This window comes from Loxodonta africana, chromosome 1, assembly GCF_030014295.1.
Source record: "Loxodonta africana isolate mLoxAfr1 chromosome 1, mLoxAfr1.hap2, whole genome shotgun sequence".
Lineage (NCBI taxonomy): Eukaryota > Metazoa > Chordata > Mammalia > Proboscidea > Elephantidae > Loxodonta > Loxodonta africana.
In genome coordinates this window covers 116,502,698-116,574,786 of record NC_087342.1, presented here as the reverse complement: position 1 = coordinate 116,574,786, position 72,089 = coordinate 116,502,698, and the positions used below count along the sequence as shown (strand labels likewise).

Here is a 72,089-nt window from a genome sequence, read left to right as displayed (position 1 = left end):
CCCAAGGAGGAGATTTCAGAAGGCCCCAATTCATTTAAGGTCTTCAAGGTTATAATCTCAAGAAAATAGAGTTTAATGTAAAAGTAAAGTATAACTCAACAGATTTATGCAGTGGTGTGCAAAGAGTGGAGGGTTCAAGGGCAGGAATTTGTAGACTGTTCTAGCACTTGAACATGAATATTCTGGGCCCTGGCACAGAGCTTCCTAACCTGTGTGTCTTAGGTGGAAGCAGGAGGTGCAGATATTGATTACCTCAGTCCTTGGGGCAGCTGGAACAGCCTTGTGGTGTACCTCTAGGGCTCGCAAATATTACCATGTTTTCTCTGTGTCAGTTTGCGAAAAGACTGGTATCTTAGTTACCTAATGCTACAGTAACAGAAATAACACAAGTGGGTGTTTTTAAAGAACGGAAAGTTATTTTCTCACAGTTCTGGAGCCTAAAAGTCTAAATTCAGGGTGCATTTCTAGAAGGAGGTCCTCCCTTGTCCGTAGGCCTGGGAGTTCCTGAGAGTTTCTGGGCATTCCACAGCATCTGTATTCCCCGTGTCTGACTCTGCGTCTATTCTGTTCTTTTTACAACTCCGAAGTGATTAGGTTTAGGACTCACTCTACACTGGTATGACCTGACTAACATAACAAAAGAAAACTCCTGTTTCCAAACAGGATCATATTTATAGGTCTAGGGATAGGTACAGATGTGTGTCAACTTGGCTGGGCCATGATTTTCAGTGGTCTGGCAGTTACGTAATGATGTAGTTTGGCAGTTATGCAGAAAGTAGAGTTTCCATATATCAGCACACTGTACATGTACACTGTTTCCCCTGCTATTAACATCTTGCATTCCTGTGGTACACTTGTTACAATGAATGAACCAATATTGATACCCTGTTCTTATTAACTAAAGCCCATAGTTTACATTAGGGTTTGCTCTTTGAGTTGTACAATATTATGGATTTTGACAAATATCCTGTGTCCACCAGTACAGTGTCATACGGAACAGTTGCACTACCCTCAAAATGCCCTGTGTTCCCCCTACTCGTCCCTCCCCTGACCCTTTGGCAACCACTAAAATGTTTTACTGTCTTTATAGATTTGTCTTTTGCTTCTTCTATTTTTAATGATAAAATAATCATAATAGCTACGGTTTTCAGTGCTTGCTCTGTGCCTAGCTTTGTGCAAGGCAGTTTATACCTCTTATCTTCAAAACCACCTTATAAGGTAGGTCCCAGAAAAGGTAGGTAACTTCCCAAGATCACAGAGTGGCTTTGGAAAAGGCAGGTGTACGTGGCTCTGGAATCCATGTTTTGTTAATTGTTACTGCTAATTACTATAGCAGAGAAAGGTCAAGGAGAGGGAAGGCACTTTGTTGCTGTTACTCTATAAATACCAGGGAAACCAGCACAGTGGAAAAGAAGGTGTGGGGAATTCTCAAGTTTTACTTTAATCTGAGTCATCTATTCAGAGACGGTAACGCAGACCTAGAAGTAGCTGTTATTTCCCAGTAGTCTAAATGCCCCCATTTTTCCCTTCACAATTGCAAAAGGATCCGATAATCTAGTTAATTCAACTTTTTTTCTTTTCTGGTCTTTGTGGTTGAATTCAAAACTATAATTTAGTTGCATTATTATTCACAGAGAATACAATTGTGTTGGGATGAAGCGTCCTGTTACGTGGAACAGGAAGACACAGAGTCACAGGACTGGAAGAGATGCTGGCGTTAATTGAATCATATGCTCCCCAAGAGAGATGCCAGCCAAAGGGGAGGGCAGCCACAGTCTCTTCCAGGAAGCGGGATTGCTTATATCCTTATATCCTCTGTGAGCGATTTCCAAAATCATCTTCTGTTCAATCAGGGCATTCACATCAAGAAAAACAAAAAGATATCTTTGAAGTGTCTGGTTTGTCTGTACACTCAAAGGTAGGCTTTAATCCCACCGATGAGATAAATTCATGAGAATACAAAGCAGCAGCTGCGTCCTGCTTCTTATTTCAAAGTGCTCACGTGCGTGGACCAAATGATGGACTGAGGCACAATGCCTGGCATGCAGCAGACCCGCAGCAAACCGCAGTTTTCTTCGCCCTTCCAGACCAAGACAGGAGAAGCAGAGATTTTTACTGACGACCCTGAGGACGACGTCAGCCTCCAGTCTGCCAAATACCAAAAAACCCAAACCTGTTGCTCCTCGGTCAATTTCGACTCATGGCGACCCCACGCGCTACAAAGTAGAATTGCTCCATAGGGTTTTCTCGGCTATAATCTTTACAGAAGCAGATCTCCAGGCTTTTCTTCCAAGGCACTGCTGGGTGAGTTCGAACTGCCAACCTTTCAGTCAATAGACAAACACAAACTTTGCACCACCCAGGGACCTTGTTCTGCCAACCACGGAGGTAAAAAACAAAACCGGTCGCTGTCCAGTAGGCACAGAAATGGAAACAGGGATGCAGTCAACGGAAGCCTCCTTGCTGGTCCTAGGTGGGAAGCCTCCCTGTTCCCAAATGCCTGCTCACTCCTGCATCCTGGGGCGGTTCGGGTTTGTTTGCTCCTTACCAACCTTCCTGGGTCTGGCCCCACAGCTCAGTCCTGCTCCCTATAATTCAGAAAGAAAGAAACTTTGGAAAAGCGGGATTGGGCTCCTTCACTCTGAAGAAGGAAAGGCTGAGTGAGACCCTCCTCATCCTTCAACACAAATGTCTGCAGGAAAATAAACGTTCTGCAGCCCATGGCTAGGCCAACCACTGTATAAATTAAGAAACTTTTCTCCTGATGGAAAAGAAATAGCACTCCCAGGCCAACAATCCTGGCCAAACAGCGCCCTTGTGTGTCTTTTGCCAAAAGTAAAGAATTAAGACCTGCAGCTGGACTGGAAGAGCAGCAGAAAAGAGCAGACATTCCACAGACTGTTCTGTCTGAAGCACTGATCCTTGTGATGCGTCAGCTGCTGTCCCCCCGGAGCCTCCTGCCCCCACCCCGGTGGGAAGGGCTTCACCTGTAGAGAGCGCTCATGCCTGAACCACCCCTTTGGCCTACACTGTTGTTGACAGCTGCTGGCTCATGGTGCATGGGGTCAGATCGTTGTGATCCACAGGGCTTTCATTGACTCATTTTGGAAGAAGACCACCAGGCCTTTCTTCCTAGTCCCTTTTAGTTTGGAGTGAAATCTGTTCAGCATCACAGTAACACGCAAGCCTGTACTGACAGACGACTAGTGGCTGAGCTGGAGGTGCACTGGCCCAGAATTGAGCTCAGGTCTTCTACATGGAAGCTGAGAATTCTACCACTAAATCACTCTGCCCCTACAGGTTTTATACCATTACTATTCAAAGTGTGACTTAGTATCACCAGCAGGGAGCACCTGGGAACTTGTTGGAAATGCAGAATCTCAGATCCCACACAGACCTACTGAACCAGAATCTACATTGTATCAAGATCCCCAGATGATTCCTTTGCACGTTAAAATTTGCTAGAAGGCCTTGCATCACCTTCCCAAACAGTCCTGCCTCCCCAAGTAGAATGGCATCCTTCACAGGTGTGAGAGCGTTCTATTTCCTTCAACCTCTACTTCTTGCCTGTACCCCAAAACCAAACCCGTTGCTGACTGTTCCACAGGGTTTCCAAGTTTGTAATCTTTATGGAAGCAGACTGCCACATCTTTCTCTCAAGGAGCAGCTCCGGGGTTTGAACCACTGACTTTTCGGTTAGCAGCCAAGCACTTAACCACTGAGTTACCAGGGCTCCCGACCAAAAACCCTTTGCCATGGAGTCAATTTTGACTCGATGACAAGCCCGTGTGTTACAGGTCAGAACTGCTCCACAGGGTTTTCTTGGCTGTAATCTTTACAGAAGCAGGTTGCCACACTTTTCTTTTGCTGCACCACTGGATGGGTTCAAACTGCCAACTTTTAGGTTAGTAGGGGAGCACAGATAGCTTGTGCCACCTAGGGACCTTGCCTATACCATTTATCATAGAGTCATCAAACATTTCCTTATTAAGGACAGCACCACTTCAAGGCCCTGCCTCAAGTTCAAACAAACCAGACAGAAAAGAGACTAGAACTAGGGTTGTCGATTTAGCAAATAAAAATACAAAATATTCAGTGAAGTTTAAATTTCAAATAAGCAGTAAACAATTTATTAGTATAAGTACGTCCTGAGGGTTGCGTGTGTCCTGTGTTTTATCTGACAACGCTACTCAGGTCAGGAGTCAAAGTCCTGGGCTGCTCTGTCCAACCCCACCTCCTCACCTCTGCCGGCTTTATGTTTGAGACCCTCACTTGCTTCTAGCGGCGGTAGCAGCTTTGGTTCATCTTGTCTTCAAGCCCCGAATCATGGTTTGCTTCCTCCCTTCCACTTTGCTTGAGAGGGATGTGACATGGTGAAAATACCATGCACTCTGGCATGGGAAAGATCTGGGACCTGGCTCTGCCTCTCACCAGCTAGGTGACTAAGCAAGGTCTTTATCTTTCAGAAAGATAGTTATAGATAGTTTCCGTATCTATAAAACAAGGATATTAGTGCCTGGCACATAACCTATCCACAATCTAAATCTCTCTCACTGCCCTTGGTTATCTCTCTCCCCTCACCCCTTTTTTTTAAACATTTTATTGTGATTTAGGTGAAAGTTTTACACAGCAAACTAATTTTCCAATCAATGATTCTTACACAAATTTTATGTGACCTTGGTTGCAATCCCTGCAATGAGTCAACACTAATTTTCCAATCAATTATTCTGACACAAATTGTTTCATGTACTTGGTTGGAATCCATGCAATGTATCAGCACTCTCCCTATTTCCTTCCCGGGTTCCCGTTTCCCTGACCCTCCCCCATCTTATCATCGTTGGTTTTGGGCAAATGTTGCCCTTTTAATCTTGTATAGTTGATTGTTCTAAGCAACCCATTATTCACGGATGTTATTCATTAATTCATAGTCTTGTCTATTATTTGGCTGAAAGGTAGCCTCCAGGAGTGTCTATAGTTTCAAGGCAGAAGGTAGTCTCGGGGCAATAGTCTTCGGGGTTCCTCCAGTCTCTTTGAGACCAGTAAGTCTGGTCTTACTATTATTTTTTAATTTTTTCCAACATTTTTTACCCATTCTACCTGGGACCTTTTATTGTGTGCCTGGTCAGAGTCATCAGTAGTGGTACTGGGTGGGGCACCATCTAGTTCTTTCGGTCTCCGGTTAGAGGAGGTGGTGGTTCATGGGGGCCATTAGTCTTTTGGGCTAATTGCTTCATTGGGTGCTCTTGGTTATCTCTTGATAACTGTCTTCTTGGGCAGCACTGGCAGGCATGGTCAGGTTGTCTTTGGCCCCACACCCTTCTCCAGTACTGGCTCCAGAGGATCAGATGTGAAACAGTACTTATGGTACAAACCAGCGCCTTCTTCAAAAAGCATCTATTTGTGATCTGCCACGAACTCTGATTTAGGGAGTTCCTGGGTTGCAAATTCAGGATGAGATCCTTTCCTCAAGTGGCTTGCAGGCAAAATTTTGTAATGATATGGTTGTTATTTTAGAAACTATAGTAACTTTTTATTTGAGAAGAAACAGTATTTATTCACTACCAATCAATGAGTTTTAGATCTGGTAGTCTATAAATACATTTTTAATGGAAACATAGTGATCCTTCTTCTTTGTTTCCAACTTTCACATTCCAGTCACTAATAATTATCAATGCATCTTGATTGTACATTTCATGAATTTCAGACTGCAGAATTTGGTAAAAGTCTTCAGTTTCTTCATCTTTGTCCTTAGTGGTTGGTGTGTAAATTTGAATAACAGTCATTATGAGGTGGTCTTCCTTGTATGCGTGTGGATATTTTCCTATCACTGACAGCATTGCACTACAGGATAAATCTTGAAATGTTCTCTTTGACGATGAATGCAACGCCATTCCTCTTCAAGTTGTCATTCCCTGGCATAGCAGACAACATGATTGTCTGATTCAAAAAGGGCAAAACCAGTCCATTTCAGCTCACTAATGCCTAGGATATTGATGTTTATGCATTCCGTTTCACTTTTGATGATATCCAATTTTCCTGGATTCATAGTTCATACATTCCACATTCCAACTATTAATGGATATTTGCAGCTGTTTCTTCTCATTTTGAGTTGTGCTGTACCAGCAAACGAAGGTCCCAAAAGCTTGACTCTCTCCACGTCATTAAGGTCGACTCTATTTTGAGGAGGCAGCTCTTTCCCACTCGTATTTGGAGTGCCTTCCAAACTGAGGTGCTTGTTTTCCGGCACTATATCAAACAATGTTCTGCTGCTATTCACGAGGTTTTCACTGGCTAGGTCTTTTAAGAAGTAGACTGCCAGGCCCTTCTTCCTGGTCTGCCTTAGTCTGGAAGCTCAGCTGAAACCTATCTGATGTGGGTGACCCTGCTGGTATTTGAATACCAGGGGCATAGCTTCCATCATCACAGCAATACACAAGCCCCCACAGTATGACAAACCGACAGACACCTGGGGGATAGTGATTAATGGGAGCAAAGAAAACAGATGGGAATTCAAGGGGTTGCTATATGTTGTTTGCGTAAGGCACGGAATTTTTGGCACCCAAAACATGTTTCCCCCACTCATGGGGCTCTCGTGGACTTACTCTAATTTTCTTCAGTTTCACTGTGAACTTGCATATAAACAGTTGATAGTCTGTTCCAGAGTCAGCCCCTGGCTTTTTCTGACTGTTGATATTGAGCTTTTCCATGTTCTCTTTCCACAGATGTAGTCAATTTGATTTCTGTGTATTCCATCTGGTGAGGGCCATGTGTATAGCCACCGTTTATGTTGTTGAAAAAAGGTATTTGCAATGAAGAAGTCCTTGGTCTTGCAAAATTCTATCATGGGATCTCCGGCATCATTTCTAACACCAAGGCACTGTTTTCCAAAAACCGATCCTTATTCTTTGTTCCGACTGTGGAAGAGATCATCAATTGCTCATATGCAAGTTCAAGTTGAAACTGAAGAAAATTAGAACAAGTCCATGAGAGCCAAAGTACAACCTTGAGTATATTCTGCCTGAATTTAGAGAACATCTCAAAAATAGATTTGATGCTTTGAACACTAATGACTGAAAACTGGATAAGTTGTGGAATGATACCGAGGACATTGTACACGAAGAAAGCAAGAGATCATTAAAAAGACAGGAAAGAAAGAAAAGACCAAAACGGATGTCAGAAAAGACTCTGAAAGTTGCTCTTCAAAGTGGAGTAGCGAAAGCGAAAGGAAGAATTGATGAAGTCAAAGAGCTGAATGGAATATTTCAAAAGACAGCTCCAGAAGACAAAGTAAAGTATTATAATGACATGTGCAAAGACCTGGAGACAGAAAACCAAAAGGGAAGAACATGCCCAGCATTTCTCAAGCTGAAAGAATTGAAGAAAAAATTCAAGCCTTGAGTTGCAATAGTGAAGGATTCTATGCGGAAAATATTAAAGGAGGCAGGAAACGTCAAAAGAAGATGGAATGAATACAGAAAGTCACTATACCAAAAAGGATTGGTCAATGTTCAACCATTTCAGGTGGTAGCATGTGATCAGGAACTGATGGTACTGAAGGAAGAAGTCCAAAGTGCACTGAAGGCACTGGTGAAAAACAAGGCTCCAGGAATTGAAGAAATACCAATTGAGATGTTTGAACAAACATATGCAGCACTGGAAATACTCGTTTGGAAGACAGCTACCTGGCCAATTGACTGGAAGAGATCCATATGTATGCCTATTCTCAAGAAAGGTGATCCAACGGAATTCAGAAATTATTGAAGAATATCATTAATATCACATGCAAGTAAAATATTGCTGAAGATCATTCAAAAGGGGCTACAGCAATATATCAGCAGGGACCTGCCAGAAATTCAAGCTGGATTCAGATGAGGACAGAGAAACAGGGATAGCATTGCTGATGTCAGATGGATCCTGACTGAAAGCAGAGAATACCAGAAAGATGTTTACCTATGTTTTATTGACTATGCAAAGGCATTTGACCATGTGAATCATAACAAATTATGGATAACATTGCAAAGAATGGGAATTCCCGAAAATTTAATTGTGTTCAAAAGGAAACTGTACACAGACCAAGAAGCAGTGATTCGAACAGAACAAGGTCATACTGTGTGGCTTAAAGTCAGGAAAAGTGTGCCATCAGGATTGTATCCTTTCCCCACTCAAACTGTAGAAATCCTAGTGGCGCAACGGTTAAGTGCTAGAGCTGCTAACCAAAAGTTGGGCAGTTTGAATCCACCAGGCACTCCTTGGAAACTCTATGGGGGCAGTCCTACTGTGTCACAAAGAGTTGGTATGAATCAGAATCAATTTGACGGCAACAGCGTTTGGTTTTTATTCAGCTGTATGCTAAGCAAATAATATGAGAAGCTGGACTATATGAAGAAGAACGTGGCATCAGAGTTGGAGGAAGACACATTAACAACCTGCATTATGTAGATAACACAACCTTGCTTGCTGAAAGTGAAGAGGACTTGAAGCACTTACTGATGAAGAGCAAAGACCACAGCCTTCAGTTTGGATTACACCTCAACATAAAGAAAACAAAAATCCTCACAACTGGACCAATAAGCAATATCATGATAAACAGAGAAAAGATTGAAGTTGTCAAGGATTTCCTTTTACTTGGATCCATTATCAACACTCATGGAAGCAGAAGTCAAGAACTCAAACTACACATTGCACTGGGCAAATCGGCTGCAAAAGGCCTCTTTAAAGTGTTAAAAAGCAAAGGTGTCACCTTGAAGACTAAGGTGCACCTGACCCAAGCCATGATGTTTTCAATCACCTCATATGTATGCAAAAGATGGACAATGGATAAGGAAGACCGAAGAAGAATTGACACCTTTGAAATGTGTTGGCAAAGAATATTGAATATACTGCCAAAAGAACGAACAAATCTGTCTTGGAAGAAGTATAACCAGAATACTCTTTAGAAGGAAGGATGGCTAGACTACTTCTCACATACTTTAGACATGTTATCAGGAGGGATCTGTCCCTGGAGAAAGGCATCATGGTTGGTAAAGTAGAGGGTCAATGAAAAAGAGGAAGATCCTGGAAGAAGACAGACACAACGGCTACAACAATGGGCTCGAGCATAACAGCGATTGTGCGGATGGCACAGGACTGGGCAGTGTTTTGTTCTGTTGTACATAGGGTGGCTGTAAGTCAGAAGTGACTCGACAGCACTTAACAACAACAACACTTAATTACTATAAGGTCCCTAGGAGGCGAAAATGGTTTGTGCTCAAACACTAAGCGAAGTATTGGTGATTTGAACCCATCTAGCTTTTTTTTTTTTAGCAGTGCTGGGGCAGTTCTATTCTGTCCTGTAGGGTTGCTATAAGTCAGAATCGACTTGAAGGTAAGGGGTTTGGTTTTTTTGGGTTTTTTTTTTTTCAGCAGTGTTACCGGGAAGAGCCCAGGTGTGCTATGGTTAAGTGCTCAGTTGCTAACTGAAAGGTTGGCATTTCGAACCCACTAGACTTTCTGTGGAAGAAAGATGGGGCAGTAAAGATTACAGCCTTAGAAACCCCATAGGGCAGTTCTACTCTGTCTCATTGGACCTCTATGAGTCGATATGGACTTCACAGCAAAGGGTTTTTATGCTGACACCACTAGAGGTCAGCAGAGACAAAAGAGGCAGATGGTATTCAAAGGAATTTTTTGCAGGTTGTAATTCTGCTGGAGAGGAAGTAGGTCATTCTATAGTGTTTTCTGCAAAGGGGGGGGGAAGCTAAAATGGATTCATACATTTAATTTTTAGGATCTTTATTCTGACTAATATACAATCTGTGTATGTGATAGGAGCTGAACAATGAAACTGCCAAAGAAAGGCCCGTTTTAGGGAGCGTGCCATTTCTTTTTTAAAAAATTTCAATTATAATTGTTTAAAATTATGCTTTAGGTGAAAATTTACAGAGCAAATTAGCTTTCCATTTGATGGTTTGTACATAAAACGTTTCTTGACCTTAGTTTCATTCCCCACAATGTGTCAGCATTCTCCCCATTTCCACCCGGTTTCCCCATTTTCTTTCATCCTAATTTTCTACCCCTTCTGGAGTGTGCTGTTTCTAAAGATTAAATAGAGATTAAAATGAAATTAGCACTGAGTCCCTGCACCAGCACGTTGCACATGCAAGTTAGGGGTCAGGGTTCTAGTTGAGGAAACAATATTTCAAAATAACAAGAGGAGGTTGGATGAAAAACAAACAAAAATCTGCTTGCCTTTCCTCAGCCAAGACATATTTTGGTTTTCAGCTTGTTCTGTTTTTGTTAATACAGACAGTTTTATCCATTGGTTCACATTCTCAGTCCTTACCAACTGATTTCATCTATGCTAGGACATCTCTTTTACTCTTTGTATAGTTCTAAGCATCCTGTTCTAAGGAGGGAAAGACTGGCTCTTCACAGTGTTTCACGCATGCGTGTGGGAGAACAAAGGGTTATCTCAACGTGAAGTGGCCTTAACAGAGACTCCGACTTGATTATTGAAGAGTTTAAAATGGTTTGTTTTCAAAGCCAAACCATATGGTGAAAGGCTGATATACTGAGGTAACTACTGTCTTTGCTGAAATGCATTTGTGATTTTTAGTTCCCAGTTGTAATACAAGAAAACAAGTCCGATTTTTCAAAAAGAGGCAGAAGTGATCAAACCAGGCCATTTGGTTTTTGCCTTGTCATGTTTCTCTAAAAACATTGGAGAGAAGTAGTTGCCTTCATGGTAATTTTTAACTTTCCATCTCCACTAGACTCCCACATTTCTGGAAATTACTGAATATTGAAAACACCAAATCAAACAAGCTCGTTGTCCTCAAGTAGATTCCTACCCATGGTGATTCCATGTGTTTCAGAGTAGAACTGTGTTCCGCAGAGTTTTCAATGGTGTGGAAAACAGAGACTCATATGATCACTTGTGAGATTTGGGGTCTGCTGATCCAAAGCCTTCAAAGCAGTCCTGATTGACCTAATTTCTCCATGGGAAAGATTTTGACACCCCCACTCCCACTGTATATGGATTGGAAATGTCTGAACTGCCCTAAAGCTGGGCTGCATCACAATATACAGTCCTTAGAAGGGCTGGCCTTAGCTCTCTCTCGGAATCAGTCTCAGATTGAAACTATGCACACGCCTGAGTCCAAAGGAAATTTAGGGATCACCTGGTCCCAGCCGTCACTTTCTGGATGTAGAAATGAAGACCCAGGGAGGTTTAAAACAAAACAAAACAAACCCGGAGCCATCCAGTCAATGCTGACTCACAGCAATCCCATGTGTTGCAGAGTAAACTGCTCCATAGGGTTTTCTTGGCTGTAATCTTTACAGGAGGAGACCACCAGGCCTATCTTCTGGGGCGCCCCTGGGGCATGGTCCTGGCACTGTACCTCACTGTGACTCACATGCCACTTCACTCTTCGCTCCCAAGAGGAAGCTGGTGTCTCTAAGAGCTAATCTGCTAGTGATGCCAACGTTCTCGTGGTTGGTGGAATTCTCTAACGCAGCACGGCTGAGTGAATGGTTCATAGACCAGCTGCTGTCTGCATTCCCAGGGAGCTTGCTGGAAGTGCAAATTAGAGCCCCACCACCTAAGACAACTTCATCACAGCCTCTCATTGTGGGGACCCAGGAATCTGTGCTTTTACATGCCCTTCAAGGAGTTCTTTTATAGGCCAAAGTTGGAGACACACTGATCTGACGCTCTTCCCATTGCTGGACTTGCAGGGGAGAAAGGGACATAGCTTAGCTCAGGCAGGAATTTAGGAGGTTTCTCCTACCTTCATGCAGGTAAGACCTGACTTTGCTGCTGGTCATACATGAGGTGTTGACTACAGAGTCATAAGGCAGATGTTTCAGAATCAGATCTCATTTATTAGAAAACATAAACAGGTTGATTAATAGGTGAAGCCTTTAAAAAGAAAACTGAGATGAAGAGACGGAAGAAAAACAATTTAAGGGGGGAACTGGTAATGATAATAAAAGAACTATAGTGTGACCTGTGAGAGCTAGAACTCAATGAGACTGCCTTGTTTTTCCAGGTCTCGAAAGTTTTCTGCCTTTGACAGGGTGTACTCTTACCACTTTTCTATCACTCGTTGTAGTGGAAAATATTTGAGTTTTCCTTCTCTGGCAGGTATCTGCCGTATACAGGTGCTGGTTTTCACATATTTTACTGTATAAGGACTCTCTGGTTGTATTAATTTCCTAAGGCTGCCATGAACTGGGGACTTCTAAGAACAGAAATACATTGTTTCTCAGTTCTGGTGACTAGAAGTCCAAAATCAGGGTGTCAGGCATGTTTATTCCTATGATTCTGAGGGAGAATCTGTTCCGTGCTTCTATCCTAACCTATCAGGCAGAGATCTTTGGCCTTGGCTTGAAGATGCATCACTCCAATTCTGCCTCCAAATTTACATGGCCATCTTCCCTCTGTGTCCCTCTCTGTGTCTCTTCTCTTTTATAAGGATACCACCCATACTGGATTAGGGCCCACCCTACTCCAGTATGACCTCATGTTAGCTGAGAACATCATCTAAAGCCCTATTTCCAAACAAGGTCACATTCACGGCTACCAGGAGTTAGGACTTGCATGTGAAACTTTTTGGGATACAATTCAACCCATAATACTGGTAGATCCAGGATTGCAAACTCAGGGTTCAGGCAGGTACTTGAATGAATGAAGAGGGCCAGTGGATGTAAGTGCCCCATGCCCAGTGAGTGTGTGTGAGGGAAGGGGCTGCGGAGCAGGCTTAGGGCCTTACCAGGTGGGCAGCCACCACTCGGCTTCAGCCAAGGGTTGATGTGCCAGAGAGCAGACCCGATTTTGCCTGTTGTTCTGAAGTTTTACAAAAGGACCGTGACATATGGGTGTTTATAAGAAATCTCCACATTTCATTACTGGAGTCAATATGGTACAGGTCAAATAAAAGACTGTGGGCCACGTATGGACTCATGGATCCTGTTTAGAGTCTGCCTCTCACTGTGTTTTTACTAAAATTGGGGGCAATATATTGTGTTGAAGAGAGCAGGATCAAATCCGTATTATCCTTTCTAGACTTGACCTTGGGTAAATTGTCCAAACTTTCTAAGCCTCAATTTTCCCATCTTATAGAATGAGGATGGTAATGCTATATGCTCCAAAGGAATGTTGTGGGGATTAAACAAAATAATGCCTGAAAAAGCAATTAGCATATGACTATTACATATCTACACATTTTCAACTAGATATTAACAGACCTTTTCTAATGATTTATGTTATTACCTCAGCATTGATGATTGTACAGTCATTATAGTTTCTCTTGGTCCCGAGATAAACCCTAGCCCCTCATCTTAGCAGGACAGTCCTGTCATCACCTAAAACTCCACACAATTGTTCATAGTAGTCTTTTATAATCTTTTTTATTTCCCTAAGATTGATAGTAATGTTTCTTCTTTCTTGAGTTTAATAATTTGAGTCTTCTGTCTTCTTTTTCTTGGTCAGTCTAGCTAAAGATTTGCCAGTTTTGTTGCTCTTTTCAAGAAACCAACTTTTCGTTTCACTGATTTTTCTCTATTGTTTTTTATTTCTGCTCTAACCTTTATTATTTCCTTCCTTCTCCTTAGTTTGGGTTTAGCTTGTTTTTCTTTTTCTAGCTTCTTAAAGTGGAAGTTTACTTATTTGAGATCTTTCTTCTTTTTTAATGTAGGGATTTACTACTATAAATTTCCCTCTAAATGCTGTGTGAGCTACATCCCATGTGTTTTCGTCTGTTGTGTTCTTGTTTTCATTTCTCTCAAAGTATTTTCTAATTCACCTTGTCTGTTCAGCGAGTCTCTAGTCACAATATTTTTATCATCAAATCAATACATAACCTTGTTTTATGTGTGTTTTTGTTTACAGACACATTATTTAGTATATATTGTTGACTCATTAACACTGAACTCATGGCCACCAGTACTATGACTCATGCCTGAAGGCAGTTTAATTCACAGGCGTATTTTCTCCATAAGGCACATCTCAGCCTTCTTGTGCTTAGGAACACTAAACAGTACTCATTTCAACAGCAAAATCACCAACAAAAATGCAAAAAATGTGGCACTGATTATACTGCAGAAAGAACACTTGCTCACCATATGAGAGCAGAAACAAGAAGGCTGAGTGTCCCCCATTTGACCTCCAATGAGAGTGTGTGAGTTGGGGTCTCAAATTTTTCGCCACTGTGCACATGAGTATGCCCACGAATGGATGCAAAATGCCACACGGTATAGTTATTGGGGGTACAAATATATTTTAATGGGTAGGTGAGTTGGCAAGTATAGAATCTGAGAATAGTGAGAATTGACTGTATTTGGTGATTGGTCATTAAGTAACATGCTATTTTTTCTGCTTAGAAATCTCTGTAATAAAAGGATAAAAATATATAAGAAAATAAGTGTGATAAACAAACTATAAATCACAAGTGGTGGAGGAAGGAGTGAATCAGACATAAACCTGTTGCCATCGAGTCAATTCTGACCCATAGTGACCCTATAGGACAGGGTAGAACTACCTCCATAGGGTTTCCAAGCGGTAAGCTTTATGGGAGCAGACTGCAACATCTTTGTCTTGCACACAGGGTTGTGGGTTTGAACTGCCGACCTTCCAGTTAGTAGCTGAGCACTTAACTACTGTGCCAATGGTTCAGTGTGTTCATTCAGTAGTTATTTTGTTGAGCACCTGTTAAGTGCCAGAATCTGTGCTAAGTCTTGAGCGTACACTGATGAACAAAACAGGCAGCCAACTTTGCAGCTAGGATGCAGGCAAGTAAATTGATGATTAAAATAAGGGTGAGGGCATTTAGGAGGACCCCCCAAGATTTTCACAGTGTTAAGATGTTACAATGCTAACAGAAAATGCTGTTAGATTTTGGTGTGACTCTGCTGATCACTGTCTTCTAGAGGAGTCACTGAGAAAAATACTTCTCCATGCAGATCACAGGGACCCAGCAACGGATGGAGGGTTTTCCTGGGGAGTGAGTCATAGACAAACTCAGGAGATCTTCTCCCTCAGGTGGGATAGAAAGGGAAGGTTCCAGGTGAAGCAGTGTCCTAGGAAGCAAACTCATACCTAAGCCTTGGGATTACACTTTTTGGTGGCTTCATAACTGTGTCGGACTTTAGCCTAAGCCTTTCTCAATGTTATGAAGAAATAAGCAAACGAAAAATCTAAGCAGTGCAATCTCAAGTTGTTTTCTCTCTATAAATGAATAATCTGCTTTAGCAAAGTCAACTTCATCTCTGCAGCTCAGGCAGAGTCTGTATTCAGAGCTCCCAGGCCGGATGAGGAGGGTGGTGGGACAAGGACCGAAGAGGCCCTTGCTCAGAGCTTTCAGGATCTCTGTGCCCAAGAGTTGATCCCATAATCCTTTCTCTGTGTGCCTGACAAGGAATCATCACCCTCACCAACCGCATCCGCACCTCAGCCACCCTCCAAGGACAACCACGCACCATCTGTTATGTTTACCTTGAACTGGACACTTTATGAATTGTTTGCACACACCATCTGCGCAACCTACCTCATGGGATTGTATAGGTCCACAACAAATGTTTCACTGAGCCAGTTAAAAGCTCCATAATTCCTGATCTTTCCACCATCAAGAATCCCTTTTAAGCTGTAAAAGCTACGACAACCACCACTACTGTTTATGGACAACGTGGTTGTTTTGTCCTTTTACAACACTGCAAAACTCTGTGTAAGGAATGCTCCACCGCTGTTGTGGGTTGAAATACATGTTTTAAATCCTAACCTCTATGCCTGTGGTTATAATCCCATTTGAGAATGGGTTATCTTTGTTATCTTAATGAGACAGGATTAGTATAGGGTGTGTCTTAAAAATTATTCTCTTTTGAGATATAAAAGAGACGACTTTTTCAAATTGTACTTTACATGGAAGTTTACAAAGCAAATTATTTTCTCATTAAACAATTAATACACATATTGGTTTCTGACTTTGGTTGCCAACCGCATGACACATCGCTACTCTCCCCTTCTTGAACTTGGATTCCTCATTACCAGCTTTTCTGTCCCCTCCTGCCTTCTCGTCCTTGCCCCTGGGCTGGTGTGCCCATTTAGTCTCGTTTTGTTTATGGGCCTACCTAAGCTTTGGTTGAAGAGTGAACCTCAGGAGTGACTTCAGTACTGAGTTAAAAGGTTGTCCGGGAACTAGATAAAAAGATTAAACAAGCAAGTAAAGAAACAGAGATGGGGAAAGGTAGATGCCAGCTATGTGGAGATCTCTAAGGAACCATGAAACAAGCTGAAGAGATAGGGACCTTCTGCCACAGCCAAGAGAGAAAGGCCTGCGCTAGAGCTGCTGTCCTGAATTTGGACTTCTAGCCTCCTAAACTGTGAGACAATAAATTTCCGTTTGTTAAAGCCATCCACTGTGTTATTTGTGTTATTGCAGCACTAGATAACTAAGACAACCCCCTTTCACAGATGGGGAAACAAAGTTTGGAGATGTTAAGTGGCTGTGCCCAGATCACACAGCTATTTGGAGGCAGAGCCAAGATTAGGACCAAATCACATTGACATCAAAATCCATTTTCTTGATAACTTTCTCCTTTGATTTTCACTTTGATAGATTCTGCCTATGAAAGAAACTGCATTGATAAGTAATAATTGATTTTCATATTCGCATTAAAAATCTGTTACCACCACTCAGAACAGGCCACTGTTCCAACCCCAGAACTTTTCTCTGGAGAGGATATAATTTACACCAAGGTTTAAAATACTGGAAATAGGTCGAGAAAACATTTTCACCAATGTTTGATTGCTTAAAATTAAAAATAAGGATGGTGCATCTGTATAATGAAACAGCAGCCATCTGTTAACCTCTTAGTGACGATTTACATTTATCAAGCACTTAATGTATACCTGGTACTATTTTAGGTGCTTTGCCTGCCTTAGTCATTTCATCCTCACACGAAGTGTAACATAGGTATCATAATTACATCCATTTTATAGATGAGGATACTGAGGCACAAAGAGTTTCCATAATGGGTTCAAGATCATAGATCCAATATACAAAACAGCTGAGATTGATCCCAGAAAACCAAATTAGAAACCAAAGTTTTTAAGGGGGAAAAAAGGGAAAAAAAACTAGGCCAGGAACTCTAATTCATCTTCTTAGAATGGCAGTTCTGCTCTAGTGTATTCCATATTTTCCTGAGAGGATATCCTAAATTACAAGAATAAGAACTATGCAACAACTGGGACACATTTCATCTTGGGCGAAGCCCCTGTGGAATGGGGTGGTGTTGATTGTCGCAGAGGGTGATTGATGGCAGAATCTTAGATCATCCCTGGCCCCATGGAGTACTCCATGCTGGAGGCACTCGATGTTCAGTCTTGATCTGACATGGAGAGACGGGCTCTCCCAAGATGTTCAAATTCCAGAATTACAACAACCTCCCAAATCCCCTTCCCCCAGTGACACCCTTTTCAAATTATTAACGAATCATGCACATTAGTGGGGACAGGGTAGACATGAAGGGGACCTTTAGGTATGCGCAGCCAGTGCTGTGAACCATGCCCTTTTTCAAATGGCCATGATCCCAGTCCTCTTGCAAAACTCAGAGTTTTATCTTGTTGTTTTTAGGGCCTTTTGAGTCAGCTCTGACCTCACAGTGACCCTGTGTACAACAGAACAAAACACTATCTGGTCCTGTGCCATTCCCACAATTGCTGCTATGTTTCAGCCCATTGCTGTAGCCACTGTGTCAATCCATCTTGTTGAGGGTCTTCTCTTTTTCGATGACCCTCCTCTTTACCAAGCATGGTGTCCTTCTCCAGGGACTGATTCCTTCTGACAACATGTCCAAAGTGTTTCTCCATATCGTGTACCAGACAGGGGCCATTCAAGTTTGAAAGCTCTATAATGCTATTGAATGAAGTAACAGAATTTTTTTTTTTAATTTCTGCTTTCCAATTTGAAGAGAAATTTGTAGAAACTCCAGGAGACTTTGAAAAGTCAAAAAAAAAAAAAAAAAGGTACGACCAAGTTTTTAAATGCCCCTGAGGAAGATATTTACTAGAAGTCCTAAGCTGAGGTTGTGACACCAGGCAATGATTTATGTATTGGTGTGGTGGTAGAGAGGGTGGTAGAGAAGGAGAGAAGTGGTTAAAATGAGAGGAGTGGGGCTCCTTGAGCATGTCTGACAACTCTCTCAGGGCGAAGAAGGGCTACAACTCTGGGAGTCTTTGCTACAGAAACTATGCCCAGTGCCCTGCAATGCCCTCAGGTTGCTTTCTCATGCTTTTCTGTACCATGAATGAGCTGCAAACACTTTAGGATCCCACACCGCCCTCCACTCAAATGACACAGAAACACAGACATTAGAGTGAAAGGTATAAATAGAGTTGTGGAAATGAGTTCTTCTCTCTTATAGGCTGTGACAAAGTAATGTCCTAGCAATATTACAGAATTTGAAGAGCACAGAAAGAGACCTCTACATCGAAATTCCTTTCAGAACTGTTATTAAATACCAGAACATCATGAGAGTTATTTTGGGAATTTTTCATTCAAAATGGCACCTGGCTAGCAGCCTTGTTGCAACCACTCCCAACTTCTTCCTTGAAGACAAATCAAACACATAACATACAAAGAAGTCAACTGGGAAATAATAAGATAAAGGAAACTAAAAAAATAAATAAAGGAAAAACCAATAAGATAAAGAAGGATTACAGGAGACTAACAATAAAAAACTATTATTGGCTGAAGAGTTACTTGTAGACATTGACTTGATTCTGAATCATAGTGACACTATAGGACAGAGTAGAACTGCCCATGGGGTTTCCAAGGAGCAGCTGGCAGATTCGAACTACTAACTCTTAGTTAGGAGCCAAGTTCTTAATCCCTGTGCCACCAGGGTTCTGGGGTGAAGAGTTACCAAGTTATAATTTTTGGTTTCATTTTATGTCTTCAGTCCTTTAAAAAACATTTTTTCATACTTTTTTTTTTTAAAGAGTGTGATCCACAAATCATTTCACCCTCTTTTTCTTTTTCTACCAAAGGATGGGAATTTCACGTCCCAGCAAGTACCAATGATTGAAATTATTGGGATGAAGCTTGTGCACACCAGAGCCATTCTCAACTACACTGCCACCAAATACAACCTGTATGGGAAGGACATAAAGGAGACAGCCCTGTACAGTATATTCTCTGTTTTTATATCAGCAAACAACATGGGAACCACTTAGGTCCTAGCTTGAGTGGACAGAGCATGCTGGGACTGCAGAAGAAGAGGCCAGGAGAAGCAGAAGCCCGAGGTCTGAGTGGGACCATGGCAGGGGATCCTGACTCAGCAGCAGGCTGGGCCTTAGGTATGTAGACTGAGTGAGGTCCAGCACAGCAGAGTGCTATGGGGAATGGGCGATGAAAATCTGGGGTAGATTCAGTGGGTGTGATTATATAGGAGGATGCAGTCCATGATATAGCACAGAGACAGAGGTGTACAAACACTGATGAGTCATTAAGCCAGGAGGATGGTGATCTTATGGTACCAAGTGCTCAGAAGTTCATTAGCTGAATCACCATCAACGGCTAGAGACAAGGGACAAAGTGTATGACTGTCAATAGGAGAAGATGGCAATGGTGGTGGTGGGGTGGGGAGACAAGAATCCAAAGAACCTGATATTCACATTCCAGAAATCAGCATAATGATGACCAGAAACCTAAGTTATCAGTCAATTATACAGACCAGCTGACTTGAAAAGGTTTAGCAGAGGTTGGGACCCAAGGTGCTGGGTTCCTGAAGCCTCTTGATGCAGGACTGACTGAAGTAGCTACACTGATGCAATAGCCCAAAGCTGGTAGATCTCCTCCCTTTTGTGATAGGACTGTTGAAAATGAAATCTGTGGGAAACAGTTTGGCACTTCCTCAAAAAGTTAAACATAGAGTTATCATATGACCCAACAAATCCACTCAAGATAATTGAAAACATTTGTTCATACACAAAAAAACTTGTACACAAATGTTCATAGCACCATTGCTCATAATAGTCAAAAAGTAGGAACAACCCAAGTGTCCATCGATAGATGAATGGATGAAGAACATGTGGTATATTCATACAATTAAATATTATTTGGCTGTTAAAAGAAATGAAGTATTAATATATGTTACAACATTGATAAATCATGAAAATTTATACTAAGTGGAAGAGACCAGACACAAAATGCCACATGTTATTTGATTTCACTTATATGAAATGGCTAGAAAAGGCAAGTCCACAGAGTCAGAAAGTAGATTAGTGATCACCAGGGGCTGGGGGCAAAAGGAATGGGGAGTGATTGCTAATAGGTACCCAGAGATGCCTGGACTCAACCTAGAATTCTCTATTTGACAGAATTCCAGGGTCATAATTAGAGCTTGGGGAATCCCTGGATGGTGCAGTTAACACATTCATCTGCTAACGAAAAGCTGGCAGTGTAAATCTACCTAGAGGAACCTCAGAAGAAAAGCCTGGTGATCTACTTCTGAAAAATCATCCATGGGGTTGTCATGAGTTGGAATCAACTTGACGGTAACAAGTTATAGCTTGGGTTGGAGGGTGCTGAGGGCAACACTAGAGGCTAGACTAGATCCTGAAGAACACCAAGGTTTTGATCCAAGGAAAACATGGTGAAAACAACATATTAGAAAGATATTCTGGCACCTTGTGTAGGGAGGCAGGAGATAAGCTGCCCACCAGGAGAATACTGTATAGTTTCTGGGGTTTGTTGACAAGTATCTAAGCAGGAGTGGTGGTAGTGGAATGAAGAAAAAGGTAAGAGAGATGTTAAGAACAAAAGAATCTACAGAATTTGGGCACATGGCTCTCAGACTTCTGAGGAAAGTCAAGCAAAACCAAGGAAATAAAGTTCCATCACTATGCATTTAGCACATATCTTAGTTGATTTTCTTTTCTTTGAAGGTAAAAGGAGAACATTTTCAAGATCAAAACTACATGAAATTGAGCTAAATAAAGATCATAAAACAAAAAATGATTATAAATGATACATGAGGCCAGAAAAAAACAGAAAAAGAGGGCCTAAACATCCATCTATATAAAGCATTGGATCATGCTTTCCTTCATTCAACAAATGTTAATTCATTCCTTGTGCCTCAGGTCCTATTCAAAGAGCTATGAATTTAATCGTAATATGAAAATCAGTCCTGTGGCTCTTGTGGTGCTGACAGTTTGGAGCACATTCGCAGGATGACGAGCTATTCAGCCAGAAGAGACTAAGTATATCTATAATTAGAAATGCAAACAGCTCCATGGTAACTTAAATTAAAAATGCGTATTACAAAACAGCATGTGAGATTTGCGTTACTGTTGTATAAAATAATTATACTTACTCCTATATGGGTGCATATGAACCCCATTGCCATCGAGTCGATTCCAACTCATAACGACACTATAGGACAGAGTAGAACTGTCCCCATAGGGTTTCCAAGGAGCAGCTGGTGGATTCGAACTGCTGAGCTTTTGATTAGCACCTGTACTGATGCCTTTGAATTCTGCTGTAGGTGAAGAATATTGAATACAGCATAGACTGCCAGGAGAATGAACAAATCTGTCTTGGAAGAAGAACAATCAGAATGCTTCTTAGAAGCAAGGATGCTGAGACTTTGTCTCATATACTTTGGACATGTTATCAGGAGAGACCAGTCTTTGGAGAAGGACATCATGCTTGGTAAAGTAAAGTGTCAGTGAAAAAGAGGAAGACCCTCAATGAGATGGATTGACACAGTGGCTACAACAATGGGCTCAAGCATAACAACAATTATGCGGATGGCATAGGACCAGGAAGTGTTTCATTCTGTTATACTTCTAATAACAACAACTATATGGATATGTAGTTTGAAAAGATATTTGCTGGTATGATTAACAGTGGTTTATCTTTAAGTGGTGGTACCATATATGTTTGCCTCATTATTCATGATGTGCATACTGTTGGGATATTTTTAATAAATGTCACATAATTTCCCCAACATTTTATTATAAAAATTTCAAACTTAAGGAAAGTTGAAAGAAATGTACAGTGAATGCATATATACCCACCACCTAGACTCCAAAATTAACATTATCGTAGATCTCTCTATCCCTATCTCCATCCATCAAATGCATTACTTTTTGATGCATTTCAAGGTAAGTTACAACATCAGCGCCATTCATCCCAAAACACTCCAGCATGCAGATTATAACACAATCCAACGTGATTGGCAGACAGAGGCAAGTGAGGAGTCAAAGCCAAACTGGAAGAAGATGATGAGTTCAAATTGACACAGGTTTATTTCAGACCCCAGAGAGATAGACCAGGAAATAAGGAGGCAGACAAGAGGAGAAGCAGTCTGCTCGGGGGTGAAGAATGCTCTTGTGGAGAGGCTACCCAAGGGAGTGGGGAGAGAAAGAAGAATAGAAAGTCATGGCGTGAAGTTTTGGGGCTGCGTACATTTAGGAGGAATGACAGACAGAAACGTGGTGCGGCAGGTGCTAAGCTCTTGGCACTTGTGGAAGATGCAAGTAATGGGGTAGGGGGATGAGGAGGTGGAGTGAACACCACAATGATGTTGAACAGAAAAAGAAAACTCTAGGTTGGGCCTCAACTGAGAAGTGAGGAAAGAACAGCAGGTACCCTCTTCTTCCTCTCTCTCATGGAATCAGGGGTGGTGGAGAAAGGTCTGAAGCACTGCAAGAGAGAGGAGAGAGGAATGTGGGCCTATTGGAGGAAAGCCAGGTGTCTTAGTCATCTAGTGCTGCTATAACAATTTTAAGAAAGAGAAATTTATTTTCTCATAGTTTAGGAGGCTAGAAGACAGCTCTAGGAGACAGCTTTCTTTCTCTGTCGGCTCTGGGGAAAGGTCCTTGTTTCTTGGTTCCTGGGCAGTTTTCATGTGGCTTGACATCCCTTTTTCCCCCATCTCTTCTTGCTCTGTTGCTTGGTATTTAATGTCCTTTGTACCTCAAGAAATTGACTCAAGACACACCTTACACTCACACTGTCTCATTAACATAACGAAGAAAACCCATTCCCAAATGAGATTATAGCTTTAGGTGTAAAGGTTAGAATTGACAACACATATTTTTGTGGAACACAATTCAATCCATAACACCAGGGTTGATATGAAGTAAAGACTGGATAATGGAGGTGAAGAGAAAAAAGGCTGAGAACCAGGGAAGAACCAAAAACCCACTGCCGACGAGTCCATTCCAACTCACAGCAACCCTTTAGGACAAAGTAGAACTGCCCCGTAGAGTTTCCAAGGATCGCCTGGTGGATTTGATCTGCCAGCCTTTTGGTTAGCAGCCATAGCACTTAACCACTATAGCACCAGGGTTTCTGAGACCCAGGGAAAGGGAGTGTGAAAAATGTAGCAACCACCCAGTAAGGCAGTGGGGGTGGGGAAGACAGGCTGGAGGGAATCAGGAGAGAAGCAGCCTGACTCTGCATGTGTTCATGATCTGATGTCCTCTAATTTGCCAGGTGTTAAAGAGCCATGAACAAGACTACCTTGTTGGCAACAAGCTGAGCAGGGCTGACATTCACCTGGTTGAACTTGTCTACTACATGGAAGAGCTGGACTCCAGCTTTATTACCAATTTCCCTCTGCTGAAAGTGATTGATATCACAGTCCCTGGGAGAGGAAGCCCCATCCCTCCCTCCTGGGAATCTAGTATATGGACCCTTGGACTGGTGATGTTCTGAGCCCCAGCCTTCTCTAGGCCTTTGCTCCCTCTTTTGTCACCAAAATAAGCTTCTAGGTCCTGATTTTGAGGCATGAAAAGATCTTCTTAAGCCAAGGAAATTGGAAGTGAATGGTAACCTAGGAACCATATTTTATCATGAGAAGGACCCAGGACTCAGCATCTCTCTGCCTAGCCGTCTATTCCATTGCTGTCTTTAGTCTCATTTTCCTCTGGGATTTCCTTTATCCCAGGTGTTATCCTTTCTTTCTATGTCTAAGTCTGAGCAGGTCTGTTTCCCTCTGATTTTCTTTTCTCAGCTCTTGCTCCATCTTTCAGATGTTGGGTGCCTTTCTGCACAGGCCTCCCTTCCCTCTCACTGGTTAAGTTAGTTTCAACTGACCCCATGGTTTATTATTTTTAATTTTCTTTGGCTTCATTCCAGCTCAGTTTGCCTGTACCTTCATTTCTGTTGTTTGGAAACTTTGTTGGTATTCATATCTGACTTGAAGACAGACACACTATTCATCCTTGTATTGTACAAGCACAATGAATATAAAAATGTCTCTGTAATGAAGAAAATAGGGAAGACTATGATATAAGTCTTAAACAAAGGCGTCTTCAGGGGAAAGTGGTATTAAGCAATATTTCCTTCCTCTTCTCTTCATTTTGAGGAGCCCGGTGGGGCAGTAAAGCGCCTTGTTGTTAACCAAAAGGGCAGTTCAAACCCATCAGCCACTCCATGGGAGAAAGGTGTAGCAGTCTGCTTCCATAAAGATTTGCAGCTTTGGTACCACCACAGAATACTCTGACAGGGATCACAATAGAGGGACCCGGACAGAGCTGGAGAATAATGTAGAACAAAATTCAAGCTCACAAAAAAAAGACCAGACTTACTGGTCTGACAGAGACTGGAGAAACCCCGAGAGTATGGCCCATGGACACCTTTTCAGCTCAGTACTGAAGTCATTCCTGACGTTCATCCTTCAGCTGAAAACAAACAATAACACACATAGCTCAACCATGTATACGAGAATAAATGGGCACACCACCCCAGGGGCAAAGACAAGAAGGCACCAGGGGACAGGAAAGCTGGACAAATGGAAATGGGGAACCCAAGGTCAGGAAGGGGACAGTATTGAAATGTCGCGGTGTCGGCAGCTGATGTCACAAAACAATACATGTATTAATTGTTTAATGAGGAACAAATTCGCTCTGTAAACTTTCACCTAAAGTACAATTAAGAAAAAAAAAAGAAAGATTTACAGCCTCGGAAACCCTATGGGGCAGTTCTACTTTGTCCTATAGGGTTGCTATGAGTTGGAATTGAGTCCACCGCAGTGGGTTTGGTTTGGTATCTTCATTTCTCTCTGGGCACCTGTTTTAGTCACCTAGTGCTGCCATAACAGAAATACCACAAGTGGATGGCTTTAAAAAAGAGAAATTATTTTCTCACAGTGTACCCAGTGCCATCGAGTCAGACTACAAGTCCAAATTCAAGGCATTGGCTCCAGGGGAAGGCTATCTCTTTCTGTCAGCTCTGGAGCAAGGCCCTTGTCCTCAGTCTTTCCCTGGTCAAGGAGCTTCTCAGGCACAGGGACCCCATGTCCAAAGGACATGCTCTGCTCCTGGTACTGCTTTCTTGGTGGTATGAGGTCCCTAAATCTATACTTGTTTCCCTTTCCTTTTATCTCTTGAGTGATAAAAGGTGGTGCCACACTCCAGGGAAACTCCCTTTACATTGGAGCAGAGAGGTCCCTTGAGTAAGGGCAGTGTTACAATCCCACCCTAATCCTTTTAACCACAGGCAGAGATTATGATTTATAACACATAGGAAGATCACACAATGTAGGAAAAGCACACATGGCCTAACCAAGTTGACACATAATTCTGGGGGACACAATTCAATTCATTACAGTGTGTTTCCCATTTAGGTGCTGATGGACAGGACTCAGTTGGAACTTGTCTTGGAGGGTCTCAGGTGTCCTGGGTTGTGCTAATGACGGGCTGGTCTTTTGGCTCCACTCTAAGGCTGTAGCTGTGGTCCATTGCAGGCCCCAAAGGCCAGAGTCAGCAGCCTGCCCACAGTGAAGAAGTTCCTGCAGCCTGGCAGCCAAAGGAAGCAATCCCAGATGAGAAAGCTTTAGAAGAAGCAAGGACGATTTTCAAGTGTAAATAAAGCAGGCTTGGACGCCATGCACATGCAAGAGAAATCTGAAATCTTACAGCAATTAAGTGCTTTCTAAGTCGTTAATCCTGGCTATTGTGAGGCTAAGGGACTTTTTCACATTACATATGCTAATTAAATGATAAACCTGCTATGGACAGATTTTATGACATTTTGTTCCTTTCGATTATTATCAGATACGAAGTCAGCATTCCAACTTCCTAACCTGTCTCCTTCTTTGAATTGCCACCGGGGATTTGCTTCGAAATTTGATTTTGTGATAAAACCAAAAAATCCACTGCCATCAAGTTGATTCCAACTCATAGTGACCCTATGGCACAGAGTAGAACTGCCCCATAGAGTTTCCAAGGAGCACCTGGTAAATTCCAACTGCTGACCTTTTGGTTAGCAGCCGTAGCACTTAACCACTACACCACCAGGGTTTCCTGATCTTATGATAGTGGGGGGAATAAGTGGGCATATAGTTGAGAAAAGATTGTTGGCAACTGTTGAAGTAGGGCTTGTTATACTACTCTCTCTACTTTTATATCTGTAAGAAAATTTCTATTTAAAATATTTTTTTAAATATTCATTTATGGTGCTCATACTACGTTCCAGGTGCTGTGCTAGACTATGGGCACTTCACTGCAAACTAGACAAAGGTCCCGACTTCAGGTGCTCACAGTCTATAGCAGAAGCAGATCTTAAACAATTGAATCTAAATATATAGAACTTTTGTATGAGAGACCCTGGATTTGCAAATTGAAAAAATGAACAATAATGCCCTTCCCTTGAACTGTCATATTTCCAGTTCAGCCTGTATTTCCTAATCCTTTCCCTGGGCTGCCCTGCTCTTTTGAAATTTCTTTTGCTTAGTCCTTTTATGTTTACTCAGTGGCACAGTCCCACTGCTTTGTTTTAATAGTAGAAGATTGGGTATGACCATCAGGATTTGTTGACTTAGCACCCCAGTTCCATGTTATTCTTTACTTTTTCTATGGTATCCATTCTCATAAAGCAAGCTCAAAGGAGGAAACTGTAGAAAAATATCTGACTCTGAGTATACCTAGGAGGACTCTTTGATTTTGTCAAGCCATCACATAATACCTGCTATGTGCAATGCACTGTTTTAAAAAATAGCATGGCACCTCTCTGCCCTCTGAGAGCTCACAATTTAACGGAGACACAGATGTGTACATAAATAACTATGTAATACTGTGTACGGTATGAAAATTCAAAATTAAGATTTACTAGTGTAAGAAAAAAAAATGGAGCCCTAGTGGCACATGGTTAAGAGCTCAGCTGCTAACCAAAAGGTCTGCAGTTCGAATCCACCAGCCACTCCTTGGAAACCTTGTGGGGCAGTTCTACTCTGAACTACAGAGTCGCTATGAATTAAATCAACTCCACGGCAATTTTTTTTTTTAATTTATTGCTAAAATTAAACAACTCCCCAGAAGCCTGGACAATGCTCCAAGACCTCTGGGTGTCTTTTTAAATATACCTCTGCAAACCAACCTTATTAATTCCTCAGGAATGCCCCCCTCCTTGTTTCCCAAGGACTTCACTCACTTGAAGTAACAAATGATAGATGTTTAGCCTAAAATTTTCTTTTTCCCAAGGCGTATGGTGTGGTGATTAAGAGCTCAGCTGCTAACTAAAAGGTCTGCAGTTCAAATCCACCAGCCGCTCCTTGGAAACCCTTTCAGACAGTTCTACTCTGTCCTAGAGGGTCACTATGAGTCAGAATCTGCTCGATGGCAGCAGGTCTGGTTTTTTGGTTGTATCTCTAAAGTTTTGTATATTCCATGTGACCTGTTCTGCAATACTGTAGAATCTTCAAAAAACAGTTGTACATTCTTTCTTTTATCATGAGATTATAAATGGCATATAAGCAAAAAACCTCAAAGCAGTTTCCCTGGAGCTGACTGCCTGGTGGCAAATGTCTCTCTCTTTCTCTCTCATACTTTCTCTTAATAAATAATTGATCTCTTTCATTGTCAAAGTCTGAATGTTTTTAACACTATACTAGGAATAAATTAGTCTGAAGGTCAGAAGAGCTAGATTCTAATTCAGCCTTTGCCACGAACTAGCTAGCTGGCAAATCTCGTTCTGTTTCCGGGGTTCCTTCAACTCACTGCAAACCGAGAGGCCGGACTAGAGCAGGGTTTCGCAACCTTGGCAGTATTGACATTTTGGGCTGGGTAATTCTTTGTTAAGGGGGGCTGTCCTGTGTAATCCTAATTTGAAGGGTAAAAGGGCAGACATCAAAGGGGTGGAAAAGTCACTGAGCCTGGAGGTCCTGATGCTGCCCTGGAAGGTCGGATCTGACCTGGGCCAAAGGGGCAGGACCCATACTTTTCTTAGCCCGGCAGCCTTCTCCACTGGGTTCTGACTTGCCCTGTTAAGAGAATCATGATTCTTGGCTTAGAATTCTAGGGACCCAGTTAAAGTGATGCTGCTGCTGGACCCATTCTGCTGTTAGTTGTCTCCAAGCCTGTTTTTCAGACTCGATTCAAGCCTCTTCAGGGCAGAAGCCAAACCAGGTTCATGTCTGATCCCACAAGCCATCATCATTGCTGATACATGAAAACTACTCAGCGTGAGCTGAGGAAGTTTGAGTGAAACTTTTTAAAAGAAGGAAATACATTTGAGTGTAAACCAGAAACAAGTGTCAAGGAAAGATCAGTAAAATGTCTGCATTCTCAGGTAAGGAAGCAGATGTTGGAGAGAAGTGATGGTTTTCATCAAGTGTTGAAAATTAGCCTCCTTGAGACCTTGGGAAACCCTGGTGGTGTAGTGGTCAAGAGCTATGGCTGCAAACCAAAAAGGTGGCAGTTGGAATCCACCAGGGGCTCCTTGGAAACCCTACACAGCAGTTCTACTCTGCCCTATAGGGTCACTATGAGTCGGAATCGCCTTGACAGCAACGGATTTCGTTTGGTTTTTATTTTTGAGGCCTTGAGCCTTGTACTTGAATCAATGGAGAGAGGAGTAGGGGGCTCAGTCACATGGTTGGACATCTGTGAACAGGAGTGCTTCTAAAGTGCCTGGAACAGGGCAAGTGGCAGCCAGGGCCTGGCCTGGGAAGAAGGCACACTGCGTGCATGGAGCAGGCGCCAGGTCCATCTATCGACCAACCTACAGACCTATTGACCTATAGCAATAGCAGAAGCAGATATTAAACACATAGTGTCAAAAGAATGTCATAAAAGTCATCAGAGGGAAAGTTCAGGGGCAGGTGAAGATAGAATGTTCCAAGAGAACGAACAATATGTGCAAAGGTGAGGCAGCTGGCTTGAGTCCAGCAGAGGGGAGAATTTACGCCAATACAGTAGCCGGATTTAGTGTAAAACGCAGGACACCCAGTTAAATGTGGATTTCAGATGAACAATGAATAATTGTTTTTAAGTATAAGTATATCCTGTATGATACCTGGGATATACTTAGAAAATTATCGATTATTTGTCAAAACTTCACATTCTCAAGTTATCCTGTATTTTATCTGGCAATCTGATATAAAAAAGACCCCAGGGTGCCATCCCGTTGCCTTTTCATCACATCATCTCCCCATCTCAGTAGCACTTTGCATCCTTGCATCCAATTCATGAAAACCCCCACACTAACTTTCACCAAAAAGCCAGTCCTCACTGACTTGCAGAGAGAGTCAAATAAACCTGAAATTCTTTGTTTAAACTTCTTACTGCTAACCTTGAAGTGAAATATTCAACCAGTCGTTTTGTGATTAGAGGATGGCTCGTCATTTTCCTCTTCTGGAATGGAATCTGGTGGCTGCAGAAAAGACAAGGGAGTGGCTAACTGAACTGTTACACATTTGGGAAGGAAGCAGATACTCAAGTATAAAAACAGCTTACACACACAAGTGGTGTTGGCACTGAGTTGCTGAGTCCAGTGGAAGCCAGATTTAATAAGGTTAGTGCTGATCTTATGAATCTTATACATTGCCTCACATCTAGATGGCTAGAAAAAGACTTCAAAATGTGTCCTTAGAAAATGGAAAAGTCTTCTTTTATAGTCCCACTGGGACTTCTTGGTGTGTTTAAGAGTTTGAGAGTTTTTTATTCAGTTGCTGATAGATCCTTGGAGAGATGCAAAAATGGAGAACTTAGAAAACTAGGGCACAAGAATGCAATGGTCTGAGAAGAATTCATGACATGAGAGAAAAAAGAATGGTAACATTTTAGATGATGTGAGAATGTGTCCGGTGCCAGAGATGAGTGTAGGAGTTTATGCTAAAGTGACTTTTGCAATAGAATTGACTTGATGTTGACTAGAGTCAGCACACAATTGTCATGAATTTAACTTTGGCAGGATGGCAGACTAGGGTCCCCACCTGACCAGTGAGAGGGACAGAAATCCCGCTGACTCCATGCCTCAGTTGCCTCTCACACCTCCACATTTGTTGAGAAAGGATCTACCAATGCCACCAAACACAGTCCGAATTTACACCTCGGTGGTAGAATCCACACATATTAGCTCTTTCCTTTAGAAGAGATGCTCTGTGATTTGATGCTGGGTCTTGACACCATTGACTTTGCAATATTTTCTTAAGGTTGTTATGCTCCAAAAGGTAGGCACGGTTTCTGGTGAAGAACTGTGTGGAAACTGCAAGCGAATCTAAATATACAGAACTTTTGTATGCGAGACCCTGGATTTGCAACTGAAAAAAAAATGAGCAATAATGCCCCTCACTTGAATTGCCATATTTCCAGTTCAGCCAGTATTTCCTAATCCTTTCCCTGGGCTGCCCTGCTCTTTTCAAATTTCTCTTGCTTAGTCCTTTTATGTTTACTCAGTGGCACAGTCCCACTGCTTTGTTTTAATAGTAGAAGATTGGGTATGACCATCAGGATTTGTTGACTTAGCACCCCAGTTCCATGTTATTCTTTAATTTTTCTATGGTATTCATTCTCATAAAGCAAGCTCAAAGGAGGAAACTATAGAAAAATATCTGACTCTGATTATACCTAGGAGGACTCTTTGATTTTATCAAGCCATCACATAATATCTGCTATGTGCAATGCACCGTGCTAAAAAATAGCATGGCACCTCTCTGCCCTCTGAGAGCTCACAATTTAACGGAGACACAGATGTGTACATAAATAACTATGTAATACTGTGTATGGTATGAAAATTCAAAATTAAGATTTACTAGTGTAAGAAAAAAAAACTGGAGCCCTAGTGGCACATGGTTAAGAGCTCAGCTGCTAACCAAAAGGTCTGCAGTTCGAATCCACCAGCCACTCCTTGGAAACCTTGTGGGGCAGTTCTACTCTGAACTACAGAGTCGCTATGAATTAAATCAACTCCACGGCAATTTTTTTTTTTTTAATTTATTGCTAAAATTAAACAACTCCCCAGAAGCCTGGACAATGCTCCAAGACCTCTGGGTATCTTGTTAAATATACCTCTGCAAACCAACCTTATTAATTCCTCAGGAATGCCCCCCTCCTTGTTTCCCAAGGACTTCACTCACTTGAAGTAACAGATGATAGATGTTTAGCCTAAAATTTTCTTTTTCCCAAGGCGTATGGTGTGGTGATTAAGAGCTCAGCTGCTAACTAAAAGGTCTGCAGTTCAAATCCACCAGCCGCTCCTTGGAAACCCTTTCAGACAGTTCTACTCTGTCCTAGAGGGTCACTATGAGTCAGAATCTGCTCGATGGCAGCAGGTCTGGTTTTTTGGTTGTATCTCTAAAGTTTTGTATATTCCATGTGACCTGTTCTGCAATACTGTAGAATCTTCAAAAAACAGTTGTACATTCTTTCTTTTATCATGAGATTATAAATGGCATATAAGCAAAAAACCTCAAAGCAGTTTCCCTGGAGCTGACTGCCAGGTGGCAAAAGTCTCTCTCTTTCTCTCTCATACTTTCTCTTAATAAATAATTGATCTCTTTCATTGTCAAAGTCTGAATGTTTTTAACACTATACTAGGAATAAATTAGTCTGAAGGTCAGAAGAGCTAGATTCTAATTCAGCCTTTGCCACGAATTAGCTAGCTGGCAAATCTCGTTCTGTTTCCGGGGTTCCTTCAACTCACTGCCAACCGAGAGGCCGGACTAGAGCAGGGTTTCGCAACCTTGGCAGTATTGACATTTGGGCTGGGTAATTCTTTGTTAAGGGGGGCTGTCCTGTGTAATCCTAATTTGAAGGGTAGAAGGGCAGACATCAAAGGGGTGGAAAAGTCACTGAGCCTGGAGGTCCTGATGCTGCCCTGGAAGGTAGGATCTGACCTGGGCCAAAGGGGCAGGACCCATACTTTTCTTAGCCCGGCAGCCTTCTCCACTGGGTTCTGACTTGCTCTGTTAAGAGAATCATGATTCTTGGCTTAGAACTCTAGGGACCCAGTTAAAGTGATGCCGCTGCTGGACCCATTCTGCTGTTAGTTATCTCCAAGCCTGTTTTTCAGACTCGATTCAAGCCTCTTTAGGGCAGAAGCCAAACCAGATTCATGTCTGATCCCACAAGCCATCATCATTGCTGATACATGAAAACTACTCAGCGTGAGCTGAGGAAGTTTGAGTGAAACTTTTTAAAAGAAGGAAATACATTTGAGTGTAAACCAGAAACAAGTGTCAAGGAAAGATCAGTAAAATGTCTGCATTCTCAGGTAAGGAAGCAGATGTCGGAGAGAAGTGATGGTTTTCATCAAGTGTTGAAAATTAGCCTCCTTGAGACCTTGGGAAACCCTGGTGGTGTAGTGGTCAAGAGCTATGGCTGCAAACCAAAAAGGTGGCAGTTGGAATCCACCAGGGGCTCCTTGGAAACCCTACACAGCAGTTCTACTCTGCCCTATAGGGTCACTATGAGTCGGAATCGCCTTGACAGCAACGGATTTCGTTTGGTTTTTATTTTTGAGGCCTTGAGCCTTGTACTTGAATCAATGGAGAGAGGAGTAGGGGGCTCAGTCACATGGTTGGACACCTGTGAACAAGAGCGCTTCTAAAGTGCCTGGAACAGGGCAAGTGGCAGCCAGGGCCTGGCCTCGGAAGAAGGCACGCTGGGTGCATGGAGCAGGCGCCAAGTCTATCTATCTATCTATCTACCAACCTACAGACCTATTGACCTGCTATCTATCTACCTACGTATATCTTATGTGCTACAGGTGCTCTGTGAATATAGAGTGGATAGACCTGAGAACAAGAGAACACTTCTGCTACTCTGAGACTCACCTGCCTTCCAAGAACTGGGGGCAGGCAGATATTCCCATTTGCTGAGTGCCTCTTATGCATTTTACACACATTGTTTCATTTATTTTTCTCAATAGCCCTCAAAGGTAGATTTACCATTTTTAGAAGAGGAAACTGAGCCACAGAAATTGAACAACCTGCCTGAACTTACGCTCCTCCTAAAGGAAAGAGTTGAGATCTGAGCCTGCATTGTTTGCTCTGGGTTTCCCTTCTGTGTGCTGTGAAACACTGCAATTAGGACCATTCCAGAGACATAGCTCCTTTAATTTGTTAGTGGATTGATCATAAGATTTATTCTTTTAAAAACAAGCCCACTTTCTTTTTTTTTTAAATATTTTATTGTGTTTAAGGTGAAAGTTCACACAGCAAATTAGGTTCCTATTTAAACTAATTACTCAGTGATCTTGGTTACATTTTCACAATGTGTCATCATTCTCATTCATTTCATTCTGGTTGCACCATTTCCAGTACTCTAGCTTTCCTGTCCCTTTACCTTCTCATCTTCACTTTAATTTTTTACCATTTTGTCTCTCGTTGTTGATTTTGTTTTTTTAAAGAAACTCATTACTCACGGGTGATACTCTTTATTTTATGATCCAATCCATTATTTAGCTAACAGGTGACCTCAAGGGATAATTTCAGTTTAAGGTGTGACGTCTGTCTCAGAACGATAGTCTCTGGGAGTCCTCTAGTCACAAATGGTTCAGTAAATCTGTAGCCCACTTTCTTATTAAGTTAAAATATAGTTATTCAAGTACTCAATTTAGGTCTCTGGGTGGTACAAAAGGTTTGTGCTCAACAATTAACCTAAAGGTGGGTGGTTCGAACCCACCCAACGGCACCTTGAAAGAAAGGCCTGGTGATCTGCTTCCATAAAGACTTGTTGTTGTTGTTAGCTGCTGTCAAGTCCGCCCCCAACTCATGGCACCCCCGTGCGTTACAGAGTAGAACTGCTCCATAGATTTTTTTTTGGCTGTAACCTTTACAGAAGCAGTTTGCCAGACCTTACTTCCACAGAGCCACTGGGAGGGTTCAAACCGCCTGCCTTTGCGTTAGCAAGCCACTTGGTCTATCCAGGCTCTTCCGTTCCATAAAGATTACAGCCAAGAAAACCCTGTGGAGCTCAGTTCTACTCTGCAACACATGGGGTCACCATGAGTTGGAATCGACTCAATGGCACTGGGTTTGGGTTTTTATTTTTGGCTAGTACTGAATTTATTAATAGTTTTTAGGATGCCAAGGTAAGGCAAGGCTGGCTATTATGAATTTTCTCTTCCAATCAAGCCCCTAAAAACTGCTATCAGACAGAAGCTCACGAATTAGATGTTCCTCTCTCTCCCTGCCTGTCTAGCCTTTAACTGGCTAGTGGACTCTGACTGGGAAAATACACAAGGTTCTCAGAGAAACACAGAGATGGTGAGCAAAAACTCCCTGGTCTTGCGGTCAGATGACTGATTTCAACTTGACCAGGCTTGACTGGGTACTCATGAACTATGAGCGTGGGCGAGGTGTTTATCTCTCTAAAATTCAGTTTCCTCAGTTTTAAAATGGGATGTTAGAAACTATTTCACAGGGTGGTTGTAGAGGGTAGAAATAGTAGATATTGAGTAGGAATAAGGAACACATGTCTGTGACCTCCAGCAAATCACTCAATCTCTCTAGTTCTCAGTTTCTGTGATTGAGGCAAGGTATTATGATGCCCCAGTCTTGATCAGGCCTTTGGAAGCTTAATGTTCTGAACATGAACTTGGCTTATAAGAGAGAGTGTGTTATCATGAAATGATATATTATGTAAGATAAATACCCATTTCCCTTTGTAACATGATCCCTATCACTTAAGTGGGATTAATGTGAGGATGTGTATCATTTAGCTCTGTGAACTCTAGTCCATAGCAATTAAACACTCTTAACAAGTTAGTAAAGTTTTAATCTCCTTTTAAATTCTGCTGAATCATAGCATCTCTATCTCCCATGATAAGAAAGTATAATACACAAAATCCCCAATGGCAAGGCAGATGAGTTAACTATATTCTCAAAAGATTCTTTACTTCCTAAAAGGTAAGAATATTGAGTTCCACTTTTTAAATTATGGATATTTGAAACATTTTGATGTCTAAAATTCACGTTACACTTACTTTTTCAGAGATATATCCACTGGGTAAAGATAAATGTATTTTATCCAAACTTCCACAACAGCAATACTTTCAAAGAATCATCTTAATGTTTTCTAAACAGAGCTTGCGGTTTGGAGAGAAGAATATAACTGGTCCTCCTAAATCCTGGCCCTGGGACTCCTGCTTTTATTAATCCTGTGTGTTTCTATTCACACCCGTGGTCGAACTCGTTAAATTTTTTGCTGAAGTCATTGAGTTGCCTTCTCTGGGTCCCTGTTATGCTCTTACCTTCCAAGCAACCTGGGATAAAGCAAGGGCTTTCAAACTTCCTTGACTGGACCCAGTCAATGTATCTCTTACCCTTTATAATGACCAAATAAGCATGCACACCCCAATATTCATGTATACACCATGTATGTAACTGAATCTGAAACCTCATGAATCAATAGTTACCTGTTCTATATGTAATGCATGCTGATATTTTCTATTCTTTTTATTTCAATTTTAAAATTAGTAGATTTTCAATTCACTGACTTGTACATGTAGAAATTGTAGAATTGGCATATATCCTGCTGTGTACATTCTCAAGAACAACACCCCAAATAAATTACGAAACACAACAACAACAACAACAATGAGGTATCACCACCCATCTATTAGAATGGCTAAAATCCAAAACACTGACAACACCAAATGCTGGAGAGGACATGGAACAACAGGAACTCATTCACTGTGGGTGGGAATGCAGAATGGTACAGTCACTTTGGAAGACAATCTGGCAGTTTCTTACCAAGTTAAACATAGGCTTACTATATGATTCCACAATGGTGCTTCTAGGTATTTACCCAAATGAGTTGAAAACTTACGTCTATACAAAAACCTGCATACAAATGTGTATAGCAGCTTTATTCATAATTGCCCAAAACTGGAAGCAACCAGGATGTCCTTCAGTAGTTGAATGGATAAACAAACTGTGGTACATTGATACAATGGAGTGTTTATTCAGTGATAAAAAGAAATGAGCCATCAAGCCATGAAAAGACATGGAAGAACCTTAAATTCATACTGCTAACTTGAGGGCACACAACAACAAGTCAAAGAAGCCTGTGCAAAAAAGTTACATGTCGTATGATTCCACCTATGTGACATGCTGGAAAAAGAAAAAGTATAGAGACAGTGAAAAGCTGAGTGGTTGCCAGCAGGTTAGGGGAAGGGAGGAGAGATTAATACGTAACACACAGGGCATTTTTAGGGCAGTGGGACTTCTGTATGATACTATAATGGTGAACACATGCCAATAACAATTTGTTAAAACATAGGGCTGTGCAACACAAAGAATAAACCTAAATGTAAACTATGGACTTTAGCAATAAATTTAGTAATTTTATAATCCATTAAAGCGTCGCCATGTGTATTTTGAAAACCACCAGTACAGAAAGTAAAGCTTTTTAGACTGGTTTTGAATAGAAGTGGATTTGAATCCCAGCCAACCACTTTCTTTGGGCAAGTTACTTACTCTCTAGAAACCTCAGTATCCCCAACTTATATCTATACAAAAATCTGCACACAAAATGTAAAATGAGAATAATTACCAAATCCACCTTGGGTGATTTTGTAAGATTAAATAAATTTGTGAGCATGCCCAGTGTGTGGTAGACATTGAATAAATGTTAGTTCCTTTCCAAACACTATAAAGTTAATGCAGTAACACCCCTTTTTCTAAAAGGTAAAATTAAATAAAACACACTTAGTGGAGGTAGAATATAGAATTCCAAATGAAGAAATGAATTAATGTCCTCCTCTGTGTGTGGAAAGAATTTGGATCTTTTGAGCTATAGTCAAGCAAGTTTGAGTCTTAATTTCTGCTTTTGCTCAAATGCAACGTAACAGCCAAAGAGCTAGAGAGTGACTTTGCTCCCTCCTTCTCCTCCTGCTCAGTGATGACCTCTTGTTTCAAGGCCACCTTAAAGACTCCCAGGGTCTTCCCCTGTGTAGGATCCAGGCCTGCCCTCTTAAGTCCTGGGTGTGAATTTCCATGTCCATTGAGAACTGGTGTGTGGCTGTAGACCTCCCATTTAATCTCTCTGAGCCTCATTTTCATTACCTATTTTTTTTTTTTTAGAGAATAGGGTAGTAATAACTGGTTCATGAGGCAGCCATGAGAATTAAGGTATAATGTATTGAAAACAGTGGGCAGGGAACATGAGGAGGTTTTCAATATCCCTTCTCTAATCTTTCTGTCCTATAGGGTCGCTATGAGTCGGAATCGACCCGACGGCACTGGGTTGCTGGGTTTAATCTTTCCCCTCCTGCTAATGTCCACACATGCGTTCTTACTACAGGCTCATCTGTTAGCCTCCCAAGAATGGTCACATTTTAACCAATGGAGACATGAGACTGGTTTGATGCCATTTCACAACGTTGGCCACGGATATTAGAGATTTGAGGCCAAGGAAAACCTTCATAGGACCCCTCCAACCTACTACAGAGAAGCCAGATACTCTACCCTTCTATACCATTGATCCTGTTCAAACGTACATCATAAAGTACATTTCTGCTTCTGTCGTCTGATTCATTCAATCAGGTTTAGAGAAAGGCAGGAGCTCTGCTATCATGGCGGGGAAGCCCATGCTTCATTACTTCAATGGACGAGGCAGAATGGAATCTACCCGGTGGCTCTTGGCTGCAGCTGGAGTTGAGGTAGGTTCTGAGTTAGGTCATGGTAAGTCATATCTAAAAGTGTCTGTAGCAAAGTGTTTTTCTCACATAAGCCAGGAGACTTCCATATTAGATGAGTTTTGCCTTAAATAAAAATATGAAAAAAAAATCACATGCAAAGTCTATTTAACGTTGGAAAAGCAATCAATGTACACGCTATATTAATTGCATAAGAGACAAAAAGCACATGATCATCTCAATAGATGCAGGAAAATCATTTGACAAAATCCAACACCTTTTCACGATAAAAACTCTCAGTAAGCTTGGAATAGAAAGGAACTTCAACCTACTAAAGGTCATCTACGACACCCCCTCTCCATTTCCCTCCAGCTATTTTATCATCATACTTGGAAACCCTGGTGACATAGTGGTTAAGAGTTATGGCTGCTAACCAAAAAGTCAGCAGTTCAGATCCACCAGGTGCTCCTGTCCTATAGGGTCACTATGAGTCGGAATCGACTCGACAGCTATGGAGGCGGGGGACAGCATAATCCTTGCTAGTAAAAGGTAGGCTTTTTCCCCTAGAGATCAAGAACAAGACAAGGATGTCCTCTCTCACCACTTCTATTCAAATTATATTAGGCATACTAGCCAGAGCAATTAGGCAAGAAAAACAAATAAAAGGCACTCAGATTGGAAAGGAAGAAATAAAACTATCTCTATTTGCAGAGTACATGATCTAATATAGAAAATCTTATAATGAAATATTGCTCAGCAATGTAAAGAGTACATTGCTGAATGAGCTGCTGATACATGCACTAACGGATGGGTCTCAAAATTAGGTTGACTGAAAGAGGCCAGACACAAAAGAGCATACAGCATATTATTCCACTTTAAAACTCCATTTATAAATTCTACAAAAGGGAAACACAGAATGATGGAAAGCCTATTTGTGGTTGCCTGAGAGTGGGTACGGAGGATTGACTACAAAGATGCATGAGAGAACTTATCAGGGTGACAGGAATGTTCTATACGTATTGTTGTGATAGAGTTAAATGGGTGTTTACATTTGTGAAACCTCATGAGGCCGGCTCACTTAAAATGAGTCTTTTATGTAAATTATTCCTTAATATATTTGATTTTTAAACATGAAATCACCAGTTATTAAGACAGAGACAGATTTGGCTAAATAATTTTTAATAATTTCTGCCCATCACAGAGCACAGAAACAATTAAAAGAAACTGAATCATCAGCTAATCCCAATTGGTGGCCCTTATTTGGATTTGAATTTAAACAAACTGGAAAAAATAGTTTATGACCTTTATGCAACAATTAGAAACATGAACACGGATGATACTAAAGAATTATTGTTAATTTTTTAGCTGTGATAATGTTTTCTGGTTATTTTGAAGATGTTTTTTATGTTTTAGAGACACATATTGAAGTATTTGAGAATGAAAGATTTGCACCAAGTTATTACCATATGGAGAGAGCAACAGGGGTATAGATGAAATGACTGACTTGAGTTGATAATTACTGAAGCTGGGTTATGGGCACAAGGAGGAGATCATTATACTCTTTCTATTTTTATTTATGCTAAAAGTCTCCATAATAAAAAATACATAACATAAGAAAATGAGTGTAATTAAACTTAAAATACAAACCACGAATGTGGGGGAGGTGGAGAGAGTGAGTGGGTTGCACTGCCTGTGAAAGATTCAATGCATTCATTCAGCAATTATCTTGGCAAGCACATACTTCTGTGCTAAGTCCTAGGGATACACTGATGAACCAGACAGACATGGTCCCTCCCCTCAGACGGCTGACATATAGTAAGAATGCAGACAAGTAAATAGATAATTAAAATAAGGAGTGAGAACATCTGGGAGGACACCTGGGCTTTTTACAGTGTTAAAATGCCAGACTTCCTAGGATTCCAATGGGAAATACTGCTAGGTTTCTGTGTGACCCTGCTGGGTGCTGCCCTCTAGAGGAATCACTGAAAAAAACACTTTCTCAGTCCAGATCAAGGGGACCCAGCAACTGAGGGAGGGAACCTTTGTTTTCCTGGGGAGCTGGGGAGCGAGTCATAGACGAACTCAGAAGATCTTGCCCCTCAGGTGGCACAAGGAAAGGGGGGTTTCTATGAGCTGGTGTCCTGGGAAGCGAATTGCTAGTCCCCTCCCTCCAGCCTCATAGGAACGTGTTTATCTAAGCCTCGGGATTATACTTTATTGATGACTTCATGACTTACTCCACTCATGACTGTACTAGACTTTAGTCTAATCCTTTCTCAGTGTTATGAAGAAAAAAGCAAACCAAAAATCTAAATATTGTGATCCCAGGTTGTCCTCTCTCTATAAATGAATAACCTGTATTAGCAAAGTCCAGGCCTCAGCTCTGTGGTTCAGAAGATGTCTGTGTTCAGAGCCCCCAGGCAAGATGAGCTCCTCACAGGAGAACGGAGTAGGGGGCAAAGCTGAGAGCATCCAGGCTTCCTCTTGTCTACCCAGCTTGACTGAAGAGGGGTGGTGGGGCGAGGGCTGTTCAGAGACCCTGCTCAGGGCTCCAGGGTTCTCTGTGCCCAAAGGGTGATCATCATAACCCAATCTCCTCTACCTGCCTCATAAGCAACATCACCCTCACCACCCCATCCCCACCTCACTACCCTCCTGTGATGACCACCCGCCATCTTATATGTTTGCCTTGAACTGGACACCTTATAAATTGTTTGCACACACCATCTGTTATAATCTGGCCCTGTGGGATTGTCTAGATCCACAATAAATGCTATTTCACTGAGAAATTACAAATCCCACAATTCCCAACCTTTTCACAACCATGAACCTTGCTAACTGAAAGGTTGGCGGTTCAGACCCATTCAGTGGTTCCACGGGAGAAAGACGTGGTGACCTGCTTCTGTAAAGATTATAGCCAAGAAAATCCTGTGGGGTAATCCTACTCTGTCACTTGGGTTTGCTGTGAGTCGGAATTGATGGTACAAAACCACTACTTGTTTTACTCTGGGCCATGTCTTGCGCCACATAGTTTAAAAACATTACAATATTTCATGGAAGGAATGGTCAACCCCATTTTATCAATGAGGAAACTAAGGCTTGGAGATACTAAGTGACTGCATTCCAACTCACAGAGCTATTATGTCACAGAACCAAGACTGGAACAAATCCGACTGACATTAAATCCACATTCTTGATAACTCTGTCCTTGGACTTTTGGTTTAATAGATTCTACCTTTTAAAAAAAGTGCATCATTAAGTAATAATTTTTCTATTTGTATTAAAGAGGTATAACCACTCAGAGCTCTGACTCGCCTGAAAGAGCCCAACTACTTGGCTGCCATGCAACCAATGGAACATGTGTTAGAAGGTCTAATGTACACCTGTGTTTAACATAGTGGAAATAGGCCAGGAAGAACTTACATATTCACCAGTGTGGATTGCTTAAAAAAAAAAAAAAAAAAAAAAAAAAAGGATGTGAATCTGTAGGATGAAACAGCAGCCACCCGTTGAAACCCTAATGACAACTTACATTTACCAAGCACTTAATGTGCACTTGATACGGTTCTAAGTGCTTTGCATGCCTAAGTCATTAAACCTATAGCATAAGTACCATAATGACACCCATAATCACACTCAGGTAAGAACACTGAGGCACACAGAGGTTCAGTAATGCACTGAAGGTCACAAAGTGAAAAAGCTCAGATGCGAACCCAGGAAGTCAAATCAGAAACCAAAGTTATTTGGCGGAGAGGGGCTGGAACTAGCCCAGGGACTCTAGTTTTTCTCCTTAGATTGGCAAATCTGCCTTAGAGTGTCCCAAATTTTCAAGAAGAGGAGATACTGAGTTGCAAGAACAGGAGCTGTGCAACAACCAGGACCCATTTTGCCATGGACGAAGCTCCTGGGGAATACCAAACCAAAGCAAACCTGATGCTGTCGAGTGATTCTGACTACAGGACATGGCAGAACTGCCCCATAGGGCTTCCAAGGCTGTAAATCTTTATAGAAGCAGACTGCCTTGTCTTTCTCTTGGGGAGTGGCTGGTGGGTTCAAATAGCCAACCTTTTGGTTAGCAGCCGAGAGCTTTAACCATTGCACCACCAGGGCTTCACTCCTGTGGAATAGGATGATATAAATTATGGCAAAGGCCAATTGGTGACAGGGGGCACACACTGTCCTAACCTGATCTGATGTGGACAAACAGGCTCTCCCAAGATGTTAAAACTCCAGAATTATAGCAATCACCCAAGTCTCCTCCCTCCAATGACACTTTCCTCCAAATCTTTACCTAATTTCTGGGGATACGATGGAGGTGAAGGGGACCTTAAGGAATGAGCAGCCAGTGGCTGTGACCCATGCCCCTTCCTTGATGAGTTTTATCTAAGTATTCCAAATGGCCAAGACCAGACTCCTCCTGCCAAACTCAGAAATCTTACCTTCTCCATATTATGTACTAGCCTTTCAAGTTTGAAAGCTCTATAGTGGTATTGAACGAAGTAACAGGATTTTTTTTTTTTACTGTTTCTGCCTTCCAGTTTGAAGAGAAATTTTTAGAATCTCCAGAAGACTTGGAAAAGTTAATAAATGGTAAGACCAAGTTTCTAAATGCTACTGAGATGATGTCTACTAGAAGTCCTAAGTCGAGGTGGAGACACCAGGCAATGCCTTATGTGTCTATGTGGTGGTAGCTGAGGGTGGTAGAGAAGGAGAAAAGTGGTTAAAATGTAAGGAGTGGGGCTCCCTGAGCAGGTCTCACAGCTCTCTCAGGGCTAAGAAGGGCTACAACGCTGGGAGTCTGCTACAGAAACCATGCCCAGTGCCCTGTGATTCCCTCTGGTTGCTTTCTCATGCTTTTGTGTACCGTGAATGAGCTGCAAAGAGTTCAGGATCCCACACTGCCCTCCAGCAAAAGACACACAAAAGCATGCATTAGAGTGAAAGGAATAAATAGACAGAGGAGTGGCAATGACTTCAGTTATTTTATCGGTTGTGATGAAGTGACATCCTAGCAATATTGCAGACACAGTTAAATGAGACCATGTAGAACCAGTTGGGAGGCCAGGTGAGAGGGTGGCGTGGGAGATAACTGAGCAAGGAACAGCATCTGTGGGGTTAGGAAAACAGGACCTGCCCTGCATATACCACTCCCAGGGTGTGATTTGAGGAGCACAGAAAGTGGCCTCTACATAGAAATCCCTCTCAGAATGTCATGAACACAATGAGAATTACTTTGGGAAAAAAGAAAAAAAAATTTTTTTTTTTTTTGTTAATTTCCCATTTAAAATGGCACCTGGCTGGCAGCACTGTTGCAGCCACTCCCAACTTTTCTTGAAGGTACTTTAGACACGTAAAATACAAAGGAATCGATTTATACCTGGTTGGGAAATAATAAGATAAATGAAAAAACAGGTTCAAAATAAAAGGGAGATCGATAAGAACAGGAAGGACTACTGTGAAGCTGAAAACCAAATGCAATTTCAGTTGACATGCCATTGCGTTATGATTTTTGGTTTTATTTTGCATCTTCTGTCACCTGAACAAACATTTTTTCATCCCTAAAGGGTGCGATCCATAAAATATTTCACCTACTCTTTTTCTTTTCTTTCTTTCAAAAGAGGGGAGTTTGATGTTCCAGCAAGTGCCAATGGTTGAAATTGATGGAATGAAGCTGGTGCAGACCAGAGCCATTCTCAACTACATTGCCACCAAATACAACCTCTATGGGAAGGACATAAAGGAGAGAGCCCTGTACGGTATATTCTCTGTTCTGATATCAGCAAACAACATGGGAACCACTTGGGTCCTACCTTGAGTGGACAGAGTATACTGGGACTGCAGAAGAAGAGGCCAGGAGGAGCAGAAGCCCCAGAACTGAGTGGGACCATGGCAGGGGATCCTGACTCAGCGTCAGGCTGGGCCTTAGGCATATAGACTGAGTGATGTCCAGCACAGCCCAGTGCTGTAGAGAAGGGGGAATGAAAACCTGGGCTGGGTTTAGTGGGTGCGCCACCATGTAGCACCAAGACAGAGATTTCCAAGTGTTGACAAAAAGGAAGCCAGAAAGATAGTAATATCATTGTTCTAGCAGCTCAGGGCTTTAGGAGCTGCATGGTAGCAACAGCTAGACACAAGAACAAAGTGTCTGAGTGTCTAGAGAAGAAGACTGAGGAAGGGAAGGAGCCAAAGAGACTGATTCTGAAGTTCTAGAAATTATGAAATGATGATGAGATATTTAAGTTATATGGACTAGCCAACTTGGCATGGTTAGCAGAGGCCAGAACCCAGTGATTCGTTGGTGCCCGGGGTTACCTCAGGTATCTGGATACAGGCCTGAAGCAGCCAAACTTACACAAAAACCCCCAAACAAATTCTAGAGACAGAACGTAGGTTAGTGGTTACCAGGGGTTGGAGGAGAGTCTGATAGGGAGTCACTGCTAAAGGGAACAATGTTTCTTTTGGGAATGACACAAATATTCTGATGATGGTTACAGACCTCTGTGAATGTGCTAAACAACACTAAATTGTACCCTTTAAGAGGGTGAAATTTATGGCCTGAGAATTATGTTTCGATAAGCTGTTAGTTAAAAAACTCAGTGATAAGTGTAATTAATGTCACTAAATTGTACATGTAAAACATGCTGAAATGCAAATGTTTTGTTTATATATTTTTACTACTATTTAAAAAAAAAAAAAAGCTCAGTTTGGAACAAAAGGAAAAATGTTCCCTGGAATATGCATTGGTTGGAATTGTTTAAATAATTGTACCTGGTTAAGAGGACATGACTGAGGTCACCTTGTGACCTGTCCCTTGGGATTACTTCGGTGGCAGGCCTTTAGCCATATGCCTCACACCAGTTTGTGCACAGAACCAACAACAGAGATGGAAAACCCTAAATAGAGTATCATTTGGTACTTGCAGTGATTCTACCACTGTCTTAACCTTGACCTTAAATGGGTCACCCATGCTCTCTGTACCTACATTTGGTCATGTGTTTAACAAAAATTTTAGACACGTGTACCCCAGTAGATTGATTTAAAAATTAAATGTGAAAAGATAATTAAAAATTGTAGCATTATGACTGGCACAAAATAAACACCCAATGAAAAAGAGACTCTTTTTTGAATTATAAAATCTAAGGCAGGAGGCATTTGACACTCTGCTCATTTTTGTCTTTCAGGATTGATATGTATATAGAAGGTGTGGCAGATTTGGGTGAGATGATCCTTCTTTTGCCAGTTGCACCACCTGGGGAAAAAGATGCCAAGCTTGCGTTGATCAAAGAGAAAACAACAAACCGTTATTTTCCTGCCTTTGAAAAGGTAAATGGAATCTGCTGGATGCTTTGAGGTAAAGAGTTTAGAGGACAACAGAATTCCAGTGCCTGGCCATTACTGGGCACTGACCTTCATTCCAGTGAGCCTCCCTTAATAAACTAAGGTCGCATCCTGACCCTCAAGATGTTTTATAAAAATCAACTGTGAAGAACAATTTTATTGGTTATAAAGCCAAGTTGTAAAATTTCAGAAAATTTCAATTTACCAGGACCCAATCTAGAATTCTCTGACTCACAGAATTCCATCTTCATATTTAGAACTCGAGTTGGCAGGTGCTTCGGGCAATGCTAGAGATTGGACTATATCCTGCAGAGCACCAAGGGTTTGATCCAAGTTGGAACATGATAAAAGCAACACATTAGAGAAATATTCAGGCACCGTGTATAGGAAGACATGAGACTGCTGCCCACTGGGATAATATTGTAAACATTCAAATGTTGGATAAGAAGTAGCTAAACAGGGATAGTGGGATGAGGAGAAAGAGAAATACACAAATTTATTAAGAAGAATCTAAAGGATTTGGGACATGGCTGTCAGACTTTTGAGGAAAGCCATGAAAACTAAAGGAAAAAAGTCTCATCATTAAGTATACAGTACATATATTACCCTCTGCCGTCGAGTCGATTCCGACTCATAGTGACCCTATAGTACATATATTAGTCGATGTTGTTTCTTTGAAGGTAAAAGGAGAACATTTCAAGATGAAAACTCTCTGAAATCAAGCTATATAAAAATCATGAACCAAAAAATGATTACGAGAGATACCAGAACCCCAAATCAGTTGTCATCAAGGCAGTTCTGCTCATGGCAATCTTGTGTGTGTCACAGTAGAACTGTGCTCCACCGGGTTTTCAATGGCTGATTTTTTGAAAATAGATCACCAGGCCTTTCTTCCAAGGCTCCATGGAGTGGACCTGAACCTCCAACCTTTCGGTTAGCAGCCAAGCATATTAACTACATGCACACCAGTAGCTCCATAAGAGATCAAATGAAAAACCAAATCAGTTGCCCTCGAGTCGATTTGGACTCACAGCAACCTCATGTGTTTCAGAGCAGAATTGCAATTCACAGGGTTTTCAGTGGCCGTGATCTTTCAGAAGTAGATTGTCAGGCATTTCTTGCAAGGTAGCTCTGGGTGAATTTGAAGTGTCAACCTTTCAGTAAGTAGCCTAGTGCTTAGCCATTTTAGCATTCCAAGAACTCTTGCATAAGAGATTCAAAAAAAAAAAAGAGATTCAGGAGGCTTAAAAAAAAAGAAAAAAAGGACTAACATCGAAACATCCATCTATAGATCATTCTTTCATTCGTTCAACAAATGTTAATTCAGTCCTTGGGTCTCAGCCTCTATACAAAAAACTACAAGTTTAATAGCAATAAGAGAATAGGCCGTCATGGCCCTGGTGATACTGACAGCTTAGGGCACCTTCGCAGAAGACAAACCATACAGCATTACAGATTAATCTATCTACAGTTAGAAATGCAATCAGCCCCATGAAAACGTAAGTGAAAATGTATATTACAAATTAGCTTTTGATATTTTATTTTTGTATAAAATCATTACACATGGATCTATACAGAGACATAGTCTGAAAGGATATTTGCCGATAGGGTTAACAATGGTTTATCTTTAGGTAGTGACGTCCTGTGTTTTTGTCTTTATTCTTTATGATCTGTATGTGGTTGGAATATTCTAAATAAATATCACACATTTTCTCAATATTTTATTTTGAAAAATTCCAGACAGACAGACAAGTTAAAAAGCACGTACAATACATATATACCCATCACAGATTCTAAAATTAATATTTTATTACGTTTGTTTCATCATATCTTTTCATCTTTCATCTCTCCATCCAAAACTTATTACTTTTTGATGCCTTTCCAAGTAAATGCAACATCAGTGCAGTTCTGCCCTAAACATTCCAGCATGCAGATTATAACATAATTCAATGTTTTTACCAAACCTAAAAAACCAAACCCTTGCTCTTGAGTTGATTCTGTCTCATAGCAACTCTATAGGACAAAGTAGAATTGCCCCATAGGATTTTCAAGGAGCTACTGGTGGATTCAAACTGCCCACCTTTTGGTTAGTAGCCAAGGTCTTAACCACTGCACCACCAGGGCTCCAACGTTTTTACAGACACAGGTAAATTAGGAATCAAAGTAAATGTTGCAAGGAAGAGGTTGAATTCCGAGAAAAGATAGACCAGGAAATGAGGAAGCAGGTAAGAGGAGAAATGTAGACTCTGAAATAGTCTGTTCAGAGGTGAAGAATGTTGTCATGAAGAAGAGATGTCACCCAAGGGAGAGAAGAGAGAGAAGAATGGAGAGTCATAGCCTGAAGTTTCAGGGCTGCACACATTTAGGGGGTGGGCTAAACAGACACACGGTGCAGCAGGTGCTAAGTCCCTGGCACTTGTGGAAGATGCAAGTATTGGGGTTGGAGTGTGAAATGTCACAATGATGTGGGGAAGAGAAAAGAAAACACTAGCTTGGGCTTCAACTGAAGAGTGAGGAAAGAACAGTAGAAATCCACTTCTTCCTCTCTCTTATTGAATCAGGGGTGGTGGAGAAAGGTCTGAAGCTCTTCAACTGCCCAGTAAGGCAGCAGGGGTGGGGAACACCGGCTGCAGGGAGTCCGGAGAGAACCAGCCTGACTCTGCATGTGTTCATGATCTGATGTCCTCTAATTTTCCAGGTGTTAAAGAGCCACGGACAAGACTATCTTGTTGGCAACAAGCTGAGCAGGGCTGACATTCACCTGGTTGAACTTATCTACTACGTGGAAGAGCTGGACCCCAGCCTTATTGCCAACTTCCCTCTACTGAAGGTGATTGATTTCACTGCCTCCAGGAGAGGAAGCCCCACCCCTCCCTCCTGGGAATCTACTATATGGACCCTTGGACTGGTGATTTGAGCCCTAGCCTTTTCCAGGCCTTCCCTTTCTCTTATGTCATCAAAATTAGCTTCTAGGCCCTGGTTCTGAGGCATGAAAAGATCTTGCTAAGCCAAGAAAACTGGAACTGGATGGTAACCCAAGAAGAATGTTCTGTCTTTTATCATGAGAAAGACTCCACTCAGCATCTCTGCCCCTCCCTCTATTCCATTGCTGTCTCTGGTCTCATTTTTCTCTGTGATTTCCTTTATCCAAGGTCTTCCACTTCTGAGTCTGCCTGAGCAGGTTTCTTTCCCTCTGACTTCCTACCCTTGGCTTCTGCTCTGCCTTTTAGACATTGAGTCTCTCTCTGCACTGGTCTTCCCCCTCACCCCCACCCCCTGCCTGTCTTTATCTCTCTCACCAGGCAAATTAGTTTCAACTGGCCCCATGGTTTATCATTTTTAGTTTTCTCTGTCTTTATTCCTACTCAGTTTTCCTCTATCTTTATTTCTGTTACTGGGAAACTTTATTGATGTTGATATCTGACTTGAAGACAGGCACATTATTCATCCTTGTATTGTGCAAGCACAATGACTATACAAGACGTCTCTGTAAGGAAGAAGATGAAGAAGACTGAGATATAAGTAAAGTCTTAAACAAAGGTGTCTTCAGGGGAAAATGCTATTGAGGAATATTTTCTTTTATCTTCATTTCTCTCTGGGCATCTGCATCCCATTTAGGTGCTAATGGAGGGGACTCAGTTAGTCCTTGCCTTGGAGGGTCTCAGGTTGTGCTAATGGTGGTCTGGTCTTTTGGCTCCACTCTGAGGCTGTGCTGTTGTCCATTGCAGGCCCTGAAGGCCAGAGTCAGCAGCCTCTCCACGGTGAAGAAGTTCCTGCAGCCTGGCAGCCAGAGGAAGCCTCCCCTAGATCAGAAAACTTTAGAACAAGCAAAGAAGATTTTCAAGTTGAAATAAAGCCAGTATGAATGTCATGCACATGCAAGAGAAATCTGAAATTTTACAGCAATGAAGTGCTTTCCAAGTTGTTAAATCTGGCTGTTGTGAGGCTAATAAACTTTTCCAAAGTATATATGCTCATTTAATTAGAAATCAACTCTGTGCAGATTTAGGTCCCTGGGTGGCCCAAATGGTTTGTGCTCAGCTAGTAACCTAAAGGTTGGTGGTTTGAACCCACCCAGTGGCCTTATCTCAGAAGAAAGGCCTGGTGATCTGCTTCCATAGACATTAAAGACATTAGAGCCAAGAAAACCCTATGGAACAGTTCTGCTCTGTAACACATGGGGTCACCGTGAGCTGGAATCAATTCGATAGTGATGTCTTTGGTTTTTGGTTTATGTGAAGGTTTAGTTGCAGTTCAGACTACTTGGTTTTGTTCAAATATGAAATCATCATCACCTCCTAGAATGTCTCTTGCAACTGAAAATAAAGTGAAAAAAGTTACGCCAACTCTTTAGTCTATTTCCAAGGATTACCATAGAACAGCTGTCATACCTTAGCAAAAAGAGTTAAATAGAAGTTTTGCATCTGACAATATCAGTTACGTAAAAATGGCTTTATCTTTTTGCATTTGGCTACTTTTCTGACCAAGGACACACAATTTTTTTTCTCTTTAGAGAGCCATTTTCCTCAGGTAATCAATTTTTTTTTGTACTCATTCATCGAACGAATGTTTACTTTATGTCTATTATGGACCATTTAATGGTCCAAGAGCGAGGAAAATCATGACAAACAAGCCAGATATAGCCTCTGCTCTCATGGCAGGTTACTCTAGTGAGAGAAACAAACAAAAAAAAAAGGCAATTCTAATCCAAAATCATACCTATCTTGTATTAGCTTCCTAAGGCTGCCATAACAAATTACCACAAACCAGGTGGCCTAAAAGAACAGAAATATTTTCTCTCACAGTTCTGGAGGCCAGTAATCCAAAATCCAGTTGTCAGCAGGGCGATATTTTCCCTGAAGTCCCTGGGGGAGGATTCTTCCTTGCCTCGCCCTGCCTTGTGGTGGTTGCCAGCTATCCTTGGCATTCCTTGGCTTGTAGACACATCACTTCAATCTCTGCCTCTGTCATCACTTGGTGATCTCTCTGTGCGCATGTCTGTCCAAATTTCCCTCTTCTTGTGGGATACTGGAGTCCCTGAGTGGTGCAAATGATTAATAGGCTCAGCTGCTGACCAAAAGTTTGGCGGTTTGCGTACACCCAGAGAAGCCTCAGAAGTAAGACCTGGCAATCTACTTCCGAAAAATCAACCATTGAAAACCCTATGGAGTACAGTTCTATTCTGTCACACATGGAGTCACCATGAATCAGAATCTACTCAATGGTAACTGAATGGGGACACCCGTCATTGATCCCATCTGAACTTGATGACATCTGCAAAGATCCTTTTTCCAAATAACATTGCATTAACATGTACAAAGGGAGGTGTTGTGGATTGAATTGCGTGCCCCCATAACCCACCCCCGCCAAATATGTGTTGGAATCCTGACCAATATACCTGTGGATGTGAGCCTGATCGGGAATAGGGTTTTCTTGGTTATGTCATCAGTGTACGCTGTGTCCTAAACCTAATCACTTCTGAGTTACAAAGAGAGCAGATTAGACACAGAAGCACGCACAAACGGGGGAAGACAGATGTTATCTGAAGACGATGGAGGAAGACGAATCTATATGCCCAGGAACTCTAAGGATCACCAAGTACTACAAGCTGAAATAAAGAACTTCTCCTTATAGTCACACTCTGAATTCAGACTTCCAGGCTTCTGAACTGTGAGAAAATACATTTCAGCTCTTTAAAGCCACCAACCTGTGGTATTTCTGTTATAGCAGCACTCTATCTAAGCACTAGGACAGATGGGGAGGGGCCGACAGAGCACACGGATCATGTCCTTTCTGTTGACTCAGTGTAAGGCCATCTCAGCCCAACAAGATGTTCCAAGATGTCCTCTCAGGAGGTTCCCAGTTCCCTTTGCGCACTTACTCCCTCTCTTTCCAGCTGGAGACTCCTCAAGGGATTTATAAGGAAGAGAAGCCTTGGTTAAACCCCTTTCAACAATATACTCTTATACTGTTACCTTTTGTTATCGTTGTTGGTTGCCATCCAGTTGATTCCAACAGAGGTTTTCACCCTTGTCAGACCTGGCCTTTCCCAGGTTATAACATACATTTTATAATGCCTTTTTTATTATCCTGTGCACTTCCTTATAGGATTTACCTCATTGTGCATGGTGCTGGGGGTATAAGATCATATCACCTGAGCCCTTGACAGGTGCATAATCAAGGTAAGGAAAAAGATATGCATATAAAGAATTACAAATCAATATATAAAGCTGAATAAAGGAGAGTTCCAGCAAGAAGTGAAAAAGAGCACTTAAAAAAGGTGCCTGACAAAGGGACAAATATTGTATGATTCCATTTATATGAAATATCTAGAATAGGTAAGTATATAGAGACCAAAGTTTATTAGTGGCTACCAGGGGTGGGTGTGGGGGAGGGGGGAAGGGCAAGTCACTACTTAGGGGACACTGAGCTTCTGTTAAGCATGATGGGAAAATTAGGAAATGGGTAATGATAACGACTAAACAACATGATAAATATAACAAATGTCACCAAATTTTGACATGTGAAGAATGTTGAAAAGGCAAATGATTTGTTACCTGTATATCTATGACAATTAAAAAAAGGCGGAGAAGGGGTGACTAAGAAGACTTTAATGAAATGCCTATTTATAAAGCTGAGGGCAGGGTTAATGCCTACCAGGGGTGGTGAAGCACTCTGGGGCTAGCAACACTGAGAAGGCTCTACCTCCTCTAGCCGTCCATGAGACAAGTGTAAAAAGAAGTAAAAGGATCTAGAAACCCACTGAGAGTCATAGCTGCAGGAAAAAGCTACCCCAGCACATGATGGCCTTCACAGAGGAAGATACCAGCCTCCAACATACAATCCAAAATACATGCACAGCTTATAAAAATCAACAAAAGATCAGAAATTATTATAATGATTTGTGACTGATTTGCAGTACAGGTTTATTCATTTTTATGCTACATGTAGCTTATTTTAGAAATAAAAATATTTAAATTTTTGATGTATATGTATAAAAGACCAAACCAAACCTGTTGCCATCGAGTCAATTCCGACTCATAGCAACCCTATAGGTCAGAGTAGAACTGCCCCCATAGAGTTTCCAAGGAGCATCTAGTGGATTCGAACTGCTGACCTTTCGGTTAGTAGCCATAGCACTTAACCACTACGCCACCAGGGTTTCCATATATGTATATACAAATTTATATTTACCATGTTGTTGTTCTTTACTGTCAAGTTACTGTTGGTACTGTCAAGTTAGCTCTGACTCATGATGACTCTTGGTCCTGTGCCATTTTCACAATTGTTGGTATACTGCAGTCTATTGTTGCGGCCACTGTGTATTTTGACTGCCTTCTAATCCAGAGAGATCATCTTCCAGCACAATATTGGGCATTATTCTGTTATGAGCAATAGGATTTTCATGCGCTAATTTTCAGAAGTAGATCTCCAGGCCTTCTTCCTGGTCTGTCTTAGTCTGGAAGCTGTGTTGAAACCTGTCCACCATGGGTGGCCCTACTGGTATTTGAAATACTGGTGGCATAGCTTTGCTGCATCATAGCAACCTACAAGCCACCACACTACAACAAACTGACAGACGGGTGGTGGTATATTTACCATACCAGACATTAAGTATTTTGAATATGGTCACAGGGTAATTTGTGATAGTGAAAAATTATTGTGATAGTGAAAAATTGTGGTTAAGAAGAAATATACATTTTGGTATTTAATCCTTAAGCCTTCCCCCATTTTCCTGGAGAGATCCTATATACACTAAAACCTGCGAAAGCTGGAAACTATATAAGGCAGAAATTTGTCAGAGAAGGAAAACTCAAAATATTTTCCACTAAAACCAGCAGTAGAAAAGTGGTAAGACTGGCCTGACCCTGTCAAGTACAGAAAACTTGCGAGACCCTGAAAAACAAGGTAGGCTTATTGAGTTCTGGCACTCACAAGTTTCACTGCATATACTATTGAAATGAAAGTGGATATTAATTTTTCTGACTGTACTGGGGGAATTGTGTCATGATTGGGGCCATTATATACAGTAACCTGTCCGTTTTCCAAAATCTTCTGGAAGAACAAATATGTATTAGTGACATCCTGCCAACCACAGCTGCTTAGATAAGCAACCATGTGTTGGCACAACTTTAAAGTTTGTGTTCTCTTTGATCTCCCTTGCCTCTCACAACCTTTGTTCATCTCCCCTCTGCAACCAATAGCTATGTTTCAATACTTTTGTCCTTTGAAACTTTCAACATAGTTGTGACATTCTAAGTCAACAAACCAGCCCAGCATACCCAATAGAAAAAGATATTTAGAACCTGACCTCAGAAATCGGTGAAATCTTCTTAGAGTTTATGGTTTCAGTGAATAATATTTAAAGGACTTAATCCATTGTTTTATTCAATAAATGTTTCCTGAGCATCTGTTATGTTCCCTGCGTTGTTCTAGGCATGGAAGATCGGTGCTATGCTGCACAAGACATTCCTGCTCATCAGCGGCATTGCAGTGGGGAAAGAGAGTAAACAAACAAATCAATGAAAAGCTTGATTGTGGCTAGTGATAAACACGATGAGGAAATTAAAACAGGGTAATGAGATGGAGAGTAGTTGAGATGGTGATGGGATGTAATGGTTAAGGCTGTGTGTTAGCTTGGCTGGGTCATGATTCTCAGCGCTTTGGCAGCTATGCAGTTTGGCAGTCGTATGATGTTGGGAACACTTCCATGATGAGATTTGATATTGTGTGATCACTTCCATCATGGGATCTGCTGTGAGTAGCCAATCAATTCAAAGGGAGTTTCTCTGGGCATGTGGCCTCCATCAGATATAAGTGGACATTCTGGCAAGGCTCATATGCTTTTGCTTGCCCTGGCTCCTGTTCATCTGACCTCTGGTTCTTAGGAGAGCTAGCAGCTTACCTGCAGTCTTGCCTGCTAATCTTGGGACTCACTGGTCTTCACAGCCTGTGAGTAAGACCCTTGCTCTTTTACCTGGCGATCTTGTGTTCGCCAGCCCCTGCAGCTACGTGAATCAGGAGAAGCCTCTACCCTCACTCACAGACTTGGGATGTTCCAGCCTCGACAACTGCATGAGCCATTTCCTTGATATAAATCTGTGTCTATATATGCATACACTTTACTGGTTTTCTTCTCTAGAGAACGCAGCCTAAGACATTTTGTACCGAGAATCGTTCCGGAGAAACAAAATTGTAAGGATGAGTTTTCTAAATTGGTTCTCAAGTCTGGTTAGTCTTAAAGATGTTGATGATTCTCCTTCCAGTAGTAAATAGGGCACTGCTAATCCATGGCATCAGGAGGCAATACAAATACACAAAATATCACCACCAATAGATCAGGTATTGGTGAAAGGTGAGGGTCTGGGGAGGTTGCGTGTGTGATGTTGTTGCTGCTAGGTGCTGTTGAGTCAGTTCCAATTCATAGTGACCCTATGTACAAAACATTGTCTAGTCCTATGCCATCTTCATAAATGTTGTTATGCTTAAGCCCATTGTTGCAGCCACTCTGTCAATCCATCTTATTGAGAATCTTGCTCTTTTTTGCTGACCTTTACTTTACCAAGCATGATGTCCTTCACCAGGGACTGATCCCTCCTGACACCATGTCCAAAGTATGTGAGAGTTAGTCTTGACATCCTTGCTTCTAAGGAGCATTCTGGTCGTACTACTTCCAAGACAGATTTTTTTGTTCTTTTGGCAGTCCATGGTGTATACTCAATATTCTTCTCCAACACCACAATTCAAAGTCATCAATTCTTCTTTAGTCTTCCTCAGGCATTGTCCAGCTTTCACGTGCATATGAGGCAATTGAAAAGACCATGGCTTGGGTCAGGCACACCTTCCTCTTCAAGGTGACGTTTTTGGTTTTCAACACTTTAAAGAAAGCTTTTGCAGCAGATTTGCTCAATGCAATGCGTCTTTTGATTTTTTTTTTTTAATTTTGTTGTGCTTTAAGTGAAAGTTTACAAATTATGTCAGTCTCTCATACAAAAACTTATATGGTGACTCTGTGTATTCCTTCCATCTTCTTTTGATGCTTCCTGTGTTGTTTAATATTTTCCCCATAGAATCCCTTAATATTGCAACTCAAGGCTTGAATTTTTGACAGTTGCTTGTGGTGGCGGGGGGTGGGGGGGTGTTAATATGTGATACCATTCTACAATTTTGTTATATTGAAAAGTATAAGGAAGCTGGTTGGTTGGTCCTACTTTTGCTAGACAAACTGATGAAGGAAAGAGATGAGCTCAGGCTTCAGAGTCAAATCTTAAGTGCTGTGTAAACGACCTCAAAGTTTCCACTTGTGCCTTGAAAGAAAGCCTATTTCTTGCAGTAACAGAGCTGATATTGCTGAAAACCAAACCCAGAGTCTTATCATAAGAGTGGCTGACTGACAACACCAACTCAATTGCCAGCCCCGAGAGGTGTCTGAAGTTAAATAGAGGGAATTGAATGGGAAGAAATGGGACCCTGAAACTTTGGATGGGGACATATGGGCAGATAGTCAGCAACCTGGAGACACTGAGCCCCTAAATTCCACTGAATCATTCCTGCCAACAGAATCAGCCCTCTCACTCCCATTGGAAGAGATTACTTCATGTTTGTCTGCTAAACCACCCTTCCCAGTAAAAGCATTAGCCCCTTCACCCTCATCTAATGAGATTAACCTAGCTTCATCTAGACAATTTTTGCCTGAGTCTTTGCCTAGGACATGGCCTGAGGAAGAAGCTTTACAAGACAATGATGAATATTCTTAAAACACTTCTCCACCACCAATTTTGGCTTCTAGACCTATAACTAGAATTAAGTACCAGTAAGCCCCAAAAGGTGATAAACAAAGTATCACCCAGAAGGAGGTATGCTACGCTCCAAAAGAACTCTTGGAATATGGGGAATATGTGTGGAAATGGCTATTAAGGGTGTGGTATATTGGTGCAGTGCAGGGAACAAAGATGGATCAGTCTGAGTTTATTGATATGGGCTCACTAAACACAGATTTTTTCATTCAATGTTTCAGCTCGAGAAGTTCGGAAACGATCTAATAGTTTATTCGGTTGGGTTGCTGAAGCATGGATTATGCTGTGGCCTACACTAAATCAAGTTGAAGTACCAGAATGGCCTTGGTATACTGTAGAAGAAGGTATCCAAAGGCTTAGGGAAATTGGCATGCTAGAGTGGATTTATCAGGTTAGACCCATGGACCCACATATGGAGTCCCCAGAGGACACGCCTTTCACCACAGCTGTGAGGAACAAATTTGTGAAGGGAGCCCCACCATTCTTGAAGTTTGCTGTGATTGCTATTTTATGTAAGTCAGATTTGACAGTGGAAACTCCCTGACTGAATTAAGATACCTGACTACAATGGGGCTGATTGAACCCATGGTGGTAGGTGCCAAGTGGAGGCACTCAATCAACAAAGACAAGGTGGACATGGTTACCATAATGGATAGCAGATCCAAAGCAGTAATCAGAATAGTCTGACTCATGTGGACTTATGGTGTTGGTTACTCAGTCATGGTGTACCTAGGAGTGAAATAGATAGGAAATCTACTAAATATTTACTTGATCTGTACAAGCAGATGAATTCTAGGTCAAATGAACAGCAGTCTAACTGTAATCGCCAGAATGGAGAGTCGGGGCCCCTCAATTAATTCCCAGACTTTTGCGAGTTGAAAGACCCACAACCCCTTGAATGAAGGGAAGCCCAAGTTTCCTTGAGGAAGGAGTCCAATACACTTCCAAAAACTTATACTGTTAATCTTTCTCCCAGCCTCCCTGAAAGGGATCTACAGTATTTTAAAAGAGTGACTGTTCATTGGGGAAAAGAAAATAATCAGATTTTTCAGGGATTACTGAATACTGGATCTGAACTGACACTAATTGCAGGAGACCCAAAACATCACTGTGGCCCACCAGTCAGAGTGGGAGCATATGGAGATCAGGTTATAAATGGAGCCTTGGCGCATGTCTGTCTCACAGGTGGTTGGTCCAGTGGGTCCCCAAACTGATCCAGTAGTGATTTTCCCAGTTCAGGAATGCATCATCAGAATAGACATACTCAGCAACTGGCAGAACCACCACATTGGATCCCTGACAAATGCAGTAAGGGCTATTATGGTAGGAAAAGCCTGTGGAAGGCGTTAGCAATGCCCCTACCTAGGAAAATAGTAAACCAAAAGCAAAACTGCATTGCTGGAGGGACTGTAGAGATTACTGCCGCCGTCAAGGATTTGCAGGTACAGGAGTGGTGATTCCCACCACCTTCCCATTCAACTTCCTTATTTGGCCTGTGCAAAAAACAGATGGATCTTGGAGAATGACAGTGGATTATTGAAAACTTAAGCAAGTGGCGACTCCAGCTGCAGCTGCTGTTCCAGATGTAGTTTCATTGTTTGAGCAAGTTAACACATCTCCTGGTACCAGGCATGCAGCTATTGCTCTGGCTAATGCCTTTTTCTCCATATCTGTTTCAAAGAACCATCAGAAGCAGTTTGCCTGCAGCTGACAAGGCCAGAAATACACCTTCAGTTGCCTACCTCAGGGCTACTTCAACTCTTCAGCCATATGTCGTAATTTAGTCCACAGGGAACTTGATCACATTTCCCTTTCACGAGAAGTCAAACCGATCCATTATGTTGATGACATTATGTTGACTGGACCTAGTAAGGAAGAAGTGTCAATGACTCTGGACTTGTTGGAAAATGTTTGTGTGCTAGAAGTGGGAAATTAATCTCACAAAAATTCAGGCACCTTCCATTTCAGTGAAATTTCTAAGGGTCCAGTGGTATGGGCTATGTCAAGACATTCCTTCTAAAGTGAAGGATAAGTTATTGCATCTGGCTCTTCCCACAACTAAAAAGGAGGCACAATGCCTAGCAGACCTCTTTGAATTTTGGAGGCAACATATTCCTTATTTGAGTGCGCTACTCCAGTCTATTTATCAAGTGACTCAGAAAGCTACTAGTTTTGAGTGGGGCCCAGAGCAAGAGAAGACTCTGCAACAGGTTCAGGCTGCCATGCAAGTCACTCTGCCCCTTTGGTCATATGATCCAGCTGATCCAATGGTGCTTGAAATGTCAGTGGCAGATGGAGATGCTGTTTGGAGTCTTTGGAAGGCTCCAGTTGGTGAATCACAGTGCAGACCCTTAGGATTTTGGAGCAAAGCCCTGCCATTCTCTGCAGATATCTACTCTTCTTTTGAGAAACAGCTTTTGGCTTGTCACTGGGGTTAGTAGAGACTGAACACTTAACCATGGGACACTAAGTCACCATGAGGCCTGAGCCGCCCATCATGACCTGGATGTTGTGTGACCCACAGAGTCATACAGCTGGAGATGCTCAGCAGCACATTGTCATTAAATGGAAGTGGTACACAAGATCAGGCCTGAACAGGACCTGGAGGTACAAGTAAGTTGCGTGAGTAAGTGGCCCAAATGTCCATGGTCGCCATTCCTGTCCCATTACCTTCCATCTCCCTGTGTACACCTATGGCCTCATGGGGAGTTCCTTATGATCAGTTGACTGAGGAAGGGAAAACTCATGCCTCATTTATAGATGGTTCTGCTCAGCATGCAGCCACCAGTTGGAAGTGGGCAGTGGCAGCATTACAGCCTCTTTCTGGGACCTTCCTGAAGGACGGTGGTGAAGGAAAATCCTCCCAATGGGCAGAGCTTCAAGCAGTGCACCTGGTTGTTCACTTTGCTTGGAAGGAGAAATGGTGAGAAGCATGATTGTGTACTGATTCATGGACTGTGGCCAGTGGTTTGGCTGGATAGTCAGGGACTTGAAATGAACATGATTGGAAAATTGGAGACAAGGAGGTATGTGGAAGAGGTATGTGGATAGGCTCCTCTGAATGGGCCAAAGTAGTGAAGACATTTGTGTCTCATGTGAATGTTCACCAAAGGGTGACTTCAGCAGAGGAGGATTTTAACAATCAAATGGATAGAATCACATGCTCTGTGGAAACCAGTCATCCTCTTTCCCCAGGTACTCCCATCATTGCTCAGTGGGGTCATGGACAAAGTGGCCATGGTGTCAGGGATGGAGGTTATGCATGGGTTCAGCAACATGGCCTTCCACTCACCAAGGTCGACTTGGCTACAGCAACTGCTGAGTGCCCAATCTGCCCACAGCAGAGACCAACCCTGAGTCCCCAATATGGCACCATCCTTCAAGTTGATCACCCAGCAACCTGGTGGCAAGTTCATTACATTGGACCACTTTCATAATGGAGAGGGCAGCCTTTTTTTTCTTACTGGAATAGATACTTACTCTCGATATGAATTTGCCTTCCCTGCATGCAATGTCTCTGCCAAAACTACTGTCCATGGACTTATAGAATGCATTATTCACCATCATGGTATCCTGCACAGTATTGCCTCAGATCAAGGGACTCACTTCACAGCAAGCGAAGTGATGCAATGGGCCTAGGCTCATGAAATTCACTGGTCTTACCATGTTCCCCAGCATCCTGAATCAGCTTGCTTGATAGAACTATGGAATGGCCTTCTAAAGACACAATTACAGTGCCAGCTAGGTGGCAATACCTTGCAGGGTTGGGACAATGCTCTCCAGGAGGCTGCATATGCTCTAAACCAGCATCCAATATATGGTGCTGTTTCTCCCATAGCCAGGATTCATGGGTCCAGGAAACAAGGGGTGGAAATGGCAGTGGCACCACTCACTATTACCCCTGGTGACCCACTTCAAGATGTTTGCTTCCTGGTTGTAACCAATGTCATACAACAATGTGTGTACCAACTGTTTAATGAGAAACTAGTTTATTCTGTAAACCTTCATCTTAAGTTCAACAAAAAAATTCTTTTAAAATAAAATAAAAGATTTTTGCTTCCTGTCCTTGCAACCTTATGCTCTGCAGATCTAGAGGTCTTAGTTCCAAAAGGAGGAATGCTCCCACCTGAAGACACAGCACTGATTCATTGAACTGGAAGCTCATAATGCCACCTAGCCACTTCAGTCTCCTTAAGCCTCTGAATCAACAGGCAAATAAGGAAGTTACCATACTGGTAATCCTGATTACCAAGAGGAAATCAGATTCATATTACATAATGCAGGTAAAGAAGAGTATGTCTGGAATACAGGTGATTCCTTAGGGTGTCTGTTAGTACGACCATGCCCTGTGATTAAAGTCAATGGAAAACTACAACAACCCAATTCTGACTTGACTACTAATGGCCCAGATGCTTCAGGTATGAAGGTTTAGGCCATCCCACCAGGCAAAGAACCATGACCAGCTGAGGTGCTTGCTGATGGCAAAGGGAATACGGAATGGGTGGTAGAAGGAGGTAGTTCTAAATACCAGTTACAATCACGTGATCAGTTGCAGAAACGAGAACTGTAATTGTTGCAACTAACGTCACAAAACAAATGTGTATAAAATTTTGAATGAGAAATTAACTGGAACTGTAAAATTTCACCTAAAGCACAATTAAAAAAAATTTTTTTCCCTAAAAGAAGTATACCAAGGCTGAAGAATCTTTGGTCAATTTATATGAGGAAATATTAATTAGTTTTATCTCCAACAATCTCAGTGTTACTTGGAATTGTTTCGCCAAAGCAAAACCCAGTCTCAGGGTGGCTGTAGTAGGTGGAAGGGGATCATCTAACTGTCCCTACTTGTTCAGATTTTCAAAAGGTGCTCCCTGCACATTCCCTGGTCCCCACCCCACCTCTAAAATGCCCTGGCATCATTCACTCACTTACTCCCAATTTTTCACTTTTCTTTTTTTTAACTTCTTTCTATCACAAGTACTCAGCATCAGTGTGGATGTTGGAGAGATCCCACTTTCCAAATCTTTGGTCAGTCTCCCCCCCGAAAGTCCTGATCTTAATGCATAAAGTAAGAACAGTGGCCTATATCTGCTTCCTGTTTACTTATACAGAACATTCGTTTCATAAAAGTTGTGGACTATCATCCAAAACTTAGAAACTTAAATAAAACTGCACATATCATGAACGTTTTCATATGGCATTTAATAGGCATTTGTGGTTGATGGCAGTCTAGTTTTATTTTCAGATACTTTATTTATAGAATCTACTGTTGGCTTCGTTATCCACTACAGACGGCTTGTGCCGGTGGTGTGATTGGTCATGACTCTTGCCATCATAAGACCCACTGGCCATTAGAACTGCAAAATGTGTCTGACAACATCAACATAATGCTGATCAGCGTGCAGCTTCCTCTGACTCCCAGTCTGCAGGAACTTCTTAATTGTAGGCATGTTACTGATTCTTGTATTAAATGCCTGAAATGAGAGACATAAAATCAGGCTTCAGTAACAGTCGCAAAAACTCTTAAGAATCAGAGCTTTGTCATCAGAGGGGGCTGCTCAGACCTTGATCTTTGGGAGACCAATGTTTTAAATCACACTTAATTCCTCAAAACATGTTTGCTGGATATCCCCTGAGACAGGTACAATAATTGCTCGTGTGTTTAGCATGAGTTTAATTGTTTTCTTAAAAATCATTGTCACAATCAGGCGATGTATATCAAAAGCCTCAAAAAAAATTCATATCCTTTGACCTATCTATTCTTGTTCTAGGAACTTATTATAAGAGAATAAGTATAAGCAAAGAAACAGCTATAGGTGCCTTAATGCAGCAGGAATTGGAAATAACCTGTATTTCCAGGAAAAGGGGAGCCCAAGACAAGGGACATAACCCAGTAATTTAAAATATTATACATAAAAGGGATTAGGAGGGTCTTTTTGTAGAGACAGGCAAAGACCTCTAGAATGTGTTGTTGGTAAAAACAAACAACTGGTGAATGACAAAATGTTTATCTTTTATCTTTTGTGTAAGAAAGGGAGGGAATAAAAATATATATTCTTATATATCTTTGCTTAAAAAAAATACCTCTGCATAAATAGGATAACTGGGAGGGTACAGAGGAAACCAATAAAAGTGATGATGGGATCGGGAAGTTGGGAGAGCAGTGGCACGAATGAGATTTCTCCATTTACGATCTCTCTTATTTTCTTTATAGCTCTGATTTTGAAAAAATATGTAATTTTATTGCCTAATTATAATAAAATGAAATGATATTGCAGAAGAATATTTGTTGACATGTACATACACTCATGATAACTGAAAAAAAAATTTAAAGCAGGCCACAGCATAATATTAAGCCTCTGTTTTTCTAGGGGAAAAGGCAAAATAATAAATCAGGAAATTTAATGCTTTAACATTTGGCTGGTAGGATTATAAGGTCTTTTTTTCCTTCTTTTCACCTTTTAGCTTATATGAATGTCTACTGTACCCACAATGAACTTGCATTCTTTTATAATAAGAAAAATAAAACTCTTCATGAACTACAAAACTCATGTTTACCTATGAGATAAAATGTTCCGAAGGAATTGGAATAGACCAGGTAAGGTTCGGCAGTGGCAGAGACAGAGGGAACCCAAAACCCATTGCTGTTGAGTCGATTCTGACTCAGAGCAACCCTAAAGGACAGAGTAGAACTCCCCCATAGGGTTTCCAAGGAGCTCCTGGTGAATTCGAACTGCTTTTGGTTAGTAGCTGTAGCTCTTAACACTACACCACCAGGGTTTCCCCGTACCTCCACCCTATTCACCATATTTCCCTGTACCCATTGTCTCTCCCAACTAATTCTGAATTCAGTAAGTGGCAGAGAAACAAAGATGCCAAGACTTGGAGTTGCAAAATCTGGATTTCGAGCTTAAAAGACCATGAAGTGTATGTCACGTTCTGATTATGTCTTGTGGCATAGCAAATTACTCCCCAAAACTTAGCAGCTTAAAACAATTTTGCCCATGATTTTGTTACCGCAATTTCGTGAGTTAGAGCTGCCCGCTGCAAATAGCCAATTCTTGAGACAGGGGTGAGGTGGGTAGCGAGAGCTTTATTACATATACCGGTATATGGAGATAGAGGGGAATGATCTCCTCCTAAAGTCGTCTGTCTCACCAGACTACCGATGGGTTTGGGTTTTTAAGGGAAAAGGGGCCATAAGTTTTAGGGACTTGTGGAATGTGCACTCTTTCTTCTGTTTGGTTTTGGTGGTTGTATCCCAAACATGTTGATCTTGTCCTGGCATTATCCCATCAGCTCAGGGGGTAGCTGGCGCCATCCTTCGTCTTATTTGACAGGCTTAGGTCAATATCACTTGTTTTCCACAGTCTTAGAGGAAACATTGGTTAACACTTAACCGTTTGGGGAGCTAACATCAGGATCTTACTTGGAGGCAGGGATGGGCTAGGGGAGGGAAAGGAGAGAAAGAAGAAGGAAAAGAAAAATTGGCTCAGGTACTGTTCAAGATATGGCTGAGCAGCCTGTTGCAATTTTGTGGCTTGGGAAATGGGAAAGGCCAGCTAAGTGGTTATCATCTGGGATTTTTCACACAGTTTCAGTCAGATGTTGGCAGGGGCAGGGGTCATCTGAAGGCTCTACTAGGCTGGATGTTCAAGATGGCTCCCTCACATGGCTGTCTGTTGATGCTGGGTTTTGGCTGGCAGCTCAGCTGGGGCTCTCGACTGCAGTTATCCACGCATGGCTTCTCAGGGTCACTTGGTCTTCTTACAGTGTGGACACTGAATTCTAAGAGGGAGCATCTGGAGACTGAGCATTCTGAGATCAAGGCAGAAGCTGCAAGGCTTCTTGTCGCTGCTTTTGTTAGGCAATGAGGTTTTTTCTTTTTTTACAGAAGAAAAAAAGTCTCAGAGGAGGTAAAAAAAAAAAAAAAAAAACTAGAGGGAATTGCACAGCGAGTAAGGGGTGCGCGACAGCGAGGATTCCAGCTCCAGCAGCCCAGACCAGCCTGTGCTCTTAATCCCTGCTGCTTTACTTCTGGACTAGACAATGCTTAGATTGGGACTGTCAGGACTGGAAGAAAGAAAGGCACTCAGCAGGGACAGAGGGGGAGGGAACTGATTTATATGTGCTTATTGGGTTTAGGGAAACCCCAGCCTGACTTTCGAATTCTCTCCAAACTTGAAATCTAGCTGGTTTGCCTTTTGTTGGTGTTATGTGCTGTCGAGTCGACTCTGACTTATAGCGACTCGAAAGAGTAGCACTGCCCCACAGGGCTCCCAAGGAGTGGCTGGTCGATTCGAACTTCTGACCTTTTGGTTAACAGCCAAGCTCTTCACTGCGTGACCAGGGCTCCATAATACAATCAAGTGCTTGCAAAAAATAAAAAGATTATTGTTTCCCCAAAAGACCCCAATGTTCAGTCAAAAAGAGCAGCTGCTGAATTAGCTTGGGTGTACCACACAAACATGCATTCTCCTATCGTTCCTTTGATTGCTCTATGAAGTTGAGTAAAGTAACATTTCTGATTCAGAGGTTATGACTGAAATATCCTGGGGGCGAACAAAAGGGGAAATTTTGATAACCGATGTGTTAGCCCTGTACGATGTAGAGCTGATTGTGTCATACCTTACCCATGATCATGCTTCCTACAGGGTTTCAACTTCAAGTGGTACACTGAATCAGGCAACCAAAAACATTCACCCTAGCTCTTAGTTACTTTGATTTGAAAAACAGAGTTTCAAATCATCTTCTTGATTTCTGTGAGGATTTTAATGAAACCGCCAAAATCATAAAACAAAAGATCGCTGACATTTTGTCCAAATACAAACCAGACTTAGCTCTTCTATCTACAAATTTGGCAGAGAGCGCAGAGGTAAATTTTGGCAAATTCCATTCAGTCTATAAACTTCTTACCAAAGAAAATGAAAAGATCTTACCTGTTTAGTGTCCTGCATACCTTGGAGACAACACTGCTAAAAGGGGGTGTGACTTGCTCAAATATGATATTGAAACTTTCATTGTGAACGCTTTTGGTCACTTTTCAGTGTCTTCAAAATGTGCAGACCCATCTGATGAGATTTTTGACTCATTAAAGAAATGGAAGGAGGTAAACTCTTTAGACATGTGCTTATAAGAGGCCTATCATTGCTGCCAGCCATAGAAAAGATGCTAAAATGTTGGCCTGCCATAAAATCATATATTCAAAGTGTGGGACAAGAAGAATGTCCTTCTTTGGTCTGGAAATGTATTGAGGATGAGAATGGAAAAACAGATTACAGTAAAATAGAAATTTATATGCTGTTTCTCCAGAACTGTTTGATGATCCGTGAAGAGGCCATGAAGAGCCTAGAGAAGGATGAGCTGACTGCCCCCGAGTCGTCTGATGTTATGAATAGGTTGCAACAGAAACTCATACAGAGAAAAATGGACTCATTCTTTGGTAATAAGACTTCTTCAGAGCTACCAAAAAAAAAAAAAAAAAAGTCACCAGAAAGGGCAGTAAGTTAAAGAGGATGTTCCCAATGTCTTTACTAAAACTGTAACTTATTTACAATCTAATTTTGATTTCACCCGTTCAAATTACCTCTGTGCTTTAAACCATTTTCCTGCAGAAGGAGATGTTTAACTTATGAGGACATCCAGCATGCTTCAGAGTGTTTAAAAATAACGGACATTTTAGACACGGACAGCCTATATGATGGATTTATAAATGCCAAGGACCTGATTGACAAACAGCTGTTCTCTCAAAACAAGCCTGTAAATACAAAGTGGGCAGACATATTTGAGAAATGGAAACTAATTCCCAGAAGCCTAAAAACCTGCTGTTGTTAGTAATAAAAATCCTAAGTATTCCCTGCTCAGACACTGTTGTTGAGAGGATATTTAGCTTGATGTCATCCCACTGAACCGACAGTAGGAATCAGTGACAGGTTGGTTGAGAATGGGGGGTGGGAAAGCGTGTATCACTGCTTACAGGGTGCTCTGGGAGTCTCCTGCTGGGAGTTCTGGGAAGCTGCTTTCTTGGCTTCCCTGTCTGCCGATCCTCAACAGCAGTCCAAGATGGCAGATGCCTTAGCCAATGGAGCCCTCCGCACGTATCTCTCCTCACTTTTCGTCCTCTGTCAGTTTCTCACTCCATCCGATGCTCGGCTATCTCTTCATTTGGCACTTCAGGATCCAGGAATGACATTGGTCTGTGTTTTACTTTGTTTTTCAGGTCTGTGCTGTGGAGGGACAGTGTGGTGCTTCTGTCAACAGAGCTACGTTGGACGGAAGTCTCTAACATTTGTTATTTTCTGTTTTATTGATTTGTGCCTGTAATGCTGGGGTGAGATGGTATCTTATTGTGGTTTTCATTTGCACTTCTCTGTTGGCTAGAGATCGTGAGCATTATCTCATGTGTCTGTTGGCCACTTGAATGTCTTCTTTGGTAAAGTGTCTGTTCATTTCTTTTGCCCATTTTTTAATTGGATTATTTGTCTTCTTGTTGTAGAGGTGTTAGATTTTCTTGTAGATTTTATAGATTAGGCCTTTGTCTGATCAAATCTATTCTTAGGTAGTCTCTAAATTCAAGTGGGATATACTCAAGGCTGTACGTTGGCTCTCGTGGACTTTACGTTTCAACTTGAACTTGCGCATGAGTACTTGATGGTCTGATCTTCAGTCGTCCCCTGGCCTTGTTCTGACCGATGATATTGAGTTTTTCCGTTGTCTCTTTCCACAGATGTAGTTGATTTGATTCTCGTGTATTCCATCTAGTGAAGTCCACGTGTATAGTCACTGTTTATGTTGGTGACAAAAAGGTATTTGCAGTGAAGAAGTCGTTGATCTTGCACAATTCAATCATGCAATCTCTGGCACCATTTCTATCACCAAGACCATATTTTCCAACTACAGATCCTTCTTCTTTGTTTCCAACTTTCACATTCCAATTACCAGTAATTATCAGTGCATCCTAATTGCATGTTTAATCAATTTCAGACTGCAGAAGTTGGTAAAAATCCTCAATTTCTTCATCTTCGGCCTTAGTGGTTGGTGTGTGAATTTGAATAGTCTTATTAACTGGTCTTCCTTGTAGGCCTATGCATATTGTCTTATCACTGACAGCGTTGTATTTCAGGCTAGACCTTGAAATGTTCTTTTTGATGATGAGTGCGACATCATTCCTCTTCAAGTTTTTATTCCTGGCATAGTAGATCATATGATTGTCTGATTCAAAATGACCAATACCAGTCCATTTCAGGTCACTAATGCCTAGTTTGTCAATCTTTGTCTGTTCCATTTCATTTTTGATGATTTGCAATTTTCCTAGGTTCGTACTTCATATATTCCAGGTTCCAATTATTAATGGATGTTTGCAGCTGTTTATTCTCATTCTGAGTCTTGCCACATCAACAGATGAAGGTCCCGAAAGCTTAACTCCATTCACGTCATTAAGGTCTACTCTACTTTGAGGAGGCAGCCCTTCCCCAGTCATATTTTCCGTGCCTTCCAACCCGAGGGTTTCATCTTCCAGCACTATATCACACAGTGTTCTGCTGCTATTCATTAGGTTTTCACTTGCTAATTCTTTCCAGAAGTAGGCCGCTGGGTCCTTCTTCCTAGTCTGTCTCAGTATGGAAGCTCAGCTGAAACCTGTCTGCCATAGGTGACCCTGCTGGTATTTGAATACTAGTGGCATAGCTTCTAGCATCGCAGCAACACACAAGCCCCCATAGTACAACAAACGGACAGACACGTGGATATTATTAATCATTAGGAAAAGACAAAATCAAATTCCATGATAAGATACCACTTTACCCACTCAGATTGTGGTAATCAAAAAAACAAACCATAACAAGTGTTACCAAGCATCTTAGTTACCCACTGCTGCTATAACAGAAATACCACAAGCAGATGGCTTTAAGAGAAATTTATTTTCTCATATTTTAGGAGTCCAGAAGTTCCAATTAGGGTGTTGGCTCTAGGAGAAGGCATTTCCTCTCTGTCGGCTCTGGAGGAAGGTCCTTGTCTCTTCAGCTTTTGCTTTCTGGCTCCTTGGAGATCTCCATATGTCTTGGCATCTGTCTTACTCCATTTCCGCCCTTTCCCTTGCTTGTTTAATCTTTTGTATCTCAAAAGAGATTGACTCAAGACACACTCTACACTGTATCATTAACGTAACAAAAACAACCCATTCCTAAATGGGATTATAAACACAGGCATAAAGTTTAGGATTTAAAGCACATATTTTTGGGAGATCACAAACAGCAAGGCTATGGAGAAATCGGAACCCTCATTCATTGCTAGTGGGAATATGAAATGGTACAGCTGCTTTTGAAAGCAGTTTGGCAGTTCCTCAAAAAGTGAAACATAGAGTTACTAGATGACCCAGTATTTTCCACTTTTACCTATGCACCCAAGGGAATTGAAAACAGGTATTCACACAAAAACTTGTGCATGAATGTTCATAGAATCATTATTCATAATACCCCAAAAGTGGAAAAAGTCCACATGTTCATCAACTGGTGAATGGATAAATATAAAACGGAGTATATCCATACAATGTAATTTTAGCCATAAAAAGGAATGAAATCCTGATACGTGCCACAACATGTATAAATCTTGGAAACATGCCAAACGAAAGAAGCCAGAAACGAAGGCCACATATTGTATGAATCCATTTATATGAAATATCCAGGATAGGCAAATCCATAGAGCCTAAGAGTAGATCAGTGGTTATCAGGGGCTGTGGCCAGAGGGGAACATGGACTGCTAATGGCTACAGGGTTTCTTTATGGGGTGATTAAAATGTTCTGGAATTACATAGAGGTGATGGTTTTACAACTTTTTGAATATACTGAAAATCACTGAATGGCTTTTAGTGAGCTTTAAAGGGGTGACTTTTAGGTATGAGAATTATATCTCAATTTTTAATATTCTGTGAAAAAACTATTGATGCCTGGTGTCTATTCAGAGCAATCAAATCCAAGTATCTCGGGATGAGGCCTGGGCATCTTAATTTTTTAAGGCTCCTTGATGATTTTTCTAAAAGAAGTCCCTGGGTGGTGTCAATGGTTTAAAGGTCAACAACTAACCAAAAAAAAAAAAAAAGGTTAAACGCTCAACTACTAACCAAAAAGTTGGCGATTTGAACCCACCCAGGGGTACATAGAAAAAAAGGTCCCTGGTGATCTGCTCCAAAAGGTCCCAAAAAACCAAACCCATTGCTCTCAATTCCGACTCATAGCAACCCTATAGGACGAGGGAAAACTGCCCTATAGAGTTTCTAATGGGCAGCTGGTGGATTCAAACTGCTAACTTTTTGGTTAGCAGCTAAGCTGTTATCCACTGTGCCACCAGGGCTCCTCCAAAAGGCCAGAGCCTTAAAAACCCTGTGGAGTGCACTTATACTCAACACAGGGGATAGCCAAGTGTCAGAATTGACTAGACAGCAACTGGTTTTCTGTGGATTTTTTTTTTTTGTGATTTTGAAGCATCATGGGCTTGCAATTCACTATGTCAAACAAGCCACCAATTTTTTTGTTTTGTTTTGTATGTGCATTTGTTGGCAGACACTAACAAGCTTTTTTTTTTTTTGTCTCTTTGCTCTAATGGTTAATTTTGATGGGGACAGATGGTAGGAAAAGATTTGGAGCAATCAAAGCTAAGAGCCAGAATTCACTAGTTTCATCAAAAAAAGGCGTATGAATTGTTTCATTACATTATAATAATTTAAAAAATAAAACCAGTTTTTCCCCCAGAGCTACTTAGTTAACATATAGTATCATTTATAAAAATTTTCAAAGAAAGTAACCCTACCTTTAATTACAGTGTCAATATAACAATCTCTAATGACAGTCTTTTTTTTAAATCTACTCTTGCTTTAAAGTTCACACCGGCATAACTCTGGTAACCCCTAGCTCTGAAGATTTTTCCCTCTGGACCATAGGGGTGGGAGGTAGCCTTCAGACCTTGGGTTACCCAAAGGACCGATTTGGAGGAGTGCTTTAAGCAAGCAGAGGCTAAACTCTGTCACCTACCCTAAGTGAAGGCAACAACCACAACATCCCAGTGGTTTATAATTGTACTTTATCATTTGTTAAATATTCCCACTTAAATCCAAAATGGAAGTGGAAGCAACCTATTTCATTGTTTGTCTAAGTAGATTTAGACCCAAAAAGCCTTGATAAGCAAAGTATTAGGTTTCCAGCATGGTTCCCTATGCAAAGAGACATGAACCTAATAATTCTCCCACTTAACCTGGGTAATATTATGTATCAGTTTGGAAAATGATTGTTTTCTACATGGTGTAATCCCATCATGAGAGGCAGCAGGGATAAAGCCACATAGACGATAGAGATGTGACTGAAAAGTGCTCTACACTCTACTGGAAAACATCTTGTCTCTGCTAAGATACCAGGTCCACATATACATTTTTTTTTTTTTTGTACAAACAGATTTGAATATATATATGATAACATTTCTGAAACATGTGTCTCTAAATAATTACTTTCAAGCATTTTATATGCCATTAATAAACATAACAAATGACCTGAACAACACACTCCTGGGGCATATTACAGTGATGCAAAATTACCAGAGATCTAGCTGTAACTTCATTATTTTTTATTCCATGTGAGAACGCATATCAGAATTGAAGAGAATAAAAGTAATGTTATTAATTATTGAATCTACATGATGTTTATAAGATCGTTGTTTGTTGTGCTATTTTTTGCTAATATTGAATGATATTAATTATATTAATATTTAATTTGGAGGTTAGACTCAACATAAATGCAATTAGTACAATCTATCTCTTTTTTTAACTTTCATCTCTTTTTTTATTGTGGTAGCAATATTGGGGTAGTGTTGAATCAATTGACTTTAGAATTACAGTTCTCTAATAATAACATGAATTTAAACCAAATTTTATTAAAGACTTCTGCTTCTAGCCATGATAGGGTGGCCTCCCCACTGTAAACAACTACAAAACTAGGCGAGTATATGTAAAATAATTGTTTTCGAGAGTGACAACAGAGAGTGCTATGGATTGAATTGTGTCTCCCCAAAATATGTGTGGTAAATCCTAACCTCAGTGCCTGTGGTTATAATCCCGTTTGGGAATGGGTTGTCTTTGTTATGATAATGAGGCAGGATTTGTGTACAGTGTGTTCTGAGTCAATCTCTTTTGAGACATAAAAGAGATTAAATGCAAGCTAGTAATTGAGGAAGAGAGGTGCCAAGCCACATGAAGATCACCCAGGAGCAGAAGCTCAAAAGAGACCAGGACTTTCCTCCAGAGCCAACAGAGAGGGAAAGCCTTCCTCTAGAGCTGGCACCATGAATTTGAACTTCTAGCCTCCTAAACTGTGAGAAAAAAAATTTCTGTTTGTTAAAGCCATCCACTTACAGTATTTCTGTTATTGCAGTGCTAGATAACCAAGAATTTGGTACTGGAAGAGTGGGGGCTGCTCTGATACCTAAAATGTGGAAGTGATTTTGGAATTGGGTAATGGGTAGAGGCTGCAAGAGTTTTAAGGTGCCTAATTTTTTTTTAATAGTAAAAGCCTAGATTGTCTTGAAGAGATTGTTGGTAGAATGATGGATGTCAAAGGCAATTCTGGCGAGGGCTCAGAAGGGAGTGAGGAGAGTTATAGAGAAAGTCTCTGTCGTCGTAGAGAATACATACAGGCCCAGCAACCAAATGTTGCTAGAAATGTGAATGTTTAAATGTGCTTCTGGTGAGGCTTTAAAAGAAGATGATGAACACGTGATTGGACAATGGAGGAAAGGCGAAGCTTTTTGTGCTGTGGCAAAGAACTTGTCGGAATTACTTTCACATATTTGGTGGAAGGTAGGAATTCTAAGTGGTGAACTTGAGCATCTGGCTGGTGAGATTTCTAAGCAAGATCTTAAAGGGGCAGCATGGTTTCTCCTTGCTGCTTTAAATGAAATGTGAGAGGAAAGAAATGGACTTAAAAATGAACTATGCAAGATGTTTAGAAAATTTTGTTGTACAGACTAGGACACGTGTCCTTGAATGTTCATCAAGGATGTGGCTACACGATCTTTTCTTAAAGAGATTAAGCCTGTGACTGATGGATCTAATCAAACACCA

General features: G+C 41.5%; 1 protein-coding gene across 2 annotated transcripts; it reads left to right on the top strand.

The window, feature by feature from the left end:
• Positions 1 to 29,681: 29,681 nt before the first annotated feature.
• LOC100673430 (glutathione S-transferase A2) lies at positions 29,682 to 51,547 on the top strand. Of its 2 annotated transcripts, none has more exons than XM_064287389.1 (7): positions 29,682 to 29,783; positions 37,762 to 37,877; positions 42,392 to 42,443; positions 43,472 to 43,604; positions 45,035 to 45,176; positions 47,890 to 48,021; positions 48,920 to 51,546. In XM_064287389.1, the coding sequence occupies exons 2-7, from the start codon at positions 37,791 to 37,793 to the stop codon at positions 49,043 to 49,045; spliced, it is 672 nt and encodes a 223-aa protein (XP_064143459.1). In that variant the 5' UTR covers positions 29,682 to 29,783; positions 37,762 to 37,790; the 3' UTR covers positions 49,046 to 51,546. The 2 variants fall into 2 exon arrangements, with proteins under 2 accessions (XP_064143459.1, XP_003404183.2); XM_003404135.4 differs by having other exon boundaries at positions 29,701 to 29,783; positions 37,520 to 37,877; positions 48,920 to 51,547.
• Positions 51,548 to 72,089: the final 20,542 nt, after the last annotated feature.

Excerpts from the sequence above, each read along its gene's own strand:
- LOC100673430 (XM_003404135.4), top strand. The coding sequence starts at position 37,791 with ATGGCGGGGAAGCCCATGCTTCATTACTTCAATGGACGAGGCAGAATG. Across the intron at positions 43,605-45,034 it reads GACATAAAGGAGAGAGCCCT|GATTGATATGTATATAGAAG; the intron begins GTACGGTATATT and ends TTTGTCTTTCAG. Across the intron at positions 48,022-48,919 it reads CCAACTTCCCTCTACTGAAG|GCCCTGAAGGCCAGAGTCAG; the intron begins GTGATTGATTTC and ends TGTCCATTGCAG.